Source organism: Schistocerca cancellata, chromosome 1, assembly GCF_023864275.1.
Source record: "Schistocerca cancellata isolate TAMUIC-IGC-003103 chromosome 1, iqSchCanc2.1, whole genome shotgun sequence".
Taxonomy (NCBI): Eukaryota; Metazoa; Arthropoda; class Insecta; order Orthoptera; family Acrididae; genus Schistocerca; species Schistocerca cancellata.
Genome location: NC_064626.1, coordinates 1,205,146,319 through 1,205,218,407, shown reverse-complemented (window position 1 = coordinate 1,205,218,407; position 72,089 = coordinate 1,205,146,319).

Below are 72,089 nucleotides of genomic sequence, written 5' to 3'. Positions count from 1 at the left end.
GTGTTTAGCTCCGATGGCCGTAGGCCGTGTCGTCAGCGAGCTCCACTAAAATGTGTTAATTGTGGGTTATCGGGAAATGTAGAACATGCGATGTATCGGAAAGTGTTGAAGTACATGTTTAAATGACGATTAAGTGAACCCCAGATTTTTTTTCTGTATGAACTGTGACTTTATTACGCAGGACTAAAATTCCACGTCGCGTGGTTTGCACTCATATCCGAGAACTTCGTAAATACAAAGCGAACGTTCACGAAATATTTTGCAGGCATTCGATCTAGTGAATCCGTATGTATTTTCGGCGTCAGGTCATGTTGGAAACCTTCAACTGGCTAATTAAGAGGGACAGTGTTGTACGTGTACTGGCAGTACTGCAAACTGCATATAGGATGGACCTTGTGACGCACCTGTGTAATTAAAAGTTACAGCGAATAGGAATTCCCATTTTCCAACTTTCGATCATTTGGTACTCAGCCACACCCACGACTCGAAACCTTGAAACCTTTTTGTGGTCTGTGGACATATGTAGCAGCATGTGGCTAATTTGTTACAGATCTTCTTGTTGGGAACTCTTTACGTCGCGAGGGGCAGGCGTGTCTCTCTTGAATTCGTACAAAGGTTGTTGAACATTCCCTGTAGGGCGACAATCAGCGACCAGCGCCCTGTCTGTCGATATTTTAACGACCACTGTTCTTACTGTGTGTGTGTGTGTTACAATATTCCTTGTAAATGCGTTGGACAGTTCTTGTCGATGCACCACAAATCGAGCAACTTCGTCCATGTTACGGTCAGGGAGACGTCAAAATACACCTCCTTTTTGCCAGTATGTCACGTCTTTTTAAACACCAGTCCCACTGCGCCAATTTCCCATTACAGATGAATATGTATACCACTTCATTGCTACGACTTATACCAGGCTCACAGGACTGCCTCCATCTAGGTCTACACTATTTCAACGTCCAAAGCGACCAGTGTGCTTTTTTAAGGAGGTAATTAGTTATTTTATCCTTTAAGACGAGTCGTAATGATATCTATGAGAAGCAGCTGCAGTGCATTTAATTCTGTCACAAAGATGGTCCTACACAGAATCTTCGAATGACATTCACCACTATCCAGTTACCAAGTCCAATTAATAAAACAGAAGACGATTAGTATTCAAAATCACATGGACATCCAGGTCATTACAGACGGAACACAAGCTCTTACTCGGCAAGGTAATCGGCCGTGCGCTTTCAAAGGATCCATTTCGACATTCACCTTAAGCGATTGAGAGAAATCTCAGAAAATAATCTTCATGGATAGAAAAGGATATGTGTCACTGTCCGCTGAGTAGGAGTTCAGCATATTATTTCTGCGCCTCCTGACCTAACAAAGGTAATAAATAATTTTAAAAAATTCAAAGAAGAACTTTGTCACGCTTTCTGGTTTTCGTAGATTTCTTCTGCAGTCTACACAGCATCATATTGTAAAATAATTTAGTAACGTTTCAGTCACTATTCGATAACACGTTAATCAGGCAATCATTTCGTACGTCAGTTTGCATGTTAAACAGAACTTCTTTACCACAGGGCGTTAATTTTACTACACACACACACACACACACACATACACACATAAAGGCCTGCGCGTTCGCGTACTAGACTATCTTAATTACGGTAAGTAACTTAATTTCGCACGATGAGAACAAAGCAAAGTGAATGTCTATGAAATAATTTACAGTTCCTCAAAATCGTTTGTTACGGTGGTGCTACTTTACTCTTAGTAAATGACGCCATAAAACACAAATTTATTGTTGCTATCAGGTGCGTTCTTTCCCCTGTTTCATGCTTTTCATCTTTCAGAGATGTGACACATAACGACCCATACATCACACGTCGCTCCCGCATTACTGTTACATTAATCATTTTAATGTCGTTATTAACCTTTTAATGCAAGCCATTCTGGCCGCAGATGAACAAGACATTATGTCGACAAAATGTAGAAGGAGAGCTATTTGATTATTTACCAAAAGAAGTAAACTTTAATTTTCTTGAAAAACTTATAACTGTTTAATTTAAAGTTTATTGTAAATATTGTTTGTAACACAAAGCTTAGGACTGAATACCTTTCGCAGAGCAACATTGTTTTAACGTTGTCATAACAATTATAGTAACTACGACGAAGCCGATGATGATGATAGGTTTATTTGGCACACAACAGTCTTTAGTACCTGTAGAAAATTATTGTGGGGCGGTGGTTTGATTAAACATGTTACAAATTGTCACTGGCAAGGAAATAAAATTCAGATTATGTGCCATATGTTGACTCTATCAGAAACCGAAGATATCAGCTACAGGAATCAATATGGATTCCTTGAGACTGACACATCCTTAACGTAGATGCACTTCCGAACCGTCAGTCTTTTTAACAATCGAAATGCGATACCTCGGTCTCATCAGGGTGAAATCGAAAGTTGTAAAAGTGACTTAAAAACTACTGCAATGGTGTTCTAGGTTGATTACAGTTTACGATTAATATAAGTGATCTGGTGGATAGTGCAGGACGCTCCATGAGAGAATTTTTGGGTGAATTAGAAAGTTGCAAGGGAAGAAAACTGCAGCCAAAAGTAGGAGGACGTGAAGAAGTGAAGAGGGTCGATGCTTGGCGTAAGATCTGACCTTCAACGTAATACAATATAAATGAATGTGCATAAGTACGAGGAGGCATCCATGATTCTTCGAGTTCACTATTCCTTGGACACAGTCGAACGGTGCATATGTCGACTAGTATCAGATGGAAACGAGGTTAAATAATTACACAAAATTAGCCATAGGAAAAGCAGTCGCCCAGTGTCCGTTTGAAATACATTAGAATAATAAAATGGAAATGTAACTCACCAACGAATAAAATGGCTTACAAAGCACTTGTTCGAAAGGGACTTAAGTATTGCCCATCAGTACGCGATTCTTACCAGGTACGATTAATAATGTGGTAGACAACATCCAAAGAAGAGCGACCTGTCTCTCCACGCGTTCGTTTGTAAGTGCGAGATCATTATGAAGATGCTCATCAGCCTCCAGTGATAGAAGTACTAAGAGATGCACTGTGCATTACAGGGAATTTGGTAAATAATCTGCACTTTTTGAAGTTGGCTTTCAAGTGCAAGGTGAAACCAATAAGCACTGATCTGAAGTAACTATGTCCAATCAAACAGTGGTAACACCAGGATGGGATGACAACAATATGAACAGGATAGCTTCCTACTCGACAGAGGACGATTTGAGTCGCAGAGAGGCACATTGAAAAGGAGTGATAAACATTTAAACTGTCGGACAAGAAATTCCTTATCCCGAAACAGAACATACACACGTTCACACAAGCACAACTCACACAGAAATGGCCTCTATCTCTTGACGCTGGGGTCCGGGGACAGTGTATGGTGTAAGGTGTGCTTGTGTCAAAGTGTGTGTCATCTGTCTCTGAAGAAGTACCTTTTTGTCCGTTAGCTTAAATGCTTAGCAGTCTCCTTTAATATGCGGACTGCGACGCAACGCCTCCTCTATGTGGTGATCAGCCATTTGTGCTTCTCATACCATTGTTTTAACTATGCCCTGTTGTAGATACAGGCCAGTAAACTGTTACTGAAAACAGCCGTTTTCCTCCGGCTGTAACATACAGTTTTCTCATACGAGGAGAGGGAGGAAAACGAACGTTACAATAAATGCCCTCTGAGCCTTACGGCGATCTCTTATCGACGCTATACTTTAGGTGAGTGCACTTAAAGGAGTATGTTTTGAATGAATTGACTGGAAATCATGTTTGATGAAAACGTTACAAATTATGTCTACAGCTTGTCAGGCACATCTCACAGCATAGAAAGATGAATGTGTATTCTGTACGTAGGTAGCAATGGGCACGCGTCGTGAAATGAGTGAATATCAAGCGTAGACTGGATCATCAGTTCGAACAGGTTTTCCATCTGAAAAAGAAAGAAATCATTTAGTGATATAAAATGGATACAAATGCAAGGTAAATTGTACAGCATACTATCGATGTGTGAAGAAATCTCTGTACCAGTGTCATGTCTGCACTTTCTCTATTCGTCGCTGTTTGACCGTACGTGTTCCAGGCAATGTTTCTTGGGTACGACAGTATCCAGGAGGAGGATCTTGGGCACAGGAAGATCGAGGCAAAGCGTCAGGGGTTGTGGAACGTCCAGCTTTGGCAATGAGTTGTTGCTGTTCATCAACTGGAAAAATTGTAATTGAATGATTAATGTTACGACAGAGCAAAATTGATTAGCAAAGATGTGTGATGTTGCAAAATACTACATGAATTAATACCGTCTCTCGCCTCAGATGCTTCAGATAATAGTACTCTAAGGGGTCCATCGAGGTCGTCTTCGTCTTTTATATCAAAACTGCCGTCGATGTTGGAGCATGATGCTTCACATCCCTGCCACAGTCTCGAAGACGTCAGCTCAACTACACCCGTTCCGGTATAGGTAATTTCTCTTGCGTTGTGTAGGTAACGTTATGTATTTAATTTTATGAAGACAAAGAATGGAAAATAAAGGATGGAGTAGTGACAATTGTATGAAAAGGATAGATTGCCGTTCTGCATATAGCGGTGACGTTGACTCGCAGGCAGGGGAAAAAAAAAGGGACTTTGAAACACGTAAACTTCCTGGCAGAAGGCCTTCTTCTGAAATAGGCACCATTCACACAAGGGCAGCACACACACACACACACACACACACACACACACACACACACACACACACATGACCACTGTCTCTGGTTATTTCAGAAGAAGGGCATCTGGCCGTAAGTTTATGTGTTTAATAGTCTTTTTGTTGTGCCTGTCTGCGAATCATCATCTCTGCTTTATATATCTGTCCTCTGCAAAATATTGTCCTTAATTGTGTAAAGAATGAACTGCTTCAAAAAACACAGTTTTCGAGATATAAGGGAAAACGTTTGAAAAATGTGAAAATTTTGAGGTTTCTCGTTCATTTCGTTGTGAAGGATTTCTCTTGGAAAGGAGAAAACATGAAATTCGGATTCAATACCTCAAAAAACACATAGAACCGGTGACAAAGAAACCTCCGTGTTTTGTTACAGGAAAGTCAAAATGCGACTGGGCTAATAAAGTTTTGACAGATTTGAAAATTAATGAATGCAAACTGACTACAGAAAGACCAATGAATGTTAATTGTGCAATACACACATTAACTGTGCAACGTTAAAATAGTAGACACAGTGTCAATATATTGATTATAAATAAATCTGAAAAAATATTTTGTAACAGCTCAGCGAAATTCAACATTCACTTACAACTCGACTGAAAGTTAGTTGAATGATGTTGTCGTTCGAACGATTTCAGTATGCATGCTCCACCACACGTCAGTAAAGAGTACGAAAATACAGAGTTTCTCCAAGCAGCGTCCGCTTCACGATATTATTAGCAGCGAAAAATTATGAAAAAATTGGAATAGGAATTAATGTCCAGGAAGAAGAAATAAAAGCTTTGAGGTTTGCCGATGACATTGTAATTCTGTCAGACGCAGTGAAGGACTTCGAAGAGCAGCTGAACGGAATGGACAGTATCCTAAATGAAAGATATCAGATGAACATCAACAAAAGCAAGACGAAGATAATGGAATGTAGTCGAATTAAAACAAATTATGCTGAGGGAATTAGAATAGTAAATGAGACACTTAAAGTAACAAATGAGTTTTGCTATTTGGAAAGAAAAATAACTGATGATGTTCGAAGTAGTATAACACTCGTTTCTGTGAAACAAAGCCATCTTACCCTCTGGGAGGATTTTTAATTTTGACCGCGTGTTTGTCTAATGGATAAAAGGGTATCGGACAGAAATTTTTAATATATTGTAATTAATAGAAAAACTAAACCGGCTTTTACCTTGGGATAATGAAAGTAGTAAATCTCATATATGAAAGAAAAATCGAATGGTCGCCACCCCAATTAGGCACATTAATTTGAAATATTATGTTCAAAAAAATTAAATGTTAGTTGCTGTTATGACTTTCATTAACACTACCTTTGAATAGCACTCTGAATACACACGAGTACAGGACAATCTGAGTTGTGGGTAGCAGTAGTTACCATTAATGCAAAAAACCAGTAACCATAGAAAGCAAAATTGTACACCACTCATAATAACAACAGATATAGTCACTATCATTGACTCAGTACTGAGGTGTTACTTCAGGAAACATCGAACTAAAGTTAAACATGGAGGAGCTTCAGACTTAACTAATATATAAATAACACAAAAAGTAAATAATACCACAACTGTTTATACTCCCATTTATAGCAATGAATCAGATTTCTTTAATAGCAATAATATTTCAGTTATCTTTATAACATGAGAAAAATTCGATGGGGATCTATAAACTGATCCCATCTCACCTGTCAAACTATGTGATTATTTCAATAGTAAGATTCAATTCAACTAAATTTAATTCTTAGCCTCACTTGAGTTAGTTTATGTTTTCGTCCTCCAAAGCAAATTACACAACACTGAGCTCGATTGACGTCAAAGAATCCTTCATGATAGGAGTCAAAGATAAATTATGCTTCCGTAGTGGACCACAGTTTAAGACAGGAAAGTTAGATTCCGTGCAACATTTGTGAGTGCAGAGGGTACAGGCAGGCATGGGCCTGTTGACAGTAAGTTACACTGACCAGCGGTTGCGAAGCAGAACAGAGGCCACACGACCATCTAACAGCTGAAAAGCTTAAATGCAGTGGTCTGCATGGCACAAGCTACAGGCAGAAGGAGCCCACTGGCGCAAGATAGGTGTGGTGAGTATGTGACTTGGAGCGGCGAGTAAGTAAACCAGGGGTGCACAGCCAAGTATAACGAGAGTCAATCAAATGTAGCAGCTCTCCTGGACGGTAAGGCATATCACACCACCAGCTACACGCAGCAGCAGATGAGGCGTCAGTTTTCCAGTTCACAGCGGGTCGCTGGTTTGACTCTTTGAGGTCGACGCAGGGCCTGTAGGCAACCAGCCAGTGGCGGGCCAATCTACGGCTCGGAGTTTACAGCCCTAAAGTAACAAATTTCTTATCCTGTTGTGTATGTACAGGGTGTTACAAAAAGGTACGGCCAAACTTTCAGGAAACATTCCTCACACACAAAGAAAGAAAATATGTTATGTGGACATGTGACCAGAAACGCTTACTTTTCATGTTAGAGCTCATTTTATTACTTATCTTCAAAACACATTAATCATGGAATGGAAACACACAGCAAAAGAACGTACCAGCGTGACTTCAAATACTTTGTTACAGGAAATGTTCAAAATGTCCTCCGTTTGCGAGGATACATTCATCCACCCTCCGTTGCATGGAATCCCTGATGCGCTGATGCAGCTCTGGAGAATGGCGTATTGTATAACAGCCGTCCACAATACGAGCACGAACAGTCCCTCCATTTGTTATCGGGGTTGCGTAGACAAGTGCTTTAAAATGCCCCCATAAATGAAAGTCAAGAGGGTTGAGGTCAGGAGAGCATGGAGGCCATGGAATTGGTCCGCCTCTACCAATCCATCGGTCACCGAAACTGTTGTTGAGTGCAGGAGCTCCATCGTGCATGAACCACATGTTGTGTCGTACTAGTAAAGGCACATGTTCTAGCAGCGCAGGTAGAGTATCCCGTATCAAATCATGATAACGTGCTCCATTGTGCGTAGGTGGAAGAACATGGGGCCCAATCAAGACATCACCAACAATGCCTGCCCAAACGTTCACAGAAAATCTGTGTTGATGACGTGATTGCACAATTGCGTGCGGATTCTCGTCAGCCCACACATGTTGATTGTGAAAAATTACAATTTGATCACGTTGGAATGAATTCTCATCCGTAAAGAGAACATTTGCACTGAAATGAGGATTGACACATTGTTGGATGAACCATTCGTAGAAGTGTACCCTTGGAGGTCAATCAGCTGCTAATAGTGCCTGCACACGCTGTACATGGTACGGAAACAATTGGTTCTCCCGTAGAACTCTCCATACAGTAACGTGGTCAACGTTACCTTGTACAACAGCAACTTCTCTGACGCTGACATTAGGGTTATCGTCAACTGCACGAAGTATTACCTCGTCCATTGCAGGTGTCCTCGTCGTTCTAGGTCTTCCCCAGTCGCGAGTCATAGGCTGGAATATTTCATGCTCCCTAAGACGCCGATCAATTGCTTCGAACGTCTTCCTGTCGGGACACCTTCGTTCTGGAAATCTGGCTATTGCCCCGTGCTAATCCATACATCAAGTGGCCATCTGCCAACTCCGCATTTGTAAACATTGCACTGACTGCAAAACCGCTTTCGTGATGAACACTAACCTGTTGATGCTACGTACTAATGTACTTGATGCTAGTACTGTAGAGCAATGGGTCGCATGTCAACACAAGCACCAAAGTCAACATTACCTTCCTTCAATTGGGCCAACTGACGGTGAATCGAGGCAGTACATACTAACGAAACTAAAATGAGCTCTAACATGGAAATTAAGCGTTTCCGGACACATGTACACATAACATATTTTCTTTATTTGTGTGTGAGGAATGTTTCCTGAAAGTTTGGCCGTACCTTTTTGTAACACCCGGTATATACAGGAGATAGGAGGAACTAAAGGAACTAAGCCACGCTTCAACAGTGTGATGTTCATTGAGGAGAAAAATGGAAATCAAAATAGTATCCGACACGGTGAGTGTGATGAAACCACCGCACCATCGTACATGACGCCGGATCATCTGACGTGTCTTCTCGTTTCAGTCCGTATTGTGCCACGTTAGTTCGTTAAAGTATATGATCAGTCCTATCAACTTCTTTAAATAGGAACGTTCCAGCTACTCCGTGGATGGTGCAAGATACTTGAGAGGTAATTTAAAGAAAGTATTGTGAGTGGTGAAGAATGACGAAGTGCCACTCATGGACATAACACCACAAATCAAGACGTGTATGGGGTTGTCTCAGTAGAGATATTTCACGACATGGCCGCTGATCCACAAGACTGCATTCGTCCGAAACCTGTGGTAGAAAATAAACTCTGTTGAAGAATCAAACGTACTATGATATGGAGCAACGTTTCATGTAGGACACACGCTAAAAATCTGGCGCACAAGATACCAGAGCTGTCCTGCATCCCCATAGATCAGAAGGTGGGCCACTGGAAGCTACTAACACCGAATCTAACAAGAGAGGAACAAATGCAGGGGTAAATAAGCACAAAGGTGTAAAGAGTAACAGAACACACACTGGTAATCAGAATTTACTACTTTAAAAATTGTGACTAAAGCTTTTTTGCTTAATACTTATTTTATACATGACGTGTAAGTACTGCTTAATTTTGTACTGCTAATCAGTTTTCAGCCTTCAAACTGTATTTCTAAGCTTTTACATAAGCGAAAAGTTATAATGTCTGCTGTTGTCAAATAAAACCCTGCCTGGTAGTTCACATACTAAATACTGTTCATCTTAACATTTAGATGTTTATATTTTAATTGAGAAGTTGCCTATATCTATTTGCGGCTACAAGACGGCACTCTTAGTATAATGTTCACCTGCCCGCACTTGCTAAAGTGGGCGCCTCTGTCTGTCGCTACCTGTGGCTTTATAGGTATGAGCGGCCCACAGTGGCTCGCCTTCCATGTATTATTCTTAAATTTTGCGACTAAAGCGTTTCTCGCTTGATATTTATCTTATACGTGACATGTGAGTACTGTTTCTTTCTTCTACTATTAGTCGGTACTTGCACTTTTATATAAAAATTTCTTCCCATAAATTTGTAATTACGTTATAGCCCATTTTGAATATTTAATTTCTGATGACGGCACTCGTAGAAGTGTTGGAAACTGGCCAAAAGACTTAAATTTTGTGACCGATGACTGTAATTGTTTCAACTTTATTTGTAAAAGGTCACTGAAGTAAGCAGACATGTTTAAAACTTTAAAATTTTTGCCGGCCGGTGTGGCCGTGCTGTTCTAGGCGCTTCAGTCTGGAACCGCGTGACCGCTACAGTTGCAGGTTCGAATCCTGCCTCGGGCATGGATATGTGTGATGTCCTTAGGTTAGTTAGGTTTAAGTAGTTCTAAGTTCTAGGGGACTGATGACCACAGATGTTAAGTCCCATAGTGCTCAGAGCCATTTGAACCAAGCCATTTAAAATTTTTGCCTGCCCAAGCATCCAAGGCTGCCTTTAAAGATAGGGATCTAAAGAAGGCACTACTAAGTACAGGTACTGCCATTCAATTTAATAAGCAATGTGAAAAAAGGGGCTAGTCCCTAATTGTGTGAAGAGCTATATTAATTCTGCTAATTGTAAGAAAGATCCCAAATCTCTTCAGACCTATCGCTAAAAATCTCATTTCTGATAATGTTAAAAAGCTATACGCCAAGAAAGATGTTCTTAACGGAGAGGCTTATTATCTGTATTTAGAGGTCAAATATATCTTTCCTCTTAATTAAAATTTTAACGTTGACGATTTCTGGATACAGATTAATGAACATTTAGAAATTTGTAAAGAGGGCATATTGCGTAAGCACGAAAAGATACTTTTTGTCTGTGTCCTGCTGAAAAACGTACTGAAAGCACTTCCAAGAAAAGAAGTCACGTATTTTATAAAAGAATTCTAAATGAAACTAACATTACTTTTACACAGAATGAAACTATCTTGCTTGAATAACGGCTGAAGTATAATGTCATGCCCAACCTTTCAGACAAAACGTAATAGTCAAAACGCTTTTCGACCTAAAATGGGTCTTGACTGTAAAAAACTAGATAATTCAAATTAAAAGGAATTGCTTATGATGTAATTAACATTTTCGGTAAAAATACAGCCTCTCTTCATGATGTTATACATGTGTTGTTGTTGTGGTCTTCAGTCCTGAGACTGGTTTGATGCAGCTCTCCATGCTACTCTATCCTGTGCAAGCTTTTTCATCTCCCAGTACCTACTGCAACCTACATCCTTCTTAATCTGCTTAGTGTATTCATCCCTTGGTCTCCCTCTACGATTTTTACCCTCCACGCTGCCCTACAATACTAAATTGGTGATCCCTTGATGTCTCAGAACATGTCCTACCAACCGATCCTTTCTTTTGGTCAAGTTCTGCCACAAACTTCTCTTCTCCCCAATCCTATTCAATACTTCCTCTTTAGTTATGTGATCTACCCATCTAATCTTCAGCATTCTTCTGTAGCACCACATTTCGAAAGCTTCTATTCTCTTCTTGTCCAAACTATTTATCGTCCATGTTTCACTTCCATACATGGCTACACTCCATACAAATACTTTCAGAAATGACTTCTTGACACTTAAATCTATACTCGATGTTAACAAATTTCTCTTCTTCAGAAACGCTTTCCTAGCCATTGCCAGTCTACATTTTATACCCTCTCCACTTCGAAAATCATCAGTTATTTTGCTCCACAAATAGAAAATCTCCTTTACTACTTTAAGTGTCTCATTTCCTAATCTGATTCCCTCAGCATCACCCGACTTAATTCGACTACATTCCATTATCCTCGTTTTGCTTTTGTTGATGTTCGTCTTATATCCTCCTTTCAAGACGCTATCCATTCCGTTCAACTACTCTTCCAAGTCCTTTGCTGTCTCTGGCAGAATTACAATGTCATCGGCGAACCTCACAGTTTTTATTTCTTCTCCATGAATTTTTATACCTACTCCGAATTTTTCTTTTGTTTCCCTTACTGCTTGCTCAATATACAGATTGAATAATATCGGGGAGAGGCTACAACCCTGTCTTACCCCCTTCCTAACAACTGCTTCCCTTTCATGTCCCTGGACTCTTATAACTGCCATCTGGTTTCTGTACAAATTGTAAATAGCCTTTCGCTCCCTGTATTTGACCCCTTCCACCTTCAGAATTTGAAAGAGTGTATTCCAGTCAACATTGTCAAAAGCTTTCTCAAAGTCTACAAATGCTAGAAACGTAGGTTTGCCTTTCCTTAATCTTTCTTCTAAGATAAGTCGTAAGGTCAGTATCGCCTCACGTGTTCCAGTATTTCTACGGAATCCAAACTGATCTTCCCCGAGGTCGGCTTCTACTAGCTTTTCCATTCGTCTGTAAAGAATTCGTGTTAGTATTTTGCAGCAGTGACTTATTAAATTGATAGTTCGGTAATTTTCACATCTGTCGACAACTGCTTTCTTTGGGATTGGAATTATTATATTCTTTTTGAAGTCTGAGGGTATTTCGCCTGTTTCATACATCTTGCTCACCAGATGGAAGAGTTTTGTCAGGACTGGGTCTCCCACGGCCGTCAGTAGTTCCAATGGAATGTTGTCTACTCCGGGGGCCTTGTTCCGACTCAGATCTTTCAGTGCTCTGTCAAACACTTCACGCAGTATCGTATCTCCCATTTCATCTTCATCTACATCCTCTTCCATTTCCATAATATTGTCCTCAAGTACATCGCCCTTGTATAGACCCTCTAAGTACTCCTTCCACCTTTCTGCTTTCCCTTCTTTGCTTAGAACTGGGTTTCCATCTGAGCTCTTGATGTTCATACAAGTGGTTCTCTTATGTCCAAAGGTCTCTTTAATTTTCCTGTAGGCAGTATCTATCTTACCACTAGTGAGATAAGCCTCTACATCCTTACATTTGTCCTCTATCCATCCCTGCTTAGCTATTTTGCACTTCCTGTCGATCTCATTTTTGAGACGTTTGTATTCCTTTTTGCCTGCTTCATTTACTGCATTTTTATATTTTCTCCTTTCATCAATTAAATTCAATATTTCTTCTGTTGCCCAAGGATTTCTACTAGCCCTCTTCTTTTTACCTACTTGATCCTCTGCTGCCTTCACTACTTCATCCCTCAAAGCTACCCATTCTTCTTCTACTGTATTTCTTTCCCCCATTCCTGTCAATTGTTCCCTTATGCTCTCCCTGAAACTCTGTACGACCTCTGGTTCTTTCAGTTTATCCAGGTCCCAAATCCTTAAGATCCCACCTTTTTGCAGTCTCTTCAGTTTTAATCTACAGGCCATAACCAATAGATTGTGGTCAGTGTCCACATCTGCCCCTGGAAATATCTTACAACTTAAAACCTGGTTCCTAAATCTCTGTTTTACCATTATATAATCTGTCTGATACCTTTTAGTATCTCCAGGGTTTTTCCAGGTATACAACCTTCTTTCATGATTCTTAAACCAAGCGTTAGCTATGATTAAGTTATGCTCTGTGCAAAATTCTACCAGACGGCTTCCTCTTTCATTTCTCTCCCCCAATGCATATTCAACCACTACGTTTCCTTCTCTCCCTTTTCCCCTCCCTAGGCCCGACAAGACGCCTCCTGAGACGCGGCAAAGTAGGAGTAGGCAAAATGCAACAGGGAATAACAATATTAATGTACTAATAGTAAACTGGAGGAGCGTGTATAGAAAGGTCCCAGAACTGCTCTCATTAATAAACGGCCACAACGCCCATATAGTACTAGGGACAGAAAGTTGGCTGAAACCAGACGTAAACAGTAAAGAAATCCTAAACTCAGATTGGAATGTATACCGCAGAGACAGGCTGGACAGTGAAGGGGGAAGCGTGTTTATAGCGATAAGAAGTGCAATAGTATCGAAGGAAATTGACGGAGATCCGAAATGTGAAATGCTTTGGGTGAAGGTCACGGTTAAAGCAGGCTCAGACATGGTAATTGCATGTCTCTATAGGCCCCCTGGCTCAGCAGCTGTTGTGGCTGAGCACCTGAAGGATAATTTGGAAAATATTTCGAGTAGATTTCTCCACCATGTTATAGTTCTGGGAGGAGATGTTAATTTGCCGGATATAGACTGGGAGACTCAAACGTTCATAACGGGTGGCAGGGACAAAGAATCTAGTGAAATTTTTTTAAGTGCTTTATCTGAAAACTACCTTGAGCAGTTAAGCAGAGAACCGACTCGTGGCGATAACATATTAGACCTTCTGGTGACAAACAGACCCGAACTATTTGAAAAAGTTAACGCAGAACAGGGAATCAGCGATCATAATGCGGTTACGGCATCGATGATTTCAGCCGTAAATAGGAATATTAAAAAGGGTAGGAAGATTTTTCTGTTTAGAAAAAGTGACAAAAAGCAGATTTCAGGATACCTGTTGGCTCAACACAAAAGTTTTGTCTCAAATACAGATAGTGTTGAGGATCAGTGGACAAAGTTCAAAACCGTCGTACATTATGCGTTAGATGAGTATGTGCCAAGCAAGATCGTAAGAGATGGAAAAGAGCCACCGTGGTACAACAACCGAGTTAGAAAACTGCTGCGGAAGCAAAGGGAACTTCACAGCAAACATAAACATAGCCAAAGCCTTGCAGACAAACAGAAATTACGCGAAGCGAAATGTAGTGTGAGGAGGGCTATGCCAGAGGCGTTCAATGAATTCGAAAGTAAAGTTCTATGTACTGACTTGGCAGAAAATCCTAAGAAATTTTGGTCTTATGTCAAAGCGGTAGGTGGATCAAAACAAAATGTCCAGACACTCTGTGACCAAAATGGTACTGAAACAGAGGATGACAGACTAAAGGCCGAAATACTAAATGTCTTTTTCCAAAGTTGTTTCACAGAGGAAGATTGCACTGTAGTTCCTTCTCTAGATTGTCGCACAGATGACAAAATGGTAGATATCGATATAGACGACAAAGGGATAGAGAAACAATTAAAATCGCTCAAAAGAGGAAAGGCCTCTGGACCTGATGGGATACCAGTTCAATGTTACACAGAGTACGCGAAGGAACTTGCCCCCCTTCTTGCAGCGGTGTACCGTAGGTCTATAGAAGAGCGTAGCGTTCCAAAGGATTGGAAAAGGGCACTCGTCAGCCCCTTTTTAAGAAGGGACGTCGAACAGATGTGCAGAACTATAGACCTATATCTCTAATGTCAATCAGTTGTAGAATTTTGGAACACGTATTGTGTTCGAGTATAATGACTTTTCTGGAGAATAGAAATCTACTCTGTAGGAATCAGCATGGGTTTCGAAAAAGACGGTCATGTGAAACCCAGCTCGCGCTATTCGTTCACGAGACTCAGAGGGCCATAGACACGGGTTCACAGGTAGATGCCGTGTTTCTTGACTTCCGCAAGGCGTTCGATACAGTTCCCCACAGTCGTTTAATGAACAAAGTAAGAGCATATGGACTATCAGACCAATTGTGTGATTGGATTGAGGAGTTCCTAGATAACAGGACGCAGCATGTCATTCTCAATGGAGAGAAGTCTTCCGAAGTAAGAGTGATTTCAGGTGTGCCGCAGGGGAGTGTCATAGGACCGTTGCTATTCACAATATACATAAATGACCAGGTGGATGACATCGGAAGTTCACTGAGGCTTTTTGCAGATGATGCTGTGGTGTATCGAGAGGTTGTAATAATGGAAAATTGTACTGAAATGCAGGAGGATCTGCAGCGAATTAACGCATGGTGCAGGGAATGGCAATTGAATCTCAATGTAGACAAGTGTAATGTGCTGCGAATACACAGAAAGATAGATCCTTTATCATTTAGCTACAAAATAGCAGGTCAGCAACTGGAAGCAGTTAATACCATAAATTATCTGGGAGTACGCATTAGGAGTGATTTAAAATGGAATGATCATATAATGTTGATCGTCGGTAAAGCAGATGCCAGACTAAGATTCATTGGAAGAGTCCTAAGGAAATGCAATCCGAAAACAAAGGAAGTAGGTTACAGTACGCTTGTTCGCCCACTGCTTGAATACTGCTCAGCAGTGTGGTATCCGTACCAGATAGGATTGATAGAAGATATAGAGAAGATCCAACGGAGAGCAGCGCGCTTCGTTACAGGATCATTTAGTAATCGCGAAAGCGTTACGGAGATGATAGATAAACTCCAGCGGAAGACTCTACAGGAGAGACGCTCAGTAGCTCGGTACGGGCTTTTGTCAAAGTTTCGAGAACATACCTTCACCGAAGAGTCAAGCAGTATATTACTCCCTCCTACGTATATCTCGCGAAGAGACCATGAGGATAAAATCAAAGAGATTAAAGCCCACACAGAGGCATACCGACAATCCTTCTTTCCACGAACCATACGAGACTGGAATAGAAGGGAGAACCTATAGAGGTACTCAAGGTACCGTCTGCCACACACCGTCAGGTGGCTTGCGGAGTATGGATGTAGATGTAGATGTAGAATTCCAGTCACCCATGACTATTAAATTTTCATCACCCTTCACTGTATGAATAATTTCTTTTACCTCATCATACATTTCTTCAAATCCTTTGTCATCTGCAGAGCTAGTTGGCATATAAACTTGTACTACTGTAGTAGGTGTGGGCTTCGTATCTATCTTGGCCACAATAATGCGTTCCCTATGCTGTTTGTAGTAGCTTACCCGCATTCCTATTTTCCTATTCATTATTAAACCTACACCTGCTTTACCCCTATTTGATTTTGTGTTTATAACCCTGTAGTCACCTGACCAGAAGTCTTGTTCCTCCTGCCACCGAACTTCACTAATTTCCACTATATCTAACTTTAACCTATCCATTTCCCTTTTTATATCTTCTAACCTACCTGCCCGATTAAGTGATCTGACATTCCACGTTCCTATCCGTAGAACGCCAGTTTTCTTTCTCCTGATAACGACGTCCACTTGAGTAGTCCCCGCCCGGAGATCCGAATGGGGGACTATTTTACCTCCGGAATATTTTACCCAAGAGGACGCCATCATCATTTAATCATACAGTAAAGCTGCATGCCCTCGGGAAAAATTACGGCCGTAGTTTCCCCTTGCTTTCAGCCGTTCGCAGTACCAGCACAGCAAGGCCGTTTTGGTTATTGTTACAAGGCCAGATCAGTCAATCATCCAGACTGTTGCCCTTGCAACTACTGAAAAGGCTGCTGCCCCTCTTCAGGAACCACACGTTTGTCTGGCCTCTCAACAGATACCCCTCCGTTGTGGTTGCACCTGCGGTACGGCTATCTGTATCGCTGAGGCACGCATGCCTCCCCACCAACGCCAAGGTCCATGGTTCATGGGGGGAGGTGTTAGACATAACGATAGAAAATTGGTTAAATTCATTAACAATAAACTTGAAGAAGCCGATGGTTCAATAACTACGTCTGACAAAGGTTGCTCTTTAGTTATTGACTTTAATTCTGAATATATTTCCAAAACCTTAGATTTTTTATCGAAAATAGTATTTCGGAACTGCATGAGGATCAGACTCCAGAATTACAAAAAGAATCAGGTCAGCCATCAATAACGCAAAATTTCGAATCAAACTTTTCAGAAGAAAATGCTTATCAATATGATTACAAGTCACGCGCCTAAAGCTATTCATGATATCAGCATTTTGCACACCGAGAAGAAAGGGCGTAGATTAGATATTCTAGAAGAATTAGAAGTTTTTAAAGATCTTTCTCGAAATGATATCCTCATTCTCAATGAGCAGCTGCAGTAGTGTAATAAAAACTTCTTCAAATGTATTAAGCCGTTACTTGATGTTTGATTTCGGGTTTCTTCATGCAGCTACCGAAATGTATTTTTCATCTAAGTCAACTTATAGTTTTTCCTTTATTAAATGGTTTATTTTTGGCTATATATCATGTTACATCGTTTTCTACAGGCTGTGTCATTCTGTCCTTTTTGTATTTTCTATAATGGTGTTTTCATCCTTTAAACTGTACTTCTAATATCTCATGTGGACAAAATGTTACTTTATCTGCTGCTTTCAAACATAATATTGCCTCTTACGTCATGTATCGAATAATGTCCATCATAATATTCGTCTATCTTTATTTGAATGTTAAATAGCCAGGTTCTACTTGCGGGCACTAGATGGCACTCTCGGTGCAATGTTCACTTGTCCACACTTGCTAAAGCGGGTGCCTCAGTCTTTCGCAACCTGTGGCTTTATAGGTACGAGCAGCCCACAGTGGCTCGCCTTTAATGTATTCTTTTTAAATTTTCTGACTAAATCCTTTCTCGCTTGATATTTATCTCATACGTGACACGTAAGTATTGTTTCTTTCTTGTAATGTTAGTCAGTATTTACACGTTTATACAAAAAAATTCTAATAAATTTGTGTTTATCTTATAGTCCTATTTCAGTATTTAATTTCTGACGACGGCACCCGTAGACGTGTTGAAATCTGATCAGAAGACCTAAATTTTGTGAACGAGAGCTGTAATTGCTTTAAATTCACCTAACGTGCAATGAAGGAGACTCACCGAAGATTGCGACAGCAAGATACAAACGAGAACCGCAATCGGGCGCTCTCCGAGCAACGTTGATCTCAGCGGCTAATCCTTCAACAACCGAGACGGACTTCTGAGGAAATGAAGACCAATAAGACCCTACCCAAACGGTCTTTTCTAAGGCCACTTATGACGATGTCGATAAACATTTAAGGAATATCGAGAGACAAAGAAGTTTTATTATCTGACTTGTGTAAAGAATATCAATGTGAATTCCTCCGGATTCAAGAAACTCATCGGGGCAGTACAAGACCTACACCCAAAATAGATAGAATGAAGATGATCTTGGAGAGGCCACATGAACGGTACGGTAGTGCCATCTTCGCCAGGCCATGAATTAGATTCACTTCTGCATCACTGACGGACAGGCAAGACATAGAGATATTAACCGCTCAAACCCAGCAGTATAACCTTACCTCTGTGTACAAACCCCAGAATCAGATTTTGTCTTCACTGAGCCTGGCAATTTCAGTTAGCAAGACTTTTTGTATCAGGCGATTTCAACTGTCAGAGCACTACACGGGGCTATAAAAAAACTAACAGCAGCGGAGTGGAACTAGAGACCTGGGCTGAGGTACACGATCTACTGCTCATACATGACCCGAAACCGCCAAGCTCTTTTAATAGTGGCAGATGGAAGAAAGGGTACAATCCCGATAACATCTTTGATAGCAAGAAACTCTCAGGGAAATGTGGAAAACTGATTGGGTAGTCAATTCCCCATATGCAGCATCGGCCCATAATTTGCACGGTCAATCCAGTTGTTAAGCCTGAACAAGTTTCTTTCAAAAGAAGGTTCAATTTTAAAAAGGCCAATTGGAAGAAATTTAGACAGCTCATTGATGTAGAAATAACAAAAATCCCCCCACAACCTGAGATGTACGGCTCTCTTGTCAAACTCGTTCAGAAGGTGTATAGGAAAACAATACCGAGAGGATGCAGAACACAGTATATTACGGGACTGTCTGAGGACACAAAGCCACTATTGGAAAGATACCAGAAGCTCTTCGATAACGACCCATTTGATGATGAGACCCTTCTAGTAGGCGATGAACTCATGTCCGTCATAGCTGAGAACCGCAAAGCCAAATGGTGTGACCTCGTGGAGAACCTGGACATGAAAGTGAACAGTAGGCGGGCTTGGAAACTGATAAAGAACCTTAACGGTGACGCCACAAAGTCAAATTATAAATTTACTAATGTCACGGCAGACCAAGTCGCCACTACACTCCTTATGAATGGCAAAACCCACGGCAGGAAGTACCAGGAACCATTAGCACGTGATCCGGCTGAGGAAAATCATCACCTCAAGGCACCATTTACAATGTCAGAACCTACTTCAGCCATTTCCAGCTTGAAGATTAACAGAGCTCATGGTATCGACGGGCTTAGAGTCGAGCTAATTAAAAACTATGCAATAATACCCTACAGTGGCTGCAAGATTTGATAAACGCTTGTGTAGAAAGGCCCCATATTCCAAAGATGTGGAGGAAAGCCTGAGTCGTTGCACTTCTGAAACCAGGAAAGGAGTCTGATGATCCAACATACTTCCGACCTTGAAAGGTCTCTGTTGGATTCCTTTCATGTTTAATTTCTTAAATCTGTTGCCATTTATGGAATAAATTCCTCTTCTAAATGTACTGTGGCGTTTCTGACTATCTGGGAGGAGACTGAGCAGTGGAACGTGTTACTTTTACACATAAACAAGAACGATCTGTCACACTACTACACTTTAAAGCACAGTTTATATGTAATTCTTATATGTAATTCATGTCACACAGTCTCATACGGAACCTACATCCGCTTTCTTTTATATACTGTATATGATAAGATACTGTCATCCCCCTTCCCTTTTGTGTGAGAGGATGAATGAGCATATGTATTTCTAGTTGCATGCTTGAGGGTAGCAGACAAGGCTGTCTGCTAGAGAACAGTAGGACCAACGTCGGAACAGGTAGCTACGCTTCCTAAAAGCAAAGAGGTTTCTATCCTTAGTATGGTCCTGTCCGTCCGTTGTCATGTTGGTATAGGAAGCTGCCCCTCTGGCCACTTCCGTTGATCTTTGTGAGCCACCCCTCAGGAAGCACGCTCGGCAGTAGGACAGTTGCAGTGTGGCCGTGGCGAGCGTCTGAAGTGGTAAGATCTCCGGCTAAGCGCGTGTCTGTTAAGTCCGTAGGACAATGGATTTCTTAAGTTCAGCCTAACTGAAAATTTAATCACTTTTATTTCGGGTTTAGGTCTAAAATATCCGATGTTATCTTAAATTGCAGCACAGTGTAATTATCGTGTGAAGTTCAGATTATTTTTCGGTAGTTGCTTTGTTACTACTTTGTGAGTAAAGTGGAACCACGTGTTGATCAGTAACTCTAACTAAGTTCATCAATCTTAAATCCGAATGTGCGTGAGATTATAACGTCTCGTCTTGAGAATATTTTTTTAATATAGCAACTTTTCTTTATGCTTTTCTTTATGTTCAACCCACGTGGGGTGTACTTTGCGAGACCACTACCACGTGCTTATATAACTGTTTGACCCATCAGGTTAATAGTAAGACGTTAGTAACCAGTTCAAGGTTTTTCTTTTGTCAATTGCTTTTCGATCTAATTTATTTTAATTATCAAAATTATTGTGGAGTTGTACGCTTTGTGTAAACCAAGTTGACCACGTGGAGCATGTGGTGTAATCATCAAAGTAGCCCTCAGCTATTCTTTTTGCGAAGACTTCACAAAGAGTTAATATGAATTTAGTATACCAGTGTGTGATAATTACATGACGGACAGGATTGTGGTATGAACGTAATTTCTTTGGGTAAAAACTGAATCTGTTGGTTGTGGTTAATTTCTTCTTGCTTATGTTTCAATGTTCTTCGTGTGTGATTTTATGAATGCAGTGTTGTATACAGTCTCCCAATCTTGGCTCCATATTTTATGTGTTCCGTAAAATTACAATCTCACATTTTTTTTTAATCGTAAATAAGGCACCAGCTCAGTTATAACTCACGTATAATACGCTGAAATTTCAATGAACAATCTTAAAATAAATTTCCAAATCTAAACTGATTTCTTTCTTTTTATTTAAATTATCCTTTATATATATATATATTACCGGTTTTGTATGACTATTAAAAGATTACCATTAATGTTAGTCTGGTTGGTAAACCAAGACTAAATATCTGATGAAACAGTTGCCCAGTAATCCACGGTTAACGTCCCCAGACAGATCACGGCTTTTAACCCACTTTCATTGTCTATTAGCACCGATTTCAGCATAGCAAATTAAAGTCACAACCTTACACATCAGCATACCAAATTAAAGTTACAACATTACACATGGCGACCCTGTTCTGTGATTCCGCTAGACTCTGGAATCTCTGAAATGTTAGATTGCGAGCGTGTTATAATCTTAATTGTTTTTCCCTACAGCGCTCAAACAACTTCTGCGTTGTTTCCGAGCAGTCTTTCAAAAGGTTCACGGCGTTGTTGATCGGTGTTGCGTTGTTTGTCTTGTTTTGTTTTTTATATTTGTGTGTTTTATATGTCTGTGTGTTTTTTATTCTCGCTTGGAAATTCCACTGTTTCGATCAAAGATAAAAATTTGTTTTGCGTGTGAAAAAGTGTGTACTAGGTTGGGTATCTTTCGTGTGACTGTCGTAATTTTTGGGGGACACATTTATTGTGATTAGTGTGTTGCGTACTGAGTATAAATTGCACTAATGCAAACACGTAACCAAGCTAAAAGTAAGCGGTCCAACAACGTAAGCAACATGGACCAAGGGGATAATTTGATTTCCAATATTAACGCGACGGGCGGTTCCGAAAATGCAATGGGGAATACTTCAGACGAAATGCAAAACAGCACTAACGGGCTCACAGCAGAGCCAGAAATTAATTTGCCTCCAACTAACCAAATTGATTTAGCAGAACTCATGAAAGCCTTATTGCAACAAAATAAAGAAAACACAGAAAAATCGATCCGAGAGCTAGGCGAACAAATGACGCAGAAATCAGAAAAATCGATCCGAGAGCTAGGCGAACAAATGACGCAGAAATCAGAAAAATCGTTCCGAGAACAAAAAGAATCATCCGAAAAATCGATCCGCGAGCTAGGCGAACAAATAGACGAAAAACTAATCCATCAGACAAATAAAGTCGACAAATCGATGCAGAGAGTGTCCGATGATATCTCACAAAGAATAAACAATCTGGCAAGTGAGATAAAAAGTGATATTATGAAAGAATTAGGCCGTACATTTGAACAAATCGATGATCGTCTGCAAGCTTTAGAACAGAGCAAGCGGAGGGGCGATACAGAATCTAAAGAAAGCGAAGAACGGCTACTTAGGAATTTCCAAGAGCTGAGGGAAGAATGCCAATGGGAACACCAGCAGGTAATCTCGAGGGTTCAAGAGGCGGAAACGCATTGTCCCACGTCCGTTAGCAACACAATAGCGGACAACAGTTTAGCGATCCACGCGTTGGAACAGCAAATTGAACAATTGAAGCAGACTGGGGCGGAGGACAAGAGACAAATTGATGATAAGATTGCGGCATTAGCGGACACTGTAGGCACGATGAAGCTGACGGAAAGCGAGAACAATACTACACTGGTAGCGGCCGCAGAGACCGAAGAAGTGCGTTCGCTTCTTAGATTTCAGAAGGGACAGTTTGAAGTGAACAGACAACACAAAGCTGTAACAGGCGAATTACAAGAACGCGTGGCGCATCTGGAAAACCGCATGGCGCATCTGGAAAACCGCATGGCGTGTGATTCCGAACTCGCCAATAGCACTAAAAATAGCCGTACGAACAGTGCAGAGAGGGACTCCGGCCACGAGGGAGATTTTGACGACAGGGAAGAATGTAATTTAAGGGGCAGACATGAGAGAAACAGAAACATTCAAGGGCCTCGCCAGGAGGAAATGCGGGGATTTGATTTCAAACATTTCCTTACGGTAAGAAAGTTTGAGATATTCCGAAATTCGCAAAAAGGAATACATCCACGTGCATGGCTCGAGCAATTTGAGTTTTGTCTTCCCCACGACTGGGCAAGTTCACATAAGATAGAATATATGTGTGGCTATTTGGAAGGCGAACCGGCGATTTGCATGAGGTCGGCAGCGCGTCACTGCAACTCCACTCGGGAGTTTCGACAAGCCTTTCTGTCCGCCTATTGGTCGGAAGCGGCACAAGATAGGGTCAAACATGGCATAATTATGCTGCCAAATTTGAACCAGTCTGGTTTCGGCAGCCCTGCACGCCTATTCGACCACATGCTGCAGGCAAATCAATTCCTATACGACCCATACGGGCCTGCGGAACTAATTAGCATATGCATCACCAAATTGCCGATGCACTTGCGGCACGTCATTCTTGCGGGACGATGCAAAGAGGACGTGGAAACGTTTAAGACGCTTCTCCAAGAGTTGGAATACAATACAGGAGAATGCCCGCCTAATCAGGCACAAAGTTATTACGGGGCACAGCAGCGCGACCGCAGTCGTGGCCGTATTACTAATCAACGGCGTGACTGGTCGTCGCGACGCGAACGAAACAATAATCGGGACAGGCCGTATAGAAACTGGGGTGACAGTCGCGAACACAGGTGGAACAACAGAAATGATCGAGGACGTAGATAGGATCGTGAACGCTACAGGTACGGCAACCAGAATCGACACTATGATGAATACGGTGGGAATAGGACTGTAGGCGGAGCACCTCATGATGTTGAAATTCTGCCGGCTAACCCTAGACATAATCCAGCAAATGGAAATGAACGAAACCGGCAATGACAAACGATCAGTGCAGAAGGTGCCCAATCGGAACAAATGAGCGACATGGCAAATGACTAGAAAGGACAGTGAGAAGTAGAGAGGACGGTGAGGAGAAAGAATTGATTAGTTTAAATTTGTGACGTATGCATTTTGAATAATATGTTGGTAAAAATAGTGATAAAGATGTTTCTATGTGATGGATTGAAGTGATGTTTAAAAAATTTTTTTTTGTGCAATTGGGATTTAGTTTGATTCAAACGTGAAGATAAAAGGTTTCTTTGTGAACGAGTAAAATGCTGTTTATGTTTTTTTTTTTTTGTGTGTGTGTAAATTGAAAGGAGTCGCTCCTGAGAGAAGCAAGATCGTTGCTGAATTAGTGCATAAACTCAGGGGAATATCCGATCTGTGGGTATTATGGGTCTGGCAAACCCAGGTCCCCAGCTGTTAGTAGCCTTGTTTCCGATTTTCTGCTTTCAGTGCTACTATCTACCTATTACTATTCTATATCTGTCAGTATAAATGAGGATCTCTTACTATAGTATGCGTGCTGTATGAACATTTTAAGATAGGAAAACTCAGGGGAATATCCGATCTGTGGGTATTATGGGTCTGGCAAACCCAGGTCCCCAACTGTTAGTAGCCGTGTTTCCGATTTTCTGTTTTCAGTGCTACTATCTATCTATTACTATTCTATATCTGTCAGTGTAAATGAGGATCTCTTACTATAGTATGCGTGCTGTATGAATATTTTAAGATAGGAGAACTCTGAGAAAGGAATGAGTAAGTTTGGAATCTTGAAAACAGGATGCGATAATACGATTGTTGAACCATTGGCTTCCAATATGCGATGATATGTTAATATTGATGATATATGTCTTTTTTTTGTTCTTTATAGCTGAGTACGTAAAGAGCTGTCTGTGGATTTCGTAAGTATATTGATTCCCTTCAAGGTGAAAGAAGAATTGTGGTTTGTGTAATTTACGTGGCTCTGAAATATTATTGTGGTAGTCAAATACGAGCAGCTTTTCAGCAAATGGAGAATGGAACGGAAATATGGATCCTTTTTGTAGTCTTGATTGATGTTGAGCCAAAGCCTAAAAAAAATTATTCTGCGTTAATACTTGTCCTAGAAAAGCGACGTTTATGTGTTTTGCTGATGCTGTGAGCATTACAGCTTACTGTTTTCGCTGGTGCGGGATGCACTGCAGCCTATATGATTTGTACTGAGGAAATTTCCCTCTTGAAGGTAGAGGATGATTAAATAATTTTGATTATGGGAACGAAGGAAAGCTTGGTTTAAGGTAATAAGGATAAAGCAAAACGTTTGTCATTTAAACTACAGGAGGATTCGGATCTTTTGTGTCTGTTGTAAGTTCAATATGTTAAGATGATACTGTTTTACAGAATAGAGGTGACCACAATTTTGCCATTCATGAGAAATGAATCCAGAATAACCACCACAGGCGAAATAACTGATTTGGAAGCGAAAGGTAACGTAAAGAAGGAACGAAATCGCAGCAAAATGGGTAAGAAAATGTAATATAACCTGTATAATGCAAATATTTTTAACCTTCTCAGAGTCATCTGCGTGATTAATTGTTGTGATAACGTAATTTTAGGTGAAATTTTCTTACTGTTTTATGTGTGAATATATGAGTATGATAAATGTATAATTGCGAGTCTCTTTTCAGGTGTGCGAACTGGTATAAATGTTTTGGCGTGTAAATAACCATTGTTCTTTTTAATGTGTATGTTTAAGGAAAGTTCTCCATATTTATCATGTGACAAGACGTATGCCGCGAGCGTCAAGAAGAGGACGAATTAGAACAATGTTGTAGTGGTATATACACGGTGTTGAAATAGCATTGAAGTAGCTTATTGGCTTAACTAGTAGTGGATAGAAGTAGAATATTGAGTAATGCATGTTTATGGGTAGTTAGTTTGTAGAATAGACAACAGGTGTGCATGTATGTGTGTGTAAATAACATGTGAACCCTATGCTGTCCTGACCTATACTTGCACAAGGCATAATCCTATTCATTTTAGTGAATTAATAATTAGCATTTGATTTATTAAAACGTAAGTGAACCACATTAGTGATGTGGATTTAAATATTATATTGTCAGTTCATTTAAATTTTTATTTTTATACTGTCAAGTCATTTCACTTTTATTTTTTTTTACATTGTCAAGTCATTTAAATTTTATTTTATATTGTCGATTCATCTAATTTTTTTTATTTAAAAAAAAATTAAGTCTCACTTTGTTCTTAAAATTGTGAAAGACAATACTAAGTGGTATTATGTATGACATTGTGTAATCACATAAGGATGATAAAAAATTTCTGTGAATGCAGTTGAGAACGTGAAAGCGAACCGGCAAAACTCTTAAGAGACAGCGGGAGCAGCCGGACTAGTTGTAAACTGGCGGGTTTCCCAGCAGGACACGCTGTCAGCCAGGCCACTTTGGGAGCGCAGCCGACAACAAAAGAAGGTACGCGGCAAACACTTTCCCTTGTACCTGGAGCTAATGGGCGGCCGCCCCGGGCGACCCTTCCTCGAGGCGATGACCTGAGATGGGCGAGCGGTCCACCGCGCGGAAATCCATCTGCTGGCAACGCACCACACGCACGCGACCGTGACGAGACGGCCGCGGTGAAACAACGCAAGGGGCGTGGAGCCTTTTGACAGGTACTGCCCAGAGAAACTTGCAGACGTCAACGACGTTATCGACATTTCCTGATGGATGCCTACTGTCAAGCGACAGTAAATCATGGTTCGATGTTCTCTGGTCACTAAGGGTGGCGCAAAAGAAGAGCCATTAAGTGTCATCCTTGCCCAGGAATATCAAACCGGCGAGCCAATTGAGGATAACCCAAGAATGTAACAACACAAAGGGCGTGGAGCCTTTTGACACATACTGTCCAGAGTAACTGGCAGACTTCAATGACGCCTATCAACATCTCCTGACGGATGCCCACTGTCAAGCGACAGTAAATCATGGTTCGATGTTCTCTGGTCGCTAAGGGTGGCACAAAAGAAGAGCCATTAAGTGTCATCCTTGCCCAGGAATATCAACCTGGCGTGTCAAACGAGGATACCGCACGAATTTGACAACACAAACATGGAACCAAATCGAGATGACGTGACACGGGAGAAACTTCACGAGAGGGCAGAGACGGCGGGATCGCACGCAACAGATGGACAAAAAAATCCCTACTGACAGCTGCGGCGACGAACCCCCCCTCTTTCCCCTATATTGTGCCTCGGAACAGTGAGTGTGTCAGTGAACAGTGATTATACGGTTCTTAGTCCAGTGCATATACGTGTGTTTCAGTCACAGAAACTCTGACTCGTGTGTTTTGAAGGAGTTCGATTTATTGGTGTTTATTAGACTGACTCTTGTATTTTGCAGGTGTTCTATTTAACTTTTTTAGACTTTGACTCTTGTATTTTGCAGGTGTTTTATTTATAGGTTTTTTTTTGTTTTAGATGTTGACTATTGTACTGCTTTATTTATCAATGTTTGTTTTTGTGTGAGGTATTAGATTTGTGATATTTTGTTTCGTAAATTCATTGCTGTTGCATTGCTTCGTTTATCAGTCAGATAGCTTTTTATTCTCATTGAACTGTGATCGATTAGCCTTTGCATGGGGCATATTTACTGTGAGGAACCCCTTAAGGGTAACAATCACATAATTATTGTAGTTTCAGTATAATGACAGTGATCATTGTTTGCTAGTTAATTGAAATATAGTAGAGTGATTAAATGAGTGCCACATAGTTATTTTAATTCTACAAATTATTAGTTTTATACGATATAGAATTTTTTTGCGATAACCACTTTGTAAAACATGTTTTTTCTCTTATCATTTCGTTGCTTTTGCAGATTGTGCATTGTTATGTTCTCCTTTTTAATACCGATGTTATTTGATGTTCTTTTTTTAATTGCTGTGGCACCTTTGCTATTTTTCATAAATTTTGCTTGTTAATAAACAGTCATAAATTTTCCTGTGATCAGTTGGCTCTTGCAATGAGCAAATACTGGTGAACTCCATAAGGGTAACAACCAGAAATTGTTTTCATATTAATGACACAGGAACCATTGTTTTTACTTGCTGACCGAATTAGGTCTACACTACCTTTTAAATAGGTGTCACTGATTGTGTTCTTTTTTTTCTGTTTGAAATTGGTAGATTCTAAAGATGTGTTGAAATTATTGTGTTTTAGCAAGTAGCTGGTGTCCTTTTGCCTTTTCTTTTACACTTTTGGTTTAAGTAGGGTGTGAGAAGCCTGCTTGGGAATGTCCTAGCATGGCCAGAAAATTCCCTGCACAGTCTTTTCCCGGAGCGTTGGGGTTATGAAAGGTCTCTGTTGGATTCCTTTCATGTTTAATTTCTTAAATCTGTTGCCATTTCTGGAATAAATTCCTCTTCTAAATGTACTGTGGCGTTTCTGATTATCTGGGAGGAGACTGAGCAGTGGAACGTGTTACTTTTACACATAAACAAGAACGATCTGTCACACTACTACACTTTAAAGCACAGTTTATATGTAATTCTTATATGTAATTCATGTCACACAGTCTCATACGGAACCTACATCCGCTTTCTTTTATATACTGTATATGATAAGATACTGTCATCCCCCTTCCCTTTTGTGTGAGAGGATGAATGAGTATATGTATTTCTAGTTGCATGCTTGAGGGTAGCAGACAAGACTGTCTGCTAGAGAACAGTAGGACCAACGTCGGAACAGGTAGCTACGCTTCCTAAAAGCAAAGAGGTTTCTATCCTTAGTATGGTCCTGTCCGTCCGTTGTCATGTTGGTATAGGAAGCTGCCCCTCTGGCCACTTCCGTTGATCTTTGTGAGCCACCCCTCAGGAAGCACGCTCGGCAGTAGGACAGTTGCAGTGTGGCCGTGGCGAGCGTCTGAAGTGGTAAGATCTCCGGCTAAGCGCGTGTCTGTTAAGTCCGTAGGACAATGGATTTCTTAAGTTCAGCCTAACTGAAAATTTAATCACTTTTATTTCGGGTTTAGGTCTAAAATATCCGATGTTATCTTAAATTGCAGCACAGTGTAATTATCGTGTGAAGTTCAGATTATTTTTCGGTGGTTGCTTTGTTACTACTTTATGAGTAAAGTGGAACCACGTGTTGATCAGTAACTCTAACTAAGTTCATCAATCTTAAATCCGAATGTGCGTGAGATTATAACGTCTCGTCTTGAGAATATTTTTTTAATATAGCAACTTTTCTTTATGCTTTTCTTTATGTTCAACCCACGTGGGGTGTACTTTGCGAGACCACTACCACGTGCTTATATAACTGTTTGACCCATCAGGTTAATAGTAAGACGTTAGTAACCAGTTCAAGGTTTTTCTTTTGTCAATTGCTTTTCGATCTAATTTATTTTAATTATCAAAATTATTGTGGAGTTGTACGCTTTGTGTAAACCAAGTTGACCACGTGGAGCATGTGGTGTAATCATCAAAGTAGCCCTCAGCTATTCTTTTTGCGAAGACTTCACAAAGAGTTAATATGAATTTAGTATACCAGTGTGTGATAATTACATGACGGACAGGATTGTGGTATGAACGTAATTTCTTTGGGTAAAAACTGAATCTGTTGGTTGTGGTTAATTTCTTCTTGCTTATGTTTCAATGTTCTTCGTGTGTGATTTTATGAATGCAGTGTTGTATACAGTCTCCCAATCTTGGCTCCATATTTTATGTGTTCCGTAAAATTACAATCTCACATTTTTTTTTAATCGTAAATAAGGCACCAGCTCAGTTATAACTCACGTATAATACGCTGAAATTTCAATGAACAATCTTAAAATAAATTTCCAAATCTAAACTGATTTCTTTCTTTTTATTTAAATTATCCTTTATATATATATATTACCGGTTTTGTATGACTATTAAAAGATTACCATTAATGTTAGTCTGGTTGGTAAACCAAGACTAAATATCTGATGAAACAGTTGCCCAGTAATCCACGGTTAACGTCCCCAGACAGATCACGGCTTTTAACCCAGCTTTTATTGTCTATTAGCACCGATCTCAGCATAGCAAATTAAGAGTAACAACGTTACAACCTGTGTCTCTTTTATGTTACTGTTTTAAGATCTTAGAACACCTGACGCTAAGTCGCATAGGAAGCGTCTTGGAACAACAGATCATTCCACAGCAGGCAGGTTTCCGACCAGGCAAATCGTGCTGCGGTCAAGTCCTGAACTTGACCCAACGTTTCGAAGATGGGTTTGAGAGGAAAGAGATCACGGGAATGGCATTCATAGACCTTTCAGCTGCATATGATACCGTAAACCATCGGAGGCTCATTAGGAAAGTATATAATGTGACAAGAGATTACCATTTAACATCACTGATAGGTACTTTCCTGCATAATAGGAGATTTTACGTCTGTCCCCAGGGCAAGAAGAGCAGGTGGAGAAATCAGAGTAATGGCCTACCTCAGGGAAGCGTCCTCGCCCTAGCTCTGTATAATATATATACAAATGACCAACCAGTGCCAAACATCACGCGCCAATTTATGTATGTCGAGGACACTGCAGTTGCAGTCCAAGGTAACAATTTTATGGATGTAGAGGAGAAATTAACCAGTACCTTGGACGCTCTCTCCCAGTATTATGAGGCAAACCACCTAAGGCCGAACGCTTCCAAGACGCAGGTCTGTGCATTCCATTTAAAGAACAGGGAGGCAAATCGGGAATTAAATGTAATATGGAGAGGTGAACGTCTCGAGCATTGTACTACGCCCAAATATCTTGGTGTCACGTTGGATCGTACACTGACCTATAAACATCATTGTAATGCCACAAGGGAAAACGTTTCAACTAGAAACAACATCATCAGGAAACTAACCAGCGGATCCTGGAGTGCAAACCGAAAAGTCCGGAGAACTTCAGCCCTTGCGCTCAATGTGTCAGCCGCGGAATACGCCGCTCCAGTATGGTCTGCATCAACACACGCGAGAAAAGTTGATGTCGCGGTGAATGAAATGGCACGGATTGTTACCGGATGCTTGAGGCCAACCCCAGTGCACAAGATGTACTTAATCACGGGATCGCACCGCCCAACATACGACGTGACATCGCTGCCGAAGCCGAAAAAACCAAGCAAGAAAAGGACAAGCGTCACATTTTATATGGACTCCAGCCTGCTGACCGATGGCTTTGTTCGAGGAAGAATTTCCTGTCACGTACCCGAGCCCTGGAAAGGTCGGCTGCAGAGAATCGTTTGAAAAGGTGGGAAATTGACCTGAGAAACCCCCATAAAGATGTAAAAGAAGAACTGGCGCCTGGTGGAGACCTACCATACTCAGTCTGGAGAACCCTAAACCGTATGAGGGTAGAAGTGCCAAAGTGCAAGACAAACCTGCAGCAATGGGGCTTCCTAAAACAGAATGAGAACACTCTCTGTCTGTGTGGTTCTGTCCAGGATCCTCAACACCTGCTTATCTGTCCATATTTAGACCAACCCTGCACAATGAATGACTTATGAGAAGCAAATATTGGCTGCTGATTTTTGGAAGTTTGAAGTCTGTTTCCGGACACGGAAAGTAAGTACCTAACGTAATCGGCCGGTCGAGAGAGGCGCTTCTATCGAGATCAGTAATGAGCTCATTAGGTTCAAAGGACATTTGCGCCACAACTTTCGGTGCGTACTATTGTAGAGGGCCACCTGTCATACACGAGACGAGTCAGAGTCCCTTCCCTCCTCTGTACCTGGGTAGGGTGAGATAGTTGTATCCAGCATACCTTTGCTGACAAAGGAGCCATAAATGGCCATAATGCTACGAATGGGATGGGTAGAGTTTATACGACATGTGATAGCAGGGATGCTCAGTACACACTGACATAATATGCTCACTCTATAACACCGAGGGACCACAAACTTTGATTCATCATGCTGGCCCGTGTCTGTTGCAATAAGTGTCTATAGTTTAATTTTGCCATGAGCCAGATGTCGGTTGTGAAGTCGAGCCCTACAAATCATAGTGTGGCGGTAAGGCGAAAGGGGGGCAACGCACTCTCATTACAATCGCACCGTCCCTATAGGCAGCGCGAGAGACTTGTCAATGTTGAGTTTACTTCCCTATGTCGCAGTCCCGGACATGCCCTCTGTCATATCATCGACTCCATCGACTCCACGTACTGTGAGCATCACGTAATCAGCTTATGGCATGCGTTGGTAAGCTCGACTTCCTCACTGGAGTCTTGTTAATCGTTGGCGCAGGCCACACACCAATGGTTACAAAACCAAAGCGTAAAGCACCATAGATAAAGGGCCGCTCTGGCGCACTAATAGATTGACGTGAGGGTCATCTGCTATGTGGCCCCTCAGGGGCTCAGCATTCATTTGCTGGGTATGGGCTTGGCGACCCTGGGCTTCCTGATCTGGGGACTGGTTAGCGCTGCGAGTCCTCTGTCGCTGTAAGCTCTGAGCATGCTTCAGTGACCAACATGCGTCGTGGTGGTGATACATTGTGTCTCATAGAGAAGGGGGCTCTTGGCTTCACCACCATCAAAAAATGGTTCAAATGGCTCTGAGCACTATGGGACTTAACATCTATGGTCATCAGTCCCCTAGAACTTAGAATTACTTAAACCTAAGTAACCTAAGGACATCACACAACACCTAGTCATCACGAGGCAGAGAAAATCCCTGACCCCGCCGGGAATCGAACCCGGGAACCCGGGCGCCCACCTGGATCGCGAGGATGAAATGAATATATATATATATATTTATTTATTTATTTATTTATTTATTTTAAAAAAACTCAATATGAACGTGGACTGTGCAGTGGAGTGATGTGTGTGTGTGGCTTTTGACTTGGAACACTTGCTAGCGGGATACATTTCAGGTACCTGCCGCATCTCAGTTGAATAAGGCTTCCTCAGCCACGTAGGGCTCTGTCTGATTGGACACTTACTTCCCTGGCTGCTCGTGAGACCGAGATGGATCCTCAGAAATTTTCGTTTCCCCCTCCAGCGAAATGGGCGAATTGCTGGAAGATACTGACAGTCAACCTAATAAGAGGGCTCGGGTAGTTAGCCCTCCAGACGCAGGAGTAAATAAGTAAAAAGCAGTAAAGAGTAACAAAATACAGGTTGGTAATTAGAATGTAGTTTTAGTAATAAAAAGGAAACAAGGATACTTCGTGAAAGTTTTGGCTTTCTACATCCAGAAGGGCTTAGAAGTAATTGCGGGGACTCTAAAATCGGTAAAGCGGTTGCGAAACGGGATATTGTTGGTTGATACACACAGTTTCCGACAAACTATGAACCTACGAGCGCTAAGTGCGTGCGAGGATATGCATTCGACAAAGAGTCCACGGCACCCTGAACTTTAGCAAATGTATTGTGTCGTGTAGGGACCTAGTTGGTAGTCGAATTGAAGAGTGAGTGGGCTCCAGTGAGAATCGTTGATGTTCAAAATGTTATGAAAAGGGTGGATTGAGACCTCGTGAAATGCGACTCCTTCCTTCTTATCTTCAGTACCTCCAAACTCCCATAGCATGTCAAGTTAGGCCATATGTCCAAAACTCAATGCACTGTTTCAAATAGCGTTTTGGGCACAACAACCCTAGGTTGTATGGGTTGTATGGGAGAAGTGACATGTGGCAACTGTGGTAAGGCAGGTCATGAAGGAATTGGTTGTGCGTCTCCTGACAAATGTATCAACTGCTCTGGAAACCATCCTGTTGGGAGCAGGGACTGCAGGTGACCGCAAATTACAGGAAATGAAAACGACAAATCGCATCCTCTATGGTGAGGCCAAAAAGATCTACATGCAGCCTCCCACATTTGCTACAACTTTGGCTTCGATGCTTCAGAAGCCTACTCCAAACGTTGAGGCCTCTACACAAACCGAGATGGCGAGTGTCAGTACTAATCCCTGAAAGTGTAAGGGCACTTGCAATGCAACAAGTATCTTAGAGCCTGTAGCCCCCCTAGAACAACAGACAGGGGTACAGTGGCCAACATGGGAGAGCCCAGGCACTTGTGACGGCTGAGGCTGTTCACAAGCACATCACAGCCATTATCACTCCTCCTCCAGCAAAGCCCTCAAAACACAGGGAAGCTAGTTTAAAGCAGCAAGAGTAGGTGAAATCACGTAGTAGACTGTCGGACCATGTCGATGTGATCCTATGTGATACTTCACCTGACTCTTCCCCAGAGCTGATGAAGTATGAGGTATGTGTGCAGTTATCATTTCGCACCACGACTGACCCTCCACCCTCTGTAGTCTCCCCACCCTGCTGGTGAGACAGGCTGAGGTTGCTACCTCCGTGATCGATAGCTCCCATACTACACTTGCAGTAGTTCAGGACACGTGTGAAGAATTTTTTCTGCTGTCACAAGGGAAGACCATTGTCTTTGTGTCTCCAGGAGACTAACTGCCATCAATCGTTCACACCTGAGCCTGAGCAACGAGCCTATGTACTCCACCTGGGTGGAGAGACAGCTAGAGGAGGAACAGGTATTTTCGTCAATGCTGACTACCACTCATCACCTCCCACACTTAAAAAGAATTTACAAGCAGTTGCAATATCAGTGCACATATGTCATCTATCGACAACATGTTACCTTTACTTGCTGCCACATGATGTGATCGATACGAAGGCTCTAATCGACCTTCTTCCACAGCTCTCCTAACCCTTCATCCTCTGAGGCGATTTTAATGCATAAAATGTGCTTTGGGGCCCTGCAACAACCTGTCCCAGGGATAGAGTAATCGAGAGGGTCCTCGTGTCATCATTTACCGATTTTTTAAATACAAGACAGCGTACACATTTCAACACTGCAACTGGTTCACTCTCTGCCATCGATCTCTCCCTTTGTTCTCCAGCCCTTAGTCACACTGCTCAATGATAGCTGATAATCACTTCCCAATCTGGATGCACCTGCCAGTTGGAGTGGAACCCAAAAAGGAAACCTCCGCAGTGGGTGCTCATTAGAGCCGACTGGATACTTTATGTTAAGCTAGACCAGTCTAAACATTGTGTCATGATTGAAGAATGGATGGATCATATTATCAAAATGATCCACCGCACTGCTGAAGCATCCATTCCACAGATGATGGTGCAGCTGAAAAGGCAGTTGGAGTGGAACCCAAAGGGAAACCTCCGCAATGGGTACTCAGTTGAACAGACTGGATACTTTATGTTCAGCTAGCCCAGTCTAAACATTGTGTCGTGGTTGAAGAATGGATGGACCATATTATCAAAATGATTCACCGCACTGCTGAAGCATCCATTCCACAGACGATGGTGCAGCTGAAAAGGCAGCCATCCATTGGTGGAGTGACGAATGCCGCGCTGCAATCAGGTATAGGGGTGTGGCTCTACGTAGGTTCAAGTGGTGGCTAGCTGCTGCGAATCTTGCGGCCTCTTGGATGACGAGGGCGAAATGACCGCAGATTATTTGAGAGAGGTATAAGAGATCGCGGCAACAGTTCCTGAACACTATTAATTATTCCATGAAGAGTCTTGTTGAACGGGAGACCATCAGGATAATTTCTGGGAGAGGATGGAGGTGGCCCATCATTGCTGTACTCCCCAAACCAGTCCACGAGATATTATTCAAACAATGGCGGCCTATGTTTCCATAGCTACTGCTAACGCCAGTCAGGATCCAGGTTTCCAGCGCCATAAAGTAGTTGCTAAGAGGAGCAGTTCGGACTTCCAGTCCACCTATGATGAAGATTGCAACTGCCAATTTTCCTCGTGGGAGCTGGATTCTGCATTGTCTGAGGCTCATGACACATCCCCTGGTCACGACAGAATCCATTGCAATATGATGCGACACCTCACAAGGCGAAACAAACATATTCTCCTCGAACTTTTTATGACATTTGAGCGTCAGGTCACTTTTCTGACTCATGGCGTGAGGCAATTTTACTTCCACTTCTAAAACCTGAGAAACACCGCACACTTCCTAGTAGTTACCTTAGTATTACCCTCAGTAGCTGCCTGAGGAGCTGATGGTCAACCCTGCCATGTCTAGATCTTAGAATACAGGCAACTCCTTATTCGTTTTCAGTGTGGGTTCAGAAGGTATCGCTCACCTTTGATAACCAGGCGCTTCTGGAGGCGCTATACAACAGGGTTTCCTGTGCTGGTATCACTTTCTAGGTTTATTTTTTTCCCTCGAGAAGTCGTACAGTACTACTTGGAGGCGTCTTAATCTTTATCAGCTTCATGAATGGGGTTTTTGTGGATGCCTTCCCATTTTTATTCGGTCCTTTCTCTCGCCACGGTATTTTTGGTACCAACACGGTGATGTCCTATCTGAACGCTTAGAGGTAGTATTTTAAAAGTAACTGTGTTTGTCATAACTATTAATAACATTACATCAGTAGTGAAAACTCCTGTCCAGTGTTCTTTGTCTGTGGACCACTTCTCTATGTTTTGCTCTTCTTCAAGCATTGCAACGACAACACGACAGTTGAAACTAATTCTTCGACTTCTCGATGGATGCGCGCAGAAAAGTGTTTGTAGGTTTCCAACCGACAAGTGTTCGTGTGTACTTTTTAAAAGTTCGCATTCCACTTTAAGCTTTCCAAAGTTCAGGATGAGGGACACTGTTCTGCCTCGTATTTGAATATAAAGTTACATGGTTGCCACATCTTAACGACCTGAAAAACGGTGCCTTATGGCTACAAGTATTTTAAAATGCGTTAACTATAGTGCTTGGGGAGCAGACAGGACTTAGCTGCTCCGGTTTTACGTGGCATTTGTGCGATCTCGGCTAGATTATGGGTGCGCGGTGTACGGGTCTGTGAGGTCCTCTTATTTAAAGATGTTGGCCGTGGTGATTTGGTTCTGCACCGGCGCGTTCGGAACAAACTCCATTCCAAGACTCTGTGCAGAGCCTGATGAACTGCCACTTCGCATCAGGCGACGACTATTTATAGTTCGATAGGCATATGAAACACAGTCCACATCATACACTGCTGAACACCATAAGACTGCTCGGCTTCCAATGGAAAGGCTCTTCCGTAACCGGCAACGGACAGTGAGACCCTATGGGATTCGCGCACAGGGTCGCCTTTTAGAGTTGGGTGTGGGCGGTCTTGACGTTTTACATGTTGGTTGGAGCAGGTTTCCACCTTGGCTCCTCTGGACTTACTGTAGAACTGACAAATTTTATGAATGATATTGAATCAGATTTTACATTTCAATCTCTGTTTTTTTTTAAACATTTTGGATGGGCATCACGGTTTCACAGTAGGTACACTGATAGCTACTCTGCAGTGTTCCCAGACAAGTCACCAGGATTCGCGTTTGTGATGACTATACTATTCTTTCAGCTGAGCTCCACTTGATCCTGCAGGTACCAGAGCAGATGCGATGCATTAAGGGCAAATGAAATGGTTTATCATCTGCACTGATTCCCTTAGTGCCTTACAATCGCTACAGAGCCTGTACCGAGACAAGAGGTTGGCCCAGCTGATATACGACCACTTGTACTGGCTCCAAGTGCAGGGAAAGCAGGTGTCATTCTGCTGGGTGACAGGGAATGTACCGATACAGGGAAATGAACAGGCCAATCAGGTTGCCAATGAAGCCTGCAGTGGACAGGATGTGGCGCAGTATGCTATTCCCTTGCAGACTATCGTTTCTGCACTACATAGGAAGTTCATGCAATTGTGGGATGAGGAGTGGCTGCCGGTAACGGACAATATCTGCGGTTGGTGAAGTCAACTATCTGGCTGTGGTGTTCCTCCTGCAAGTTGCTCAGTCAGGATAACATGATCATCACACGTCTTCGAATTGGGCACCGCCCTCTTACAAATGACTTTTTTTGATAGCGAGAGGGTCCCTCGTTTCGTGAGGCTTGTGGCGTGGAAATCTCTGCAAGCCATATTTTAACAGAGTGCATTTTATACCATGATGCAAGAGCAGAAGCAAATATCGGTGGGGATCTGCCTTCTATTTTATCTGATGATGAGATGCGTGTGACTAAAGGTTAAAAGCTTCACGATGTGTGAACTGTGGCGTAAGCTTTTAGGCAGGAGGTTTTGGTGTGCTGTAGAGTGGCTGGCTTATCTTATTTTAATCGTGTGATCAGCCAGTCATGTCCATCTGCTACATTGTTTTAACTCCGTATAACACCTTCTTACTGTTTACTTAATGTTTTAATGTGGGTGCGATGCTTTTTGCGTGCTTCTGTGTGGGAATGCACATAATTTTCCTAATTTTTGTTTCCTTTATATCTCGTGCTGTTTTATACTCCACTTTGGCGTATTTTCCAACACTCGTCTCAAACATTTATCTACATTTATACTCCGCAAGCCACCCAACGGTGTGTGGCGGAGGGCACTTTACGTGCCACTGTCATTATCTCCCTTTCCTGTTCCAGTCGCGTATGGTTCGCGGGAAGAACGACTGTCTGAAAGCCTCTGTGCGCGCTCTAATCTCTCTAATTTTACATTCGTGATCTCCTCGGGAGGTATAAGTAGGGGGAAGCAATATATTCGATACCTCATCCAGAAACGCACCCTCTCGAAACCTGGCGAGCAAGCTACACCGCGATGCAGAGCGCCTCTCTTGCAGAGTCTGCCACTTGAGTTTGTTAAACATCTCCGTAACGCTATCACGGTTACCAAATAACCCTGTGACGAAACGCGCCGCTCTTCTTTGGATCTTCTCTATCTCCTCCGTCAACCCGATCTGGTACGGATCCCACACTGATGAGCAATACTCAAGTATAGGTCGAACGAGTGTTTTGTAAGCCACCTCCTTTGTTGATGGACTACATTTTCTAAGGACTCTCCCAATGAATCTCAACCTGGTACCCGCCTTACCAACAATTAATTTTATATGATCATTCCACTTCATATCGTTCCGCACGCATACTCCCAGATATTTTACAGAAGTAACTGCTACCAGTGTTTGTTCCGCTATCATATTATCATACAATAAAGGATCCTTCTTTCTATGTATTCGCAATACATTACATTTGTCTATGTTAAGGGTCAGTTGCCACTCCCTGCACCAAGTGCCTATCCGCTGCAGATCTTCCTGCATTTCGCTACAATTTATTAATGCTGCAACTTCTTTGTATACTACAACATCATCCGCGAAAAGCCGCATGGAACTTCCGACACTATCTACTAGGTCATTTATATATATTGTGAAAAGCAATGGTCCCATAACACTCCCCTGTGGCACGCCAGAGGTTACTTTAATGTCTGAAGACGTCTCTCCGTTGATAACAACATGCTGTGTTCTGTTTGCTAAAAACTCTTCAATCCAGCCACACAGCTGGTCTGATATTCCGTAGGCTCTTACTTTGTTTATCAGGCGACAGTGCGGAACTGTATCGAACGCCTTCCGGAAGTCAAGAAAAATGGCATCTACCTGGGAGCCTGTATCTAATATTTTCTGGGTCTCATGAACAAATAAAGCGAGTTGGGTTTCACACGATCGCTGTTTCCGGAATCCATGTTGATTCCTTCATAGTAGATTATGAGTTTCCAAAAACGACATGATACTCGAGCAAAACACATGTTCTAAAATTCTACAACAGATCGACGTCAGAGATATAGGTCTATAGTTCTGCGCATCTGCTCGACGACCCTTCTTGAAGACTGGGACTACCTGTGCTCTTTTCCAATCATTTGGAACCTTCTGTTCCTCTAGAGACTTGCGGTACACGGCTGTTAGAAGGGGGGCAAGTTCTTTCGCGTACTCTGTGTAGAATCGAATTGTTATCCCGTCAGGTCCAGTGGACTTTCCTCTGTTGAGTGATTCCAGTTGCTTTTCTATTCCTTGGACACTTATTTCGATGTCAGCCATTTTTTCGTTGGTGCGAGGATTTAGAGAAGGAACTGCAGTGCGGTCTTCCTCTGTGAAACAGCTTTGGAAAAAGGTGTTTAGTATTTCAGCTTTACGCTTGTCATCCTCTGTTTCAATGCCATCATCATCCCGGAGTGTCTGGACATGATGTTTCGAGCCACTTACTGATTTTCGCGTGGGCACTGAAGACCTTGCTGTCGAGCGCCCATACCAACAGATGCATCCATCATCATCCATCATCTGTGACAGCGCCGCATGTAGGAGGCCCATGATCGCATCAGTAAAGATATCTCGATACCGTATACTGCATAGTACCTCAGTGAGATAGATGTGGTCGATACGATCGAACACCTAACTGAAATTCAGTGACGCTAGCGTCCTTGGAAGCCACTGGATCAGTGCTAGGGAGATTAAGGCCCTACATTGACCCAGAGCAGATCTTACATTGTATGAACCTCCTAGAGAAGTTCAAGCTGTGGAGATGACGTAGCATGTAGAACATCGTATGCGGTTTGTCAGCAGCTGCGTGAAAATTTTCAAGTCACTTTTAAGCGTCGTCAGAGGCCAGTAGTCTTGAATTCGGTTCCCACCTTTAGGCTTACATATTGGCACTATCAGACTTTGAGGAAAGCCTCACGTGCACATGTGTTGGGAGACAGTAATTATCCACACCAACGTGGTATGAACAGCTGTTAAAAGTCTTGTAAAACTCCAATGGTAGTATTTCGGAACCTGACGAATTTTTAGCAGCCCCTTCGGAGATCGTTCCTGAGGCACCCCATCGTGAGCTCTTGACATTATAGTGGAAGTGTATGGCTGAAGGCTCACCAGGATGACGATATAACCTTTGGCGCGACTGGTTAGCAGCTAGCTGTCTGGCGAGTGTGGCGTAGTGGAACATTCTCGTAAGATGGTGTGCCACCTCCATGTTGCTGCACCACAGCCATATGCCTTCAATGTCTGCCAGAAAGCAGACTAGGCCACGCCGAAGTGAGTGTGATGGCTGATGGTTTGGTGCCACGTGGTCCCAACTGCATTCCTGCATGCCTGTGATACAAGATGGTTGGTGTTCAGTATCCAGCACAGATGTATGCCATGTAGTGAATGAAGGACATAGGGCATACTTTTGCAGCACTTACCGTCGTCGTTAAGGTATGCGTGACATAAAACCAGTCTATCCTGCTTGACAAGCTGGTAAGGTTTGTATCACTATGTGTATGTCACCACATATCAATCAGATATATAAAGATCTCGAGCTACAGATAAGTCGAATGGCCCAGTAGATGGTCGGTAGGCGCCTGCGCTACAGCTGAGTCGCCACCTATCACCATTTCATCCAGTCGATCCTAGCAGAGTTGCACTATATCCCCCATAAAGAAACACATAGGTTCGCTCTGTTGTCTTGAGCGAGAAGGAGCGTAGATCTTAACTAGCTACATGGTGCACACCATAACCACGCTCCTCGCATCTGGGAGGTGTCGCATGGTGGTGGCCGTCAAACTCTCACGAAGAAAAATGGCAGCCCGCTGTCTGTGGAGAACGCATGTGAGACACAAGCCATACATACAAAGAAGTTGGGGAAGCTTGCAACTTTGACTTCTTGTAAGAAGGCAACGTCGACATTTGCTGCAATGAGCGTTTGTCAGAGTAAGGTTAGCTTATGTCGAGCCCAGATGGTATTGACGTTAATAGTGAGTTATAGCAGACAACTGAGAGAGAGAAAGTCCTTGAACTTCACGGCCTGTAATTCTGTTAATGGAGCCGGTGGTTGGAGGTGACAGACAAAATGCCACAGCGACATCTCCACATTTACGTCAATTTCGACGTCACCAGCGCACGAGACAAGAGATGGTGTTGGTCTGAGGGATGACTTACAATTTCCTCCACTACCGGCTGCTGTGTCATTGGTCGGCGCTGTAGGTTCGCCGTCCTGCCCGTCTGACGGTAGCGTCTGGTTGGGGTGTGATGTGACACCAGTATCATGACTGAGGTGGGAACTGGTCGTCTAGTGTCGTGGTTCGGAGCTTCTTCCAACTCAACATCACCATCGTTGTTCTCTTCCATCCCACATACGTGAAGGAGGCGATTTGTTTACAGACATGGATGTCCTTATTTGTCCACAGGAGACATTCCATTGGTACCTAATTATCCGTAAGGAAGGTTGATGTTGGCACCACCTAGTCCACGTCCATCTTCTCCTGAGATACGGCCACAGGCGTCTGGTGGTCTTTGGCCACAGCAGAAGTCGAGGACGTCATCGAAAGCTCCGACGTTGTGGCATCCTGCCCGCCTGCGGCTACTGCTTCCTTCAGCTAATCGCTTCTTAAGTGGACCGTTCTCGAGGGTGGTTATGGGTGAGGCTTGATAGAGTGAGAAGGAGAATAGTAGTCTCTATGGGTAAGACAACGGCCTTTGTTGGAGAGATCGTAAGACGATAGTGAAGGCACACAGACCTAACATGGCCTTCTTGTCAGCAGCCAGAACACGTTCGTGGTTGACTGTATACACGATGATGGCACTACATCGAGCTTTGTTTAGATACGACGGAACATGTTTCAGGAAGATGATTTTCACCTGACATAATACGCTGTAGACTTTCTACATTTCAAAAGGTTGCCATTTTCGCGCCATATGGCTGATCGTATTGTCACATCTTCCAGCAACTCAAATGGAAGCTCAAATATTCGAACATCTGAGAGCCAAGTCCCACGTAATCCATCTTGACGGCTCAGATATGACCATCAGAGTGTTTGATCTTAGGGGAATCGGCGTACTTCTTGACCACGTCAGTGAACGCGGCAGCACACGTCAGTGCACAAACTATATTGACCGTGCCGGTGCAAACTGTATGCTCACAATGAGTGATGGATCTAGTCTGAGCCGCTGTCGAAGGAACTGATCAACTTCGGAAGCATGCAGGCGGAGTGGTCCGTTTAAAAAGTGATCTTTATCGTTTCCTGCCTATAGGAATGCGCCTTAGTGCGCTGAACGTAAAAACAAAACTATGGTAACCCGTAAGCGACGAGAAAGTAGACACAAACTACTAATGCGCGGCCCCACTTGCGACACGGAGCGGTTGCCCTCGTCTCGCCGCTGTTATAAGCAGACTGATTCAGCCGCGGACAGGTTGCCGATTAGCGACCGTAAAAAGTATGGTCTCACTCGATCTTCTCGAAAACGGTTGAGAGTAAGGTCTTCCTGTCCACACTTGTTGTAGTACTAGTCGTGTTTTACACAGCCTGTCAGTGGGAATGAAATTGGTGTTGGGAAATTCGTACGGTCTCATTGTCAGCAGCACACAGACATGTGGCACGTCAACCAGATCTGCATACAACGCATGAACCAAAGCGTATACCTGATGCAAAGAGATTAACGTCTCGACCGTGTTCAACGAACGGGATTCGGGCCGCCTGGTGACACCGTGGTGCATGCTCGACGTACGACGCTCAGGCCCGCACATGTAAACATTCGGCAGGCTCGTACAAAGGGTAAATTCCGTTGGTCTGAGGATGAGGATAGGTTGTTGACAGTAATAATTAATGAGATGAACAAATATGCTAAATAGTTTGTAAGGTCACTGTGGGTACACTGTTAAAACGATTGCATGTGCGCAAAGTTTTTCGTAATGTTATTCCTATGACTCATAGTTCAGAAACCCGATTTTCCAATGTATTACTCAAGGTAAGGTTCTTGAAACATCAGTATTTTCCAAAAAGAATTGTGTACGCATTTGACTTCCAGAAAATTCCTTCATGAGACTTTCAAAATATATCAACAGAACCGTGCATATTTTCGTAGTACACATTTCTGCTGAGAAAAGCCTCGAGCTGTTGACAACGGAAAATCGTGACAATCACTTGGGTTGACGAAGGTGCACCGTAACGTGAGAGATAACCCCGCTCCACAAGAAAGCGCCGTGAAACATAGGAGGGTGACAACATATAGCGGTGCAAGGAATGGCCCACTCAAGCGGTTAATATATATATATATATATATATATATATATATATAATTATATATATATATATATATATATATATATATATATATATATATATATATATATACACTCCTGGAAATGGAAAAAAGAACACATTGACACCGGTGTGTCAGACCCACCATACTTGCTCCGGACACTGCGAGAGGCCTGTACAAGCAATGATCACACGCACGGCACAGCGGACACACCAGGAACCGCGGTGTTGGCCGTCGAATGGCGCTAGCTGCGCAGCATTTGTGCACCGCCGCCGTCAGTGTCAGCCAGTTTGCCGTGGCATACGGAGCTCCATCGCAGTCTTTAACACTGGTAGCATGCCGCGACAGCGTGGATGTGAACCGTATGTGCAGTTGACGGACTTTGAGCGAGGGCGTATAGTGGGCATGCGGGAGGCCGGGTGGACGTACCGCCGAATTGGTCAACACGTGGGGCGTGAGGTCTCCACAGTACATCGATGTTGTTGCCAGTGGTCGGCGGAAGGTGCACGTGCCCGTCGACCTGGGACCGGACCGCAGCGACGCACGGATGCACGCCAAGACCGTAGGATCCTACGCAGTGCCGTAGGGGACCGCACCGCCACTTCCCAGCAAATTAGGGACACTGTTGCTCCTGGGGTATCGGCGAGGACCACTCGCAACCGTCTCCATGAAGCTGGGCTACGGTCCCGCACACTGTTAGGCCGTCTTCCGCTCACGCCCCAACATCGTGCAGCCCGCCTCCAGTGGTGTCGCGACAGGCGTGAATGGAGGGACGAATGGAGACGTGTCGTCTTCAGCGATGAGAGTCGCTTCTGCCTTGGTGCCAATGATGGTCGTATGCGTGTTTGGCGCCGTGCAGGTGAGCGCCAAAATCAGGACTGCATACGACCGAGGCACACAGGGCCAACACCCGGCATCATGGTGTGGGGAGCGATCTCCTACACTGGCCGTACACCACTTGTGATCGTCGAGGGGACACTGAATAGTGCACGGTACATCCAAACCGTCATCGAACCCATCGTTCTACCATTAGGAAACGCAGCAATCGACTCAGTTTAACAGTATCCCGCTCCGTGGATAACATGGCACCGTCACTTGGACTACCCAGAGATCCTGGATGGTATGAGCGTTGAGATTGGCCCGTTCTATCGGAACCATAAACACGAGCTTCCGTGGGCTTCAAACATTATCCCACGTAACGAGATGGTTCCTAAAGGATCCTTGGTACAGAATACCATCTTTGCACAGCTTCAGCAATAGCTGATTTCGGAAATAAAGTGATAAAGCATCTGAAAATTGAAAGTTACTGTTTAACAGGAAACTTTCAAGATTAGTGTTGAATTTTTGAGAGCTGTCTATCCAAGAAGAGCGACACACGGAGTACAGACACCCTTCAGTGGAAATCAGAATAAAATGATTCCAGGACAAACATATTCAAGAATAGTTTACAAGTGATGGTCTAGGATGAATCTTATAATGAACGAAATGCTGACATAAAATTTTATCTATTTCATGACCAACTCGTGTCATTATTTGTAAACACCTTTCTGCATAAGTTAATCAGGAATGACATTAAAGGACGACTTAAAAAGCCATAGAACCCCAGAGAGATTAACGTATCTTGTGAAATGGAAACGAAAATGTATGATGCAGTATTTGCAGAGAATAAAAATTTCTCAAAAGTACTGGTAAAAGTTGTTAAAAATAAATAAGGACGCATAGTAACCAGTAATTCGACAAAAGACTTACTGATACATGGAATGTAGCAAAAACAGGGGCAGCACAGCAAGCTACAGAACAGAAGAACATCAGTATTAATTAATTTGGAAAGGTTGTAACAGATCAGCCACGAGTAGCAGGTGTATACTGAATAATAATTTCTTAACATAGTTGAATGTATATGGACAAACAGATAAAGAGAAAAATCAAAAGAATATGTCGAATAGCGACTCACATAAAATTCAGTCATATGGACGTCGCACCCACGTCTCCCTCAGAAGTTAGGAAAATCTTATATTCTCCCAAAACTAACAGCTTACCCGAACATTTCCTATACAGCACTAAAGACATGCTCTCACATCCTGTACATTGTCTGATCTGAAATATGTAATACATCACTGACTGAGGACATTTTTCCAGAGAGATGAAAACATGCCATTGTTAAACCACTCAATAAGAAAAACTACCGACCCGTTTCAGTACTGATATTGTTTTGGAAAATTTTTGAGAAGGTAGTGTATTCTACAGTAAAATTCCACCTGAGTGGCTCTAAAATCCTCAATAAATCATAGCTTGTTTTTCAGAGGTTTTCGAAAGAGAATTGTTTTAAACATTCACTCCTCAAATTTTACGGGTGTAAATGACAAAAAAGCACCAGTTGGCGTGTTCTGTGACCTATCTAATGCTTGTGACTGTGTGAATCATAATACTCTTCTGGGTATACTGATGTTTTATGGAATTGACGGTTCAGCCAACCAGTGAATAACGCCATGTCAAGCCAAAGGAGTACAGAAAGTAATAGTTATTAATTCAACAAAAGTAAGCAGAGGAGATTCCTCTGACATGGGAAAAAATCACTTGTGCTGTTCAAAAAATCCATATCGTAGGCAAAATTGTTTCTCATATACGTGTTTACCGTCAGCCTAATATTCAACAAGCAGATTTAATTCGTTTTGCTAATGATTAGTACCGTAAGCAATCCAAACATACATACAGGACTATAAAAATTTGTAAATAAATTTTTAATGTGTTACTGACTTGTTTTCGGTGAATGGTAACTCTCTCGATTTCAAAAAGACACAACACGTTCAGTTTTGCACATTTATAAGTACTACAACACCGTTAAGTGTAACACATGGTGATTTATTATTAAGCAACCAACAACTAGAAGGGGAGAAAATTTTAGGGAATTTGAAACGGAAAAATCACATTTTGGAAGTACTAAGTCAACTAAGCTCAGCCACATTTGCACATCGAATGGTTGTAAACATTGTGGAGAGAGAAATCAGCATGTTGACAAAATTTGTGTATTATCATTCAATAATGCCATATGGAATAACACTCAGGGTTAACTTATCTGCAACAAGGGGAGTGTTCATTACTCAAAAAATTGATGTGAGAATATTATGTCGAGCTCACCCACGATCACCTTACAGAAGTCTATTTAAGAAATTAGTCGCTGTAACTGTTGCCTCGAGTTACAAATATTTCCTTATAAAGTTTGTTATGTTCAGAAAGAGCAGTGTGTACGTAACAACAATAACAGAAGCAAAATATAAGTCAGTACTCAACGTTAACGTTATCTTTAACACAAAAAGTGCTGCGCAATGCTGACATTAGAATTTGTGATCACTTATTAAGCTATGTAAAATGTGACAGACAGCAGAATTAAATTTGAAAACAAACTGTAAAATTGTCTCCTTTACAACTTCTTTTCCGAAGAAGAATTTCTTTTCTTGTAATGTGTAAAAGTTGCTGGGTGGAAATTACCGTTTAAAACTGTATTAAAAACACCTATCAATGCTCAGAATGTAGCCCTGTTACCATATGAATGTGAAATGAGAATTTGAAGTGACTTGTTCCGCATCATTACAATTAATCGTATAAATGATCCATGGAACATGAAACTAACTATGTGTGTCTATATGATGGCGACAGGAATTTTCTAGAAATCAGAGTTATTATGGAGGCTAGCCGACACTCGTTCACCCAAAACTGATTCACAAATGGAAAAGAAAAAGGAGGAAATTATGATGATTAGCCACCCTCTACACAGTAAAACGTCATGTGGACGGTAGATGTAGATGAACATGAGTCCTCAGCTGAAAGATAAGTTTACGAGAAACGCCGTTGTGTACATTCCGCAAAAACGTGACAGTATGTTAAAAAAGGGCAAGGCCTCAAAAGGTTTTCCCCAACCGACGCATTACACTGCTAAACGAAGACACGAAAATTCCCCAAATAGAAAGTTTTAAATCTGTTACAAATTTTCATGAATCAGAGCAAAGTGCTGTGAAGTGATGTTCTAGAGAAAAGATTACCTTAGCATTCCCGCCCAGCGCAAGATCGCTGTCGCACTACTAACACTTCAAACAAATCCTATGTTCATAATAAAACACGTTAATTAATGCGACTGCGTAGACTCGTTGGTAAAATGTCAAACAGCTCGCTCTTCTGGCACGTGTACAAGAGGCGGAATTTACTCGAGCAAGCACGCAGATGTGGCTTTCTCTTTCCCTTCGATGCCACCCACCAGCTCTCGGAGCGACATTATGAGTGTTGACTTCCAGAGAGGAAGCTCTCGACCAGCACAGACTGTGGCTGCGCGATATTATCGAGTTGAAACTTTACTCCCCCTCTTATCAGCACTTGTTTGTGCAAAAATTTTAATTAAATTTATCTGCTTCAACCGCAGTAGAAAAAAGCCGCATAGAGGCAGACTGTGTACTGGTGACGATCCATTTTACGCACGGCATTGGCATCCACACAAAGCACACCAATGTTCCTGAATATAAGTATTAGCGAAATTTTCCCGTATTCTGGGAAAAGCTGTTACCCTCTTTCCCTCCCTTCCTCCCCGCGAGTATCCAATCTCTTCCTCCCGCCTCCTCACACTCTCACACACACACACACACACACACACACACACACACACACACACACACACACATATATATATATATATATATATATATATATATATATATATATATATATATATGTTTGTGTGTGTGTGTGTGTGTAATTGTAAGACATGTAATACAGAATATTTGGGATTTAAACCGAAATAGACTACTGGCCATTAAAATTACTACACCACGAAGATGTGCTGCAGACGTGAAATTTAACCTACAGGAAGAAGATGCTGTGATATGAAAATGATTAGCTTTTCAGAGCATTCACACAAGGTTGGCGCCGGTGGCGACACCTACAACGTGCTAACATGAGGAAAGTTTCCAACCTATTTCTCACACACAAACAGCAGTTGACCGGCGTTGCCTGGTGAAACGTTGTAAGGCCTCGTGTAAGGAGGAGAAATGCGTACCATCACGTTTCCGACTTTGATGAAGGTCGGATTGTAGCCTATCGCGATTGTAGTTTATCGATATCCAATGACTGTTAGCAGGATATGGAATCGGTGGGTTCAGGAGGGTAATACGGAACGCCGTGCTGGATCCCAACGGCCTCCTTTCACTAGCAGTCGACATGACAGGCATCTTATCCGCATGGCTGTACCGGATCGGGCAGCCACGTCTCGAGCCCTGAGTCAACAGATGGGGACGTTTTGAAGAGAACAACCATCTGCACGAACAGTTCGACGACGTTTGCAGCAGTATGGACTATCAGCTCGGAGACCATCGCTGCGGTTACCCTTGACGCTAAATCACAGACAGGAGCGCCTGCGATGGTGTACTCAACTACGAACCTGGGTGCACGAATGGCAAAACGTCATTTTTTTTCGGTTGAATCCAGGTTCAGTTAACAGCATGATGATGGTCGCGTCCATATTTGGCGACATCGCGGTGAACGCACATTGGAAGCGTGTATTCGTCATCGCCATACTGGCGTATCGCCCAGCGTGATAGCATGGGGTGGCATTTGTTACACGTGTCGGTTCGCGTTGATGGCACTTTGAACAGTGGACGTTACATTTATGACCAGTGGCTCTACCCTTCACTCGATCTCTGCGAAACCCTACATTTCAGCAGGATAATGCACGACCGCATGTTGCAGGTCCTGTAGGGGCCTTTCTGGACACAGAAAATGTTCAACTGCTGCCCTGGCCAGCACATTCTAGAGATCTCTCACCAATTGGAAACGTCTGATCAATGGTGGCCGAGCAACTGGCTCGTCAAAACACGCCGGTCACTAGTCTGGATGAACTGTCGTATCGTCCGCAGCTCGTGGTCGTGCGGTAGCGTTCTCGCTTCCCATGCCCGGGTTCCTGGGTTCGATTCCCGGCGGGGTCAGAGATTTTCTCTGCCTCGTGATGACTGGGTGTTGTGTGCTGTCCTTAGGTTAGTTACGTTTAAGTAGTTCTAAGTTCTAGGGGACTGATGACCATGATGTTAAGTACCATAGTGCTCAGAGCCATTTGAACCATTTGAACTGTGGTATCATGTTGAAGCTGCATGGTTAGCTGTTCCTGTACACGCCATCCAAGCTCTGTTTGACTCAATGCCCAGGCGTATCAAGGCCGTTGTTACGGCTAGAGGTGGTTGTTCCAAGTACTGATTTTCTAACATTCTGCGTGGTGTCTGTTTGTTATATATCGTGTCTCCCTACCACTTTCGGGCAACGATGCTCTAAGCATGTTTTTTAGGGAATTAACTAGTTTGAACCTGGGACCTGTTGCTGGTAAGGAGACGTCAGACCACACATGACATGTAGAGTTCAGAAGAGTTCAGTGAGACTAGCGATGATATAACCAAATACCTAATGATTTCAGCGGCAGCTCCAATGCACTCCCTGTAAAAGAATCTTAATACTAACTAAATTTAGTGGAAGGGGTTCAAGGCTTTCCTATTTTTAGTTAGCTGGTAAAATAACGTCGAAAAAGCAGTTATTTTACCATTGGAAATTTTATTCTACTCACAAAACATTGTTTATAAATTGCACTATTGATAAAAGGAAATATTTTGACACAGGATGGTAAAAACCAAATGCGTTCAACAAAAATGTGAACGAATGTTCCCTGAATGGGTTTCCAAGTTCTTCAATGGATCGATGGATGACCTATGCCATATCACATCTATACTCTAGGTTTAAATTAAGTTTCACAAAAGAGAGAACTATCAAAATGGTCTACAGCGACCCTCAATTATCTTTAATTACTTACCTAACTTGTCGTAAATTACAGTGGCTGATGTGGCTTCTCAATAACTATATAACAGAAAAATCATCGCGTTTCAGATTTTTACTTCAAGTGGCAAATGTGAACACCATGAGCTTTAATTGACGATCGACACTAGTATTACGCAAAAAGGGGGTGTAACAGATGAGACTTCTGCAGTTCTGAGTGAAGCTTTATGCGCTGTTATGCGGCATCGCATGCGTTCATTACCTTGTCGGTGTTCGTCAGGGGGCAGCAGGCAGCACAGCTCCGCTCACCTCGCCGTCTCGGAAGCAACTCTCTCCTAACGTCTCCTTACTACAATTCACCGAAGTTGGTTTACAAAAAAATATCTGGCTGTATTTTCATCTGACCAATCAGGGTCTCAATGTTAACCTTCAGCTCCGCCTACAAAAATTCTGTCTATCCAATGAGAAACGTTATACTTTCCGTGGTGGGGCAATGTTTTTAAAGTTTGCAACGTAACAGAGACGCAAAAAAGTCTCACGCTAAAACTTGCAGCTGGTGTGGTCCTTTTAGTGTTATCGTAAGATCTATATTGTTCTTCTGGAGGGTTTCATCTTTTAACATGGGCTGGGGGGTGGTCCTGACGTAACAGAGACGCCAAAAAGTCTCACGCTAAAACTTGCGACTAGGGTGTGGCCCTTTTTGTGTTATCGTAAGATCTATACTGTTCTTCTGGTGGGCTCTATCTTTTAACACGGGCTGGGGGTGGCCCTGACGTAACAGAGACGCGAAAAAGTCTCACGCTAAAACTTGCGGCTGGGGTGTGGTCCTAGCGGTTAGGTGGCGACGTGGGTGTCCGTCCCTTCCAGCTGAACACGGTTCTGCTCTCGGCTTCTGTTCTCGTTTCTCACCTCGGAACTGCGTCTGTCTCACGGTGGGAAGGTATGACATGCATTTAGGCATTCTTGTGTTAGTCTGTGGTATTCCATTTGCTCACTCGTTACTCGTATTACTCTGGTTAATTTAATGTCACGATTTATTCGGAGCTATGTGACATACTAATGGATTTGCTTATCATGTCAGGGTTTTCATGGAAGGTGTTGGATTTGCCTGACACCTTACAATTTCTCAGGGTCTATGCACCCAAATTGCGTGAAAATGTAATCACTCGTCAGTTCTAGTAGAATATATTTGTCCAGTAAATACCCGTTTATCTTCTGCATTTCTTCTTGGTGTAACAAGTTTAATGGCCAGTAGTGCTGATGCAGCTTGACGGGAGATTAAACAGCAAGAAGTCTATTAATTAAAGCAAAACTATGACCGCATTCATAATAGATACGAAGTCCACTGCTGGATAATGTAATGAACAGTAATGTATGAATTCACTGGCAACAAAATTGACAGAGATAAGTTGTAATAAAAAAAATTAAGACACTGTAGTTCTTTCAGGAGTTTGCTGACATTTGTATAGATGAATACACTAAGCAGATCATAAAGATGTAATTGCAGTAGTTATACGGAGATGAAGAGGCTCGCACAAGATAGAGTAGCTTGGAGAGTTGCATCAAAACAGTTTTTGGACTCCTTTAGGGCTATAGCGAAAATATTCTTTCTTTCTGTTTGATGAGCTCCGTTGATTACTAAACAGACATTTAATACTATTGCGAATGATGTTATTTACAATATCAATTTACACAAGAGAGGTGGTTCCAACTTGAACATGATTTATTCTCATATATCCGCTCTCGCGCGTGCAAACATCTGAGAATACGTATATGTTGCTAGCGCCGTGTGTCACAAATTAGTTCTGTAAAAACGCGAGGTAATCCAGCGATCTAAGTCGTCTTTGACTTCCGAAGAAACGAAGTTTATTGTAAGGTGTTACTTTTTTACTTTTGACAAAATCACTTTTTTATGACAATGCAGGAACACTTGTTCTTCAAATGCCACTCATAGCAGCTGAAGATGGCCTACCAGTTTCCCGATTCGCAACTTTCTAATTTTGTTATTAAAGATTTCGCAACACTGAGTCATTGTTCATAACTGCACCTTCAGAAACCAGGCAGAACATGGAAGTGGGCACCAGTAGGGAAGCCAGTGAGCAAATTCTGGCCTAATATTCCACCTGTACAGCGAGCAAACAATATGGTACTGAAAGAGAAACTTAGAAAATAATTAATGTATATAGTGCAAAGAAATCATAAATTCAATGTTTTACAGCAACATTATAATTCTGTCAGGTAAAAAGGTCAACTGAACGGGTTGCAAAGTGTCTTGGAAGTAACTTCATATAGGAACAACAATAAAACTGAAACGAATGTAATGGAATGTAGTCAAATTACGTCAGGCCATGGTGAGAAAACAACTTTAGGAAATGTGTCGCTAAACGTACCGTTAGTAAGTGAGTTTCAGTGTGCAAGTTGTCTATTCATTGCGAGTTTAATTTTTACCCTTATATTTTGCAAGTTTAGGAAGTACAATGAAGGCCTCTATGGGACGGGGGGAGACGTGTTTGATGATGACATGAGAGCAAACAGGAGCCAATGGTGAAGATGTAGAAAACCAGTCCTACAAGGAAAATTTAAAATACCTTTGGAAGACTGAAACCCAAATAAGACAGAAAGGACAGACAGCATTCAGATGGAAGCTCTAAAATTCTTATGGGAAATGGCACTAAAACAAGTATTTACACTGGTGTGTAGAATATACGAGACTGGCGATATTCCATCAGACTTTCGGATAAACATCATCCATACAGTTCTGAATGTAGCAAGTGTCGCCAAGTGTGAGAATTATCGTACAATAAGCCTAACAGCTCAAGTATGCAAGTTTCTGACAAGAATAACATACAGAAGACAGACAGCTATCAGTTTAGCTTTAGGAAAGAAAACACAACGGAGAGTTCTGATGTTGCGTTTGATAATGGAAGCAAGGCTGACGAAAAACCAAGACACGTTCACAGGATCTGTCGATCTGAAAAAAGAGTTCTAAAATCTCAAATGGTGCAAGAGGTTCGAAATGCTGAGAAAAACAGGGGAAGCTATAGGGAAAGATGAGTAATATACAATATGTACGACAGCCAAGAGGGAAGAATAAAGGCAGAAGACGAGGAACGAAGTTCTCGGATTAAAAAGGGTGTAAGGCAGGGACGTAGTCTTTCACCCATACTGATCAATCTATCCATTGAAGAATCAATCATGGAAATAAAACAAAGGTTCAAGAGTGAAATTAAAAATCATGGTGAAAGAATATTAACGATAAGTTTCACTGATGACATTGCTATCCTCGGTGAAAGTGAAGAAGAATTACAGGATCTGCAGGATGAAAGCATCAGTGTGATGAGTATCGGAATGTGGATTGAGAGTAAATCATCGATGAAACTCGCAAACGATGAGAAGTAGCAGAAATGAGAACAGCGTGAAATTTGACAACAGAATCTGTCATCACAATGTAGACGAAGTTAAGTAATTTTACTGCCTACCCAGAAAAGTAACCCATGAGGGATGGCGCAAGAAGAACATAAAAAGCAGAACAGCACTGGCAAAAGTTTAGTCAAGAAAAGTGTTGCTGGTATGAAACATATTCCTTCATATGAAGAAGAGTCCGCCTGCTTAGCTGAGTGCTGATTGCCTACCATACAACGAGCCCGAGTTCGATTTCCGGTCGTGGACTGAGTATTGTGTTGTCCTCATCATTATCTCATCATCACCGAGGTGCAGGTCGCCCATTGTGGTGTCACTTAAAAGAAGACTTGCAACTCAGCCGCCGAATTTCCCCGAAACGGGTCTCCCGGCCAACAATGCCACATGATCATTTCATATGAAGAAAAAATTTCTAAGTCTGTACATTTCAAGCAGAGCATTGTTTGACAGTGAAACGTGAACTGTGGGGAAACCGAAACAGAAAAGAATCGAAAAAATAGCTGGAAATTTAAAATTAGGTGGAATGGCAATATAAGGAATGAGGTGGTAATACACAGAATAGGCGAGGAGAGGAGTGTGTGGAAAACACTGACAAGAAAAGGGACTGGATAATAGGACATGTGTACGACATCGGAGAATAACTTTGATGATACTAGAGGGAAATCTAGAGGGTAAAAACTCTAGAGGAAGAGAGAGATTAGAATATATTGAGCAAATAATTCAGGACGTAGGTTGCAAGTGGTGCTTTGACATTTTGACATGAAAAATGTGGCAAAGGATGGGAATTGATGACGGGCCACGTAAAATCAGTGAGAAGACTGTTGGTTTAAAAAAAAAGGGGCAATGCTTTCTGTGTCTGACATCACAACGGATCAACACCAGTAAGCATCTAATCTATACTTGGTGACTATGTTTGTTTTTCCTCGGCATGATGGCGTCTACCAGCAGAACAATGCAACGAATTGGACAGTTCGCAGGGTGCTGCGCGGTCCTAAGAGAACCAGGATGAGTTTATTGCACTATCTCGGGCACGAGTCCCCTCGGTTTAAAACCCAATCGAGCTGCAAATTATCTTTATCTGACATGTGGTCACAAGAATGCGACTGAACCGCGCATTACGCAGTTTGAGATGGATGCAGAGCCGAATAGATTTGCACAGGGGACATTTGCATGGAGTCTTTCCTGAATCCAGTCCTCTGACTGAATGCCATAACAAAAACTCAACGTAATATATTACACATTTCAGCAGAACCTTCTCCTGCTAGGCTGTGAACTAACTTGATAAAAGGGGTAATCGCCTTCTGGTATTATATAGGAAAAAGAAAAGGTTCGTATAATTGCTGCCTATCTGTCAGACCTACAACGACGATGAATTCCCAGTAAAACATACTACTCCGTAAAAATGCTTTTGTGCTCTACTAGAGAAAAAAGGCGGAAAGCAGACAAATATTGGCTCGGAGGAGGGGTAGAGCACATCTGAGAAGTGTTAATTGCCCAGGTAAGAACAACACCGAATCCCTGGTCCGAGATACTTTGTTTTCCGCCAGGGGGCAGGCGGTAAACTGCTTACAAAGTTGGCCGCCTCCGGATCGCAGCAACGGTACTCAACGGGAGCAGAACGTTCTGTCCGTTGTTTTCCGGGCTCGGAGCGGGGAAAGTTTCGCGAAGGCCGGAGCACAAAGGGATTAAGTGGCACTACGCAGTTGGCTGAGTATTTGCTAATGGAAGCTTAAGCAGCTTAAAGAAACAAAACTCGCACGCAACGAGGTGAACGTCGACAGAAAGAGAGAAATAGCTGTTACCGCTACATGCTGAGAAACACTGCAAAGTACTTGTAGCATTATAAACGCATGTTTCGAAGTATAGTTTTCCATCTTAAGGTTAAAAATTGGAATTCCCATTCCACGATTAATGTTGCTGCCGCTGCTTATAATTTCACTGACGGTAGTTTTGACTTTTCTACTCGCTGAATCACTTCTTCCGACGAGCATTTGTTTTTTTAACTTATTTTTGTTTTGTTTCTTTTTTTGCAGCAATTTCACCTTGGAAACTCTGCAATTCCTATTTATTTCATTTTGAAGGGATTCATATTGCTTTTTTCCTGTTTTCCTTGAAGGTTTTGTACTTCATCTTTCGTCTAACAGTTTAATTATACCAACGTTACCCTACGTTTAGCCACAGTTACCTCTTCTGCCTATGAGAAACGAAATAACCATGCGTAACAAAAGTCATTAACACTTCCTTGAAGGGAAAGTATTGGAAAAATTGGAAATTTGTGGTAAGGTATTATGGTACCAAACTGCTGATAGGCCGTTAAGCCTACACACTATTTAATCTTACTTAAACTAACTTACGCTAAGGACGACACTCACACACACACACACGCGCGCGCGCGCGGTCCCGTGGTAAAGCGGGGGGGGGGGGGGGGGGGGAGCCGCACGGACCGTGACAAGACAACTCATTCCGCGGCGAACTTCTTGTTGCAATTATTACAAATGATTAACTGGTGACTAAAGAAGAGGTAAACGAGATTTTGTCAGATATCAGCCTCATGATGCAATGACACATCATAATGGTCATTGTTTAACATCATCAACGTTTTGTAGTTGTTTCAAAGAGCTGTTTGGTATTTACATTTAAATTTCCTGATAAATATTTCACTCTGGACAGATTAACGTAAATGTTTGACTGCTACACCGAGCATGTCCTTCTCTTAATAAAAGTGTAGTTATTTTTGTAGTTACCATTGATGTCGTGTAGTGGGTTTATTATAGAAGTTGGCAGCTCTAAAAGACACACAAACACACACACACACACACACACACACACACGCACGCGCGCACACACACACACACACACACACACAACCTAAAACAGGCAGAGAGAATGAGAGCTAAGTATACTACAACTACAATAGCTACTACAAGGAAATGTGAAAAAAAAAGAAAATGGCTCTGAGCACTATGGGACTTAACTGCTGAGGTCATCAGTCCCCTAGAAATTAGAACTACTTAAACCTAACTAACCTAAGGACATCACACACATCCATGCTCGAGGCAGGATTCGAACCTGCGACAGTAGCGGTGGCACGGTTCCATACTGTAGCGCCTAGAACCGCTCGGCCACACCGTCCGGCGGAAATGTGCAGCTGTAATATTAATGAAGGTACACTGTGTGATCAAAAGTATCCAGACACCCTCAAAAACAAACGTTTTTGATGTTAGGTGAATTATGCTGACACCTAATGCTCAGCGACCTCACTAGTTATTTGACATTGTGAAATAGCAACATGGGGCGCTCCGTGGAACTCACCGACTTCGAACGTGGTCAGATGATTGGGTGTCACTTGTGTCATACGTTTGTACGCGAGATTTCCACACTCCTAAACATCTCCAGGTCCACTGTTTCCGATGTGATACTGAAGTGAAAACGTGAAGGGACAGGTACGGCACAAATCCGTACAGGCCGACCTCGTCTGTTGACGGGCAGAGACAGCCAACAGTTGAAGAGAGTCGTAATGTGTAGCAGGCAGACATCTATCCAGACCATCACACAGGAATTCCAAACTGCATCAGGATCCACTGCAAGTACTACGAGTATGACAGTTAGGCGGGAGGTGAGAAAACTTCGATTTCATGGTCGAGCGGCTGCTTATACGCCACACATCACACCGGTATATGCCAAATGACGCCTCGCTTGGTGTAAGGAACGTAAACATCGGACAACTGAACAGTGGAAAAAAGTTGTGCTGAGTAACGAATCACGGTGCACAATGTGGCTATCCGACGGCAGGGTGTGTGTATGGCAAATACCCGGTGAACGTCATCTGCCAGCGTGTGTAGTGCCAACAGTAAAATTCGGACTCGGTGATGATATGGTGTGGTCGTATTTTTCATTGAGGGCACTTGCACCACTTGTTGTTTTGCATGGCACTATCACATCACAGGCCTACATTGATGTTTTAAGCACCTTCTTGCTTCCCACTACTGAAGAGCAATTCGGGGATGGCGATTGCGTCTTTCAACACGATCTACCACCTGTTCATAATGGACAGCCTGTGGCGGAGTGGTTGCACGACAATAAAATCCCTATAATGGAGTGGCCTGCACAGAGTCCTGACCTAAATCCTACAGAACACCGTTGGGGTGTTTTGGAACGCCGACTTCGCACCAGGTCTCACCGATCGACATCGATACTTCACGTGCAGCACACCGTGAAGAATGGGCTGCTATTCCCCAAGAAACCTTCCAGCACTTGATTGAACGTATGCCTGCGAGAGTGGAAGCTGTCATCAAGGCAAAGAGTGGACCAACACCGTATTGCATTCCTGCATTACCGATGGAGGGTGCCACGAACGTGTAAGTGATTTTCAGACAAGTGTCCGGATACTTTTGATCACTTAGTGCATGCGTGGTAAATAACTGATATATGTAGTAGCAATTAATTCCTAAAAATCTTACGGACATGTGATTTTAATTGATCATTCGTTGACTGCAACAATGACCTGTTGAGCAGACACAGAAGCAAGTTCACGGGTTTTGCAAGGAGACCGAAATAACATAATATCGGAAAAATTACCTCTAAAACACCAATACTGCGAATACACAACGGCTCCTCAACGTGCTGGGGGTTTTCTTGTGCAAAACAGAGTATACTCTGTGAGGCTTCAACTCTGAACAGGCTGACACCGGTTGATGATATCAATAACAGAGGATACAAATGTCCCAGTTCCACTTCATTCAGGAGATACCGACAGAAACAAACACTCACACTTTACTTTAGATGTTGCTGCACTTAATACTCTAAGAATGAACGCTAATTTATCGCAACTGTGTGCTGATTATTATTTAGATTGATGCTGCACCCAGTCCTTATCACCATATAGATTGTCTTTTTCCTTTCAGTGATGAGCTCACCTTTTTGTACTCTTCACCGGGGATTAGCCGTCCTGTTTTGATTGCATCTCCTAAGTGGTTTCCGTACATTTACTGAAAGTGATAGTTGGTTAGTTAACCGGTAGACAATCCCTCTCTCCAAATTATGTACACCATTATGATAAACCCCTTGCTTTTTAGAATTCAGGGAGTGTACAGAGCTCGCTTTTAATACATTTTCATTTATGTTCCTCACTAGTAGGACACAACTTTCACTTTCAGTAGAAACTGCATTTTGGATGCCCGTTATAACAGTATTATTTGCAAAAGTCTAAAACATCCTACCTTTAACGAAAATAAGTAAGCCCACTTCTCCGAACAACATTATAATGTCTCAGTGTAGAGTAATTTTTGTGTAAGTGTTTTTGAAGAACTTCCAGGAACTTTTGAAATTACTTTATATGAAGCAGAGCTTTATTTCTTTTCTCTGTATTTCACTCTGTGGTGAAGTATGCAGATTTGTGGAACTTCTGGGGGATTAAAACTATACGCTCTGTCGTAGCTAAATATGAACTCTTGCCACTAGATGGAAATACACGTATGAATTTAACTTTCCAGGAACTATCTCAGTTCGGTTTCGTATCGCCAAGCTAAAGTACCAAATTTCGTGATCGAATCAGGGGTTCTTTTCTTTTATTTATTTTCCATTTATGCTCATTTCTTTTTCGTTTCTATTTTCTTCATGTTTACTTTTCCATTTATTCTTATTTTCAATCTCTTTGTCATTTTCTATCACTAATTGTCCTTTTTTAACTCCTAATATCAGATCAGTTTCTTTCGCAACGTTATGCACAGGCTAATTTTAATGAGTTAATTAGTAACAGTTCATTAGATATCCCTTAGATATCCTGGAACAAACAACTGTGGAGCAATGCTCTGTGACAAATCGAACATCCTGCGTCCCTGAAAGAGGTGAAAGACGCATTTAATCGATGGGTTTAAGGAACAACTATAAAAATTGTGTATGAAGTCTGCACGGTTAGGTTGAAAGAATATTTTATACTTATTAATACGACTGCTATTAATAGAAATGAACATAAAGAATTAAATCGATTGTATGCGGGTCCAGGAAACCGTTTTTGTCTATCTGGAAGTTGTATGTGGAGGTTTGCTGCTAGAATTTATGAAAATACCATGGTCACGAATGTATTTAAGTTCCGTTTTTAGAAACATTATTTTTGTAAGCCTGTTAATGCAGTGCTGGCAGTGATTTTAAACAACGTTGTCGAGTCACGTTAGCACGTTAAAACAACTCTCCTCTCTCAACAATGCATTTTAAACGGCAGTGTTCGCTGCACTAAGTGCATGCGCGCTACCGCGCAGTGAGTATGTAGGTTATTCTTGACCCTCTTAAAGCTCAGTAAGCTGTAGCGCAAATTATGGGTTTATGATTCTCGTAGAGTAGTCAAAATGATTTTTCAGTCGGCCCACAAACATTCTTTGGGGTATAAACTACAATTACGAAGTGTTCAATACTAAGGAGTGTGCATGAAATAACTTTTCAAACGTTTCAACATTAGAGAAGCAATTCTTCAGAACTACAAGGTCTTTGGAAAATTAGGTGAGCTGATGGAGATCCTCGCAGCAAAGAAGGTAGTGACATCGCATCATTTTACCATCATTAGAGAGGAAGAATGGAAGGAACTGAGAAAGCTGAAGGGAGTATGCTCGTTCATCACACGCAGACTCTGCAGGGATCACATCGTAAAAAAGAAGTCTACGGATACTGTGACTGTATAATGGATCCTATTTCGGTCCTACAAGATGTGTGATTCATCCTGCACGACGGTCAGGGGTTCTGAAGATGGCAAAGTTTAACGCGAAACTTGTAGCAAAAATAAAATGAAATGGGAAATATAGACAGCTGAAGGTGTTTTTGACTTGACATTTTTAAAACAATTTTTTGTCTCAGACAGATATGAGTATAACAACTTGGTATTCCTATACTTAAAGTGAAAGTGTCAGGAAAGTGTGGCGTCACAAGGTCTTCAAGTGTCATCCTGCCTGCTTATTGAAGGTACAAGGAAACATACTACAGAAACAAAAATTAAGTCGCCATCAGCCTAACTTGAGTATACAAATAAGCGGGGAAACTAAAGCTAAATTCCTCAAGGAAACGTTCGAGGCAGTAGAGAAAGAAATTACCTATGAAATTAAAAGCAAGGGCTTTAAAGTTAAGAGTGGAAGAGGAACTCAGCTGTAATCGCAGATGAGAGTGCAAATAATGAAAGAAAGTAGACAACGTCTCTCCCAGAGCGAGGAAGTATCTGATTACTATTAGAGCCAGTGTAACAGAGTTTTGGATGACTTGCGATCAAATAAAGCAGAAGGCGCAAATAAAATTTCTTTCTAAATTCCAAAATCATTGGAGCAAGTGGCGTATGTGTCTGGAGACGTAGTACTAGACTTTCGGAAAAATTTCATCCACACTATGGTGCAGATAGTAACGTCCGAAGTGTGTAGTAAAGACCACATAGTCAGCTTAGTGTATCATGCGTCTTGTTGCTGGCAAGAAGAATAAACGGAACACAGGAAAATGAAACTGAGAACCTGTTGGATCAGTATCTGCTAGGCAGCTTAGCAGAATTGACCCCTCCTACATATATTCTAAAACTTAAGCTCAGAAAAAATAACGTTTTAATAATAATCTATGCAAAAAATACCGCAATAGAAGTGTAAAACGTTTCGTGTGAGTAGTGAATACGAAATAAAACTAAAAAAAATGTGGTTCGTGTAGCAATAACGTAGAGAAACACGCATGTAACAAATGCAGCAACAGAAAAGGTAACTTTAGACAACGCAATGACAGACGTATTAGTCCTAATGTATGATACGGATTTTGGGAGTGAATTAACGGGAAAAGTAGAAATTACAAGTATTTTTCACAAAGAAAACAATAAAATGATAGGAAAAATAAAATCTTTAGAAAATTGTATAGTGAGCTTAACAGAAACATTAAGAATAGTCAAAAATTGAAGTTTGTTCACGATCGTAAACAAGACGTAAAAACAAACTTTGAAAGTTAAATGATGCCAACAATGAGAGACGTGACAATGTGCAAACGTTACAAATACGTTTGCCCGAAGTGAAATGGTAGCAAATGAAAAATACGAGAAACAGAGGGTACATCGCTCATGGGACAGCCAGGGAAAATGGTGTGGGTCACGTCCACAGGAGAAGTTGGAAATTCTTAGCAGGCAGAAACAGTAATCATATCGGATGCGCCTTTAACAGATATCATAAATAAAGTGGTAAAGTTGACGAAAGCATTCAAATTAGACTATACTTCCGTGGTAATAGGAGATACAAATGAATTTACAGCCCGAGTGATACTGTTAAAAAGACGTATGAACGAAACATTTGAGACTGTACTGAAACTTAGTCGTAAAGTGAATCTAAAAATCCACCCATCTCAAAAAGACGTGATGCACAACATTGTAATTCAAAAGCTGAGGCAAAAAAATCACTAAAAATTTTTTATTGGCGAAAGCTGCAGCCACTGTGTCATAAAAAGGATGTACGCTAACGAACAAGTAAAACGGACAACTGAAAGGCAAGAAACTCATATGACCACGGGAAAAATCGAAAAATAAGTAGAACATAGAAAACAAACTGTAACTAAATTTTACTGCAGAATATATTGTCAAAATGTTCAGTATGGTTCAAAAAACGCGTGGGAGGAAGAAATGTTATTTTCTGGTACACAAGATCTCCGTAATGACTGAGCAGGAACTCACTAAAAATTAACTAAAGATGTACAATTGACAAGATTATAATGGAATGACATATTTTTCAATTTTTGGCAGAACTGAAGATACAAGAGGTAAAGTAGCATTCTATGTGGGTAATGTGTTGGAAGGCCAATTAAAAACTATAGAGAAATGATATGTTGAATAAAAACTAAATAACGGTGGTATTTCTATCTGTCCTTATTTGCTTTTGTTTATGCTACCAGTTTCGGAACATCACTGGTTCCATACTCAAGCAGCTATTCACACTGTGACGGATGTACCACAAAGCTTGGCACATCAGTTCACAGTGCGCATATGAGCATGAGAGTGGCAGCAGTGAAGTGACTAAACTGATAGCTTAAAGAAAAATAAATAAGAGGTGATTGAATACGGTTGCTATTTAGTTTCTGTTCTACATACTGTTTGATCAGCTACTGTCCCTAGTCCATGATGGATCCAAGAAGATTGTACAGAAGTGTGTTTCTAAGCAGCAGCAATTCAAACAAATTTTCAAGTGGGCAAATGTATAGCGGTAGGGATACATAGTACTTTAAGCTCTAGAGTGAAAGGGTTCCTACCAGAACTTGAAGTGCTACAAGATAAAGCTATTAAATAATTCCCATACATAACAGCAGGCAATGACCTATATATAAATGCACTGAAGTAGAGCAACTGTACACAATGTTTTGATGATGCTGTAAATACATATAACTTGAAACCACATAACTGCGCAACAAGGAACAGTGAATGATCACACACTAAAATACAGATTGTATCAAAAAGAATCATCCAATTAAAAAAAAATCTAAACTATTATGTTATTTTTGATATGGCGTGAGCAACCTACTGTTGAGATGAGCTAACTCTCGAGTTTTACATGGTTCCAGCTAGGTAGAAGCAGTATGCGCCCACTTCGCTTCTAGTAAAAATGGTGTCTGGGCAACAGAGAGCATTTTGTGTTCTGCGGATGATTCTTTTTGATCCACCTTGCAGACCAGACGTACTGTTAAACAAACTTAAAATACTTATAATTAACACTATCGTTTCAAATTATGATGGTAAGTTAACACGAGTAAAGGCAAGAAAATTATAATTAGAAATGTAGCTATAGAGTCAAGGCTGACTATTGCTGGAAATCTCAACAAGTTGGGAATGTTACCTAGATCAGGAGACCTGGAAGGCTGGAAGCAACAATGATGTGAATGGAAGCTGTAAAACTTTCATTTCAGTCTTATGCCACGACATAAATACAGCCTGTCCAAAGGTCAGCAGAAATATGTGATGAGATAGACGTCACATAAGGGTTGGATGATCAAGATGTACTACAAAAAATATGAATTGCCTGTTCAGAACAAATGTACAATAACTGAGCATCAGAAAAAACCCAACACCTTCCTGAAAGAACAGTAAGCAATGTCACATCACAAAAATTACTTAATATATGCAAAGAATAGCCACCAACATACTGATAACTTGGAGTTAATAATATATACAGCACAGGAGCGCTAGCGTTAAGAACGTAGGAAGTTATAGAACTATGTGAAATGTTGTACATAAACTTATAAAAAGACAGTTAGGCATTAGATCCAATATTCAACATCCAATCAAGCATAAAACAAAAATTTATCGAAAGGGAGCTTAGTAAAAGGCAGGTAAAAGAATTCTATTCTATTAACAACTAATGGTGACGCCGTGAACCGATATTCAGCAGCGGAAATTCAATAAACTTTTCAATATCCTGGAGACGAGGCTGGCAGCCCGATGCGAGTTTGCGAAAACGCAAAGAAAACCAACTGCACTTTGGAAACGATGTCGCGGAATGGCGACTGCCGCCCCAGAAGAAAGCGAGGCTCAAAACCTCATGTTTAGTCTACACGCTATGTCTATAAATTAACACTATATGCAGAATGCATGTCTGTCGCTCAAGTACAAGCTGATTAAAGCCTCGAATACAAATATTTAAGGCTAGTAAAGGGTTATAACATTCACTGAACGAAGTCATTTTGTAAGTTGGCATGTAATATTTACACAGTTTAATAAGTTGTACACTGAGGCTATGAATTTGAATCACAGTGGATATAATAAAAGATCCTTGACACAGTAAAAACAACAAAAAAATATCGGATGAAATCACTTAAAAATATATGTTGTTGTTGTTGTCTTCAGTCCTGAGACTGGTTTGATGCAGCTCTCCATGCTACTCTATCCTGTGCAAGCTTCTTCATCTCCCAGTACTTACTGCAACCTACAACCTTCTGAATCTGCTTAGTGTATTCATCTCTTGGTCTCCCTCTACGGCTTTTACCCTCCACGCTGCCCTCCAATGCTAAATTTGTGATCCCTTGATGCCTCAGAACTCCTACCAACTGGTCCCTTCTTCCTGTCAAGTTGTGCCACAAACTCCTATTCTCCCCAATTCTATACAATACCTCCATATTAGTTATGTGATCTACCCATCTAATCTTCAGCATTCTTCTGTAGCACCACATTTCGAAAGCTCCTATTTTCTTCCTGTCCAAACTATTTATCGTCCATGTTTCACTTCCATACATGGCTACACTCCATACAAATACTTTCAGAAACGACTTCCTGGCACTTAACTCTATACTCGATGTTAACAAATTTCTCTTCTTCAGAAACGCTTTCCTTGCCATTGCCAGTCTACATTTTGTATCCTCCCTACTTCAACCATCATCAGTTATTTTGCTCCCCAAATAGCAAAACTCCTTTACTACTTAAAGTGTCTCATTTCCTAATCTAATTAGCTCAGCATCACCCGATTTAATTCGACTACATTCCATTATCCTCGTTTTGCTTTTGTTGATGTTCATCTTATATCCTCCTTTCAAGACACTGTCCATTCCGTTCAACTGCTCTTCCAAGTCCTTTGCTGTCTCTGACAGAATTACAATATCATCGACGAACCTCAACGTTTTTATTTCGTCTCCATGGACTTTAATACCTTATCCCCCTTTCAAGACACTGTCCATTCCGTTCAACTGCTCTTCCAAGTCCTTTGCTGTCTCTGACAGAATTACAATATCATCGACGAACCTCAACGTTTTTATTTCGTCTCCATGGACTTTAATACCTACTCCGAATTTTTCTTTTGTTTCCTTTACTGCTTGCTCAATATACAGATTGAATAACATCGGGGAGAGGCTACAACACTGTCTCACTCCCTTCCCAACCAATGCTTCCCTTTCATGCCCCTCGACTCTTATAACTGCCATCTGGTTTCTGTACAAATTGTAATTGCGTTTCGCTCCCTGTATTTTACCCCTGCCACCTTCAGAATTTGAAAGAGAGTATTCCAGTCAACAATGTCAAAAGCTTTCTCTATGTCTACAAATGCTAGAAATGTAGGTTTGCCTTTCGTTAATCTGTTTTCTAAGATAAGTCGTAGGGTCAGTATTGCCTCACGTGTTCCAACATTTCTGCGGAATCCAAACAGATCTTCGCCGAGGTCGGCTTCTACCAGTTTTTCCATTCGCATGTAAAGAATTCGAGTTTTTATTTTTCAGCTGCGACTTATTAAACTGATAGTTCGGTAATATTCACATCTGTCAACAGCTGCTTTCTTTGGGATTGGAATGATTATATTCTTCTTGAAGTCTGAGGGTATTTCGCCTGTCTCATACATCTTGCTCACCAGATGGTAGAGTTTTGTCATGACTGGCTCTTCCAAGGCCGTCAGTAGTTCCAATGGAATGTTGTCTACTCCTGGGGCCTTGTTTCGACTCAGGTCTTTCAGTGCTCTGTCAAACTCTTCACATAGTATCGTATCTCCCATTTCATCTGCATCTACATCCTCTTCCATTTCCATAAAATTGTCCTCAAGTACATCGCCCTTCTATAGACCCTCTATATACTCCTTCGACCTCTCTGCTTTCCCTTCTTTGCTTAGAACTGGGTTTCCATCTCAAGTCTTGATATTCATACAAGTGCCTCTCTTTTCTCCAAAGGACTCTTTAATTCTCCTGTAGGCAATATCTATCTTACCCCTAGTGAGATAAGCCTCTACACCCTTACATTTGTCCTCTAGCTATCCCTGCTTAGACATTTTGCACTTCCTTTCGATCTCAGTTTTGAGACGTTTGTAATGCCTTTTGCCTGCTTCATTTACTGCGTTTTTATATTTTCTCCTTTCATCTATTAAATTCAATATTTCTTCTGTTACACAAGAATTTCTACTAGCCCTCGTCTTTTTACCTACTTGATCCTCTGCTGCCTTCACTGCTTCATCCCTCAAAGCTACCCATTCTTCTTCTACTGTATTTCTTTCCCCCATTCCTGTCAATCGTTCCCTTATGCTCTCCCTAAAACTCTGTACAACCTCTGGTTTAATCAGTTTATCCACGTCCCACCTCCTTAAATTCCCACCTTTTTGCAGTTTCTTCAGTTTTAATCTACAGTTCATAACCAATAGATTGTGGTCAGAGTCCACATCTGCTCCTGGAAATGTCTTACAATTTATAACCTGGTTCCTAAATCTCTGTCTTACCTTTATATAATCTATCTGATACCTTCTAGTATCTCCAGGATTCTTCCATGTTTACAACCTTCATTTATGACTCTTGAACCAAGTGTTGGCTATGATTAAGTTATGCTCTGTGCAATATTCTACCAGACAGCTTCCTCTTTCATTCCTCTCCCCCAATCCATATTCACCCACTATGTTTCCTTCTCTCCCTTTTCCGACTCTCGAATTCCAGTCACCCATGACTATTAAAATTTCGTCTCCCTTCACTACCTGAATAATTTCTTTTTTCTCATCATACATTTCATCAATTTATTCATCATCTGCAGAGCAAGTTGGCATATAAACTTGTACTACTGTAGCAGGCATGGGCTTCGTGTCTATCTTGGCCACAATAATGCGTTCACTATGCTGTTGGTAGTAGCTTACCCGCACTCCTATTTTTTTATTCATTATTCAACCTTCTCCCGCATTACCCCTATTTGATTTAGTATTTATAACCCTGTATTCACCTGACCAAAAGTCTTGTTCCTCCTGCCACCGAACTTCCCTAATTCCCACTATATCTAACTTGAACCTACTCATTTCCCTTTTTAAATTTTCTAACCTACCTGCCCGATTAATGGATCTGACATTACACGCTCCGATCCGTGGAACTCCAGTTTTCTTTCTCCTGATAACGACGTCCTCTTGAGTAGTCCCCGCCCGGAGATCCGAATGGGGGACTATTTTACCTCCGGAATATTTTCCCAAGAGGACGCCCTCGGGAAAAATTACGGCTGTAGTTTCCCCTTGCTTTCAGTCGTTCGCAGTACCAGCACAGCAAGGCCGTTTTGGTTAGTGTTGCAAGGCCAGATCAGTCAATCATCCAGACTGTTGCCCCCGCAACTACTGAAAAGGCTGCTGCCCCTCTTCAGGAACCACACGTTTGTCTGGCCTCTCGGCAGATACCCCTCTGTTGTGGTTGCATCTACATTACGGCCATCTGTATCGCTTAGGCACGCAAGCCTCCCCACCAACGGCAAGGTCCATGGGTCAAGGGGGTAGGTAAAAATATCTACATAAGCCATTTCCTAACATGCTATCTATTACAACATGCTATGAATTATTGGTTCAACATATAATACTCTAATTTACGTTTTTTAAAGAGATGTTATACCATCAAAAAGTAGCCTGTTCTTCAACGCGAACTGATAGCTCAGTAAGTACCTAAAATTAAGGTGGAAAAATTTATACAGTTGAAACCTTTAAGAGATTCAGTTTGTGGTCGTTCTAAACTATCTGAAAAATTTCCTTACTAATTAAAGAGGGCAGGTTAACAGTGTTCTTTTTTTTCAATTTAGATAATTTAGCGAAAGTTGCCTTACACACACTTTCAACCCTCTTGATGAGAAAGCAACAACGATACTGGGTTTCGAATCCCCTCCCACATTCCTCCCAAGTAAATGCTCTGACATCCATTGCATTGAATTTTACATATCATAGTTACAGATATTTATAAGTTTTAGCTTCTACTATTGTACAAAATGCAACTTAATGACTTTATTATTATTGTTAACCGACACAAAGATGTAAAATTTTCTAAAGATCTCAGAAATACGACATGGAACGTCACCTATGAAGGGAACTGTCAATTATGTATTTACAGGAAGCCATTTTTACTAAGTAAAGACAAATTAATCTTCTAATTAGTTCTAGATTTATAAAGTTTCTGCATAAGTCTAGCGTGATACCTAGTTCTTGCTGCCATACAGTTACTTTAGATTACAATGCTCGGTGACGTTAGCAGAAACGGTTAGAAGCACCTCAAACTTACGGTCAATCACATTATGCAAATACGCCAATATATGCTTAAAGGTGTGACAAGAAAATGTACAAACAATGTTTCCTGTCGCGGTGCGTTTCCTGTAGATGCCAAAGTTAACTTTACCAGAATGCTAAGGGAACCCGAATCAGTGTAGTGGTGCCTTAATGTATTGACTTTTATAACATACGAGGGCTATCCACAAAGTACATTACGTTTTGTAATTAAAAATATAAAGTATTGGAAATTTTTTTTATTATATACAGATGAAAGCCACACTTAAATACTACTTTTCTACATAGTTGCCATTTAAATTAAGGCACTTATCGTAGCGATGGACGAGCTTGGAAATTCCTTCATCGTAAAATTCGGCCGCCTGCGCCTACTACGAAACTCTGTTTCGAAATGTGTCTGTTTCGAAATGTGTCTATTTCGAAATGTGTATGGCGAATACACCAGCGGCAAAGCAGGATCAATACTTCCTATGAGCGACAGGAATGGCAATGTTATTGAATAGCCGCCAGTATGACTAACTGAGAAGTACACTCCTAGAAATTGAAATAAGAACACCATGAATTCATTGTCCCAGGAAGGGGAAACTTTATTGACACATTCCTGGGGTCAGATACATCACATGATCACACTAACAGAACCATAGGCACATAGACACAGGCAACAGAGCATGCACAATGTCGGCACTAGTACAGCGTATATCCACCTTTCGCAGCAATGCAGGCTGCTATTCTCCCATGGAGACGATCGTAGAGATGCTGGATGTAGTCCTGTGGAACGGCTTGCCATGCCATTTCCACCTGGCGCCTCAGTTAGACCAGCGTTCGTGCTGGACGTGCAGACCGCGTGAGACGACGCTTCATCCAGTGCTCAATGGGGGACAGATCCGGAGATCTTGCTGGCCAGGGTAGTTGACTTACACCTTCTAGAGCACGTTGGGTTGCACGGGATACATGCGGACGTCCATTGTCCTGTTGGAACAGCAAGTTCCCTTGCCGGTCTAGGAATGGTAGAACGATGGGTTCGATGACGGTTTGGATGTACCGTGCACTATTCTGTGTCCCCTCGACGATCACCAGTGGTGTACGGCCAGTGTAGGAGATCGCTCCCCACACCATGATGCCGGGTGTTGGCCCTGTGTGCCTCGGTCGTATGCAGTCCTGATTGTGGCGCTCACCTGCACGGCGCCAAACACGCATACGACCATCATTGGCACCAAGGCAGAAGCGACTCTCATCGCTGAAGACGACACGTCTCCATTCGTACCTCCATTCACGCCTGTCGCGACACCACCGAAGGCGGGCTGCACGATGTTGGGGCGTGAGTGGAAGACGGCCTAACGGTGTGCGGGACCGTAGCCCAGCTTCATGGAGACGGTTGCGAATGGTCCTCGCCGATACCCCAGGAGCAACAGTGTCCCTAATTTGCTGGGAAGTGGCGGTGCGGTCCCCTACGGCACTGCGTAGGATCCTACGGTCTTGGCGTGCATCCGTGCGTCGCTGCGGTCCGGTCCCAGGTCGACGGGCACATGCACCTTCCGCCGACCACTGGCGACAACATCGATGTACTGTGGAGACCTCACGCCCCACGTGTTGAGCAATTCGGCGGTACGTCCACCCGGCCTCCCGCATGCTCACTATACGCCCTCGCTCAAAGTCCGTCAACTGCACATACGGTTCACGTCCACGCTGTCGCGGCATGCTACCAGTGTTAAAGACTGCGATGGAGCTCCGTATGCCACGGCAAACTGGCTGACACTGACGGCGGCGGTGCACAAATGCTGCGCAGCTAGCGGCATTCGACGGCCAACACCGCGGTTCCTGGTGAGTCCGCTTTGCCGTGCGTGTGATCATTGCTTGTACAGCCCTCTCGCAGTGTCCGGAGCAAGTATGGTGGGTCTGACACACCGGTGTAAATGTGTTCTTTTTTCCATTTCCAGGAGTGTAGATATCCACTGCGCAGCGGAGCAGATTAAATCGTTTAATAATGGCAAGTCTTCGTGTCTTCTTCCCGCACCTGGGTTCAAGAATGTGATTCTGAAGTTCGCATTAACAAGTGACCTTGGAATTGCTCCTGCGAGAGGTCGGCGATCTGTTTCGCCACTGATTGTTGAAGAACTTGTCGCCGCCATGGCTGACAATGCTGGGCGCAGTGTGTGTTCATCAAACAGAGCACGGCCTGCGTTACGACAGCCGAACATTCCACGGTCCACCGCTCGAAAAGTGCTGCGAACAATTGAGGCATTCATGTGGGAACGGTAGTAAGTCATAAAAAATCGTTTTTAAGATTTTTTTATGGAAATAGCAGTAAGACATCTCGCCAGTGCCGTAGATGTAGTAGAATGTCAAAGATGTGAGCAGTTGAATTCTTACAAGCGACGCAAGATGCTACTAGTAGCATCACCACGTCAGCTGGCATGGATATAGGAGTACGTGACCAAACCATGGATTTACCAGCTTTTACTCTGCGTCCATTACTGTGTTATTGATTCTATAATAGCGTTATGAGGAGTCTTAGTACGAAACGTCTTCCATATAAACTGGTAAGTCTTTTTTTACGTCTGCAATGAAAAATAATTGATTACGTTCAGTGTTAGCACCCAGTTTTATGTACTTCTTTTGCGCAGGTTACTTGCGAGTGGAACATGACTACCTTATTTTAGAAGAGAATGACATACGGCTGCCCTCACAGATTTTTGGAACAGAAATTGTGTAAGTCAACGTAATTATACTTTTGGTATAGTCAACTTAGTGGAGATAACACCAAGTAATAACAACGAACCTGCTTTGATTAGCAGACGAATGTCTGCCACTACCGTTTGCCTTCAAAGTATGGATGCGTTCATGTATGTGAGAAGACATTCACAAATATCTTAGGATTATCACAAAAGCGTATTTACACTTCGATTTTCCTTAAAAAAAAAAAGAGTGAGGCTTGTTTTTCATATCAGGGGGAGGTAAAAATCCGCGCTCCATAACCCATAAAGTGAAATACACTGTAAAGATGATAAGGAGTTCGTAAAGACTCGTATGTCGTCGTTTCCTACAAAGGAAAGCCACTATTCCCGGCACAATTCTTCAAAACAATATT